Source organism: Anarhichas minor, unplaced genomic scaffold, assembly GCF_050575085.1.
Source record: "Anarhichas minor isolate MPS153535 unplaced genomic scaffold, ASM5057508v1 ptg000073l, whole genome shotgun sequence".
NCBI classification, from domain to species: Eukaryota; Metazoa; Chordata; class Actinopteri; order Perciformes; family Anarhichadidae; genus Anarhichas; species Anarhichas minor.
Genome location: NW_027466519.1, coordinates 7,440,434 through 7,512,522, shown reverse-complemented (window position 1 = coordinate 7,512,522; position 72,089 = coordinate 7,440,434). Strand labels below are relative to the sequence as shown.

The window sequence follows — 72,089 nt, the reverse complement described above, 5'->3', positions numbered from 1 at the left end:
GATTTAAACGGATTTGCGCAGGCGGAGGACCAGGATCCTATAAACCCAGGGCACCATTTGTCAGTCTGTCTGAGGTAAATTAGTGTACAGTCTAAGCTACTGTAAGCTATTTGATTGAGCTTCCTTGTAGTGAAATGCTCTGAGTGAATTTGCCTGTGGTAAACAGTTACACAGTGTAGCCTTATGTATAGCCTTAATGCTTCAGGCAGGCCACACTGCATCTACCCCATTGTGAAAAAGAACGTTGGATTAACGGTGCGAAAAAAAACAAGGTTTAGGCAACAAAAACAATTGGTTAGGTTAAGGAAAAGATTGTGTACATAGCTTTTGTAACTTGATGTTAAGGACGTAAGTTACGTAGCATAAGTATAGTAAAATGTCTACACCGACTTTTGGTTTCACACGGGACATGAACAGCGGCCACCTAGGTAAAAGTCCTGTGTTTTCTTTACCCATCCATCCACCCCAACATCGTCCCTATGAGGACTTGCTCTTCATACTCCCTCACCTGACTTCTTCATTGGCTCAGGTCATAACTGCTAAGGCCACTAGAGGTCGACGTCGTCTCCTTGTGTTCGCATCGGTGATCAACCATGCGAACAGCCTTCTGCACCAACTGGTAGGTGTCAAATTCCCCTTCTAACCCAAATCTATGAGGCTGATAACCGCTGAAAGCGCCTATTCAATCGGCTGATTTCATTCGAAACGGCTGCAACGTGTTAGCATTGTCATTGTGAGCATGTTGGCAATGAAATCAAAGCACCGCTGTGCCAAAGAGTCCATCCATCCATCTAAGCCTTGAAGTGCTCCAACTGTCCGTCACATAACATCCTCTGTGAGAAAATGAATCAGACTAGTGATGGACTGAGAGACTTGTCGGTCAATCAAAAACACATATGGTTCTTTAAAGTTTAATACAGCATTAATGCTAAAAGGATGTAAATGATCTCTTGAGAGCTGAACTTGTGTAAAAACTGTAATGGCTTTGTGTTGGTAGAGAGATGTTTCCTATTCAAGTTTTCAATGAATTTAGTGTTGAGGTAGAGCAGCATCTAGTGGACATTAGAGGACCTGCCACTGAACCCTCAGCTGGGGAGGATCCTGGCTTATTAAACCTGGCCAGAAGGAAAGAAAGAATTGCATTCTGTGAAATGTATGCAGTTGCATTTACTTCTGAAGTCCTTCCTTCCTGTATCATTTATCTACTGTATAACTCTCTCAATAGTATTTATAACATCTCTCTTCCTTATAATCTTCTTACCTTCTCAGTCCACCTTCCTCCTCCTCTTCCTCTGTAACCACCTTATATCCTGACCATCCTTCTCCTCTCTCCCAATCCCCTCACACCATATTTCTCCCTCAATCAACCTTTTTTTATTTCTCTGTCTCATATTCATTCACACACAGGCATGTGTCTATCTTTCAGTGTAACCAGATATGGATCAGAATTAGTCTCCATTATCAGAGTGAAACCTGAACTCCTGCTGTCGTCTGTAAATCTGTCAACACTGAACCAGCTGCTTCACCAAAATTAATCTTTCAATTGTATAATATTTCACATCACAAACGGACTCAATGTTTATGTGCTTGTGTTCTCAGCTGCAGTCCGTCTGCTCCGTGACGGCTGGTGAAATTTAACGTCAGAGTAAACCACGGCCTGTTTTTGAATGAATATAGACGATACAACTTGTGGAGCTGATTCATGTGCTTATTTGAAGCGTTCAATGAGACACATAGTCACCATTGAAACTGACAGGAAGTATGGTTGATCACTTGTGGAGGACGTAACAGGTTAACAGTGATGATGATGAGGGCTCTTGGTGGGTTACGTCACAATGAGACAGACATCGGTCCGTGTTGTCCTTCGCTGCTCTCTGTTGTCATGACAACACAGCTGTCCAGTCCTGGGGACTAAAGGATCAGAAGATGCAGCACGGTGAAGATTGAACTCAATCAAATCATGCAAGCAAAACTAACTTTAGAAAACTAAAATAATATTCTTCAATGTGAGAAACCCCACCCACCTCTGACTGCAGCGTGGCGAAAACCAGCTTTAATCCAGCACACACACATGATCATATGGGGCTCTTAGATTGTTTATTTTTTGTACCTTCATTTCAGATTTGAGTGGGTACGTTTGCTCAAAAGATATGTGCTTTGTCTCGTAGTGGCGCTTCACATTACCGCTTCTAAACTCACTCCACGGTCTCTGAACATACGAGACGTACTGGTTTTGAACTGCGCATAGGAAGAATGAAGATATACGAGCCTGTTCTCTTTCTGGACACACACACACACACACACACACACACACACACACACACACACACACCTGTTTTTAACCAACGGGAGGTTTGTAATCTGAAAAAGGAGGTTTTCATATGTCAGTATTGTGCCTTACGATTGCTGTGTCATGCAAATGTGACTTTCATACTGTGAGCTACAGACACTAAGCCTTTATTTGTCTTGGCTGCATATCTGTCACACCTAAGCAAGATTTTATTATTAGGATCATCTAAATTTACCACATCAGTGAACTGAGATGTACTCATTAGAAACCAGAGAAGCTCAGCGCGAAAGAATTCTGACTGGGAATCCCCATTGGAAGTGAGACGTAAGCGGTGCGAACGCATTCTGTCATCCAATCCATGCTAACTCCGTATTCGGTAAAGGCCTACCCAATCAATTAGTTCAAAACACATATACAGCAGTAGTCTTTGCAGAATACGCTTCACTAATTGCAACAAAAATGTACTGTAGCGTTTAGTTGTTTTTTTTGTCAGTGTGGATTGATTGGCTCAATATTTAGTGGCCAGATATACTGTATATACTTGTATCTGGTGGAGAAAACTAGCGTGTAACGTTACACCAGAGAGATATTACGAGCTTACCAGTCACGAGATGTTTCACGTTGTCTGATGGTCTTTGACATTCTGTACATGACCAGACGTAGACTCAGAGGTTTGACTTTATTGAGTTTTAAAATGGGCGCTACAAACACAAACGTTTTTTAACACATGTAGAAGTCCACACATTTAATAGCTTAATTATTATAATTCTTTTTTTTTTGTGTTGCTCAAGGTGGGGCCAGGCCCCATGGCCCTCTATTGGCCAGCCGCCACTGGTCATGATCCTGTCGAAATTCTGTAGAACTTGAGTCCGCTGTTGGAATATCGATTCTGAAAACCTCACCTGCAACAACCAGACCTCTTCCGTTGCAACGCATATTTTTTATGATGTTGGATGTAAAATATTCTATACTATGTTTAGATACAGACACGCTCAATGTGTAGTAGTTCTCGTTTACACATTTTTTTGTTTCTGCTGTCACGACAACTGATCGAGTATGAAACTGAGACGAGGGCTTGTGAATGTTTCCTGTTAACTAGGTAAGCAGTAACTCCTGGACTGTTGCACTGAGAGGACGGTCATGACGCTCTCCACTCCCAGACCGGATTTATTGTGGATGTAGACTCAGTCTTACCTCGGTTTCCTGAACGTTCGAAGTGCGCAGGGACCATCTTTCCCTGCATCTCTGGTCTATTTATTTTTTAGGCCTGCATTATTTCTCTTAATATCGATGTTAGTTAATATATGTACCTTTTTTTAATAGGTTGTAAGAATATATTTATAAATATATGTATTTGTAACGAAAGAAAATAAATGAGTCTGGAATAAATAAAGGCTGTATTATTAATACACTAGCCTTACTTAAAATCACATTTAGTTTTTGTTGATAGGGATCTCATAACTAATTTTCCACATTCATTTACATTATTAATTCAACATTTATAATTTACCCTCTGTAATGACAGGAAGGCTGGCTGAGCTCAGCAAGAGCAAGACGACAATCAGAGTCTTCATCATTCTGGAAAAAAACACAAAAGGATAACAGAAAACCTTTCACTCTTCACTTTCATCCAAATGTCAGTTCATTTACAGCATTGTCAGGGACTTTCTAGCCTTTATAGTTTTCCAAATCTATTAGCTGTGTTTTGTTTGCCCCTTTGGCCTGCCCCCCCCCCTTCTTGGCAGCTAAACCCGTTGATTGACCACAGATGAGTGTAAAGTGCAATTCAACCAGTTCTGTATCAAATAATAATTTTTGGGGCAATGAAAACTAAACAACAAATAAATATGCAGATCTCCTCATGGACCAGTGGCGGGCCGTCAGGGCCTGCAAGGCCTTCTCTGCTGGCCTAAACAGAATCACAAAGCTATATCTATTTTATAATTTAATAATTTTTCTTAAATACACTACATGTATTATAATTTATAAAAATACTTTTTCCATTATCTTATGTTCTCATTGCACAGCTACTGTCTTCCTCAGTTGCTCTGCTTCCAGTGCAGCTTGTTTTAAGTAGAGCTTTTATCCAATCAGATTTCACCTCTGTGTCTCTAGGTAAGAACAGAGACCCAGGCCTGCAGACCGAGGCCTGCATCCATTTGCAGTTTAAGTGAACGGGGACGATATTGTTGATTGTCATATTCTTCAACCAATCAGATCTTTAGTTTGACATGTTGGGCGTATTCTTTACCGTATCAGAGCCTGCTCGCTGGCCTATAATGACATCAGCATTAGTGCAGCTCAGGCTCAGTGTCTGCCGCGAGGTGCAGAGTGCGCTGTGATTGGTCAGTGGGCAAGCACGTGACTATCGTGAAACGAAACTTAACAGCAGAGGCATGTCGGGTAGTGAATCACATCACGTGATGCAGCTCAGCCAATCAAATATGGGCATTCTGACTCAGTGAAATGTACCACACACCATGACACAGGGGGCTGAGACGAGGAAAGACACTGCAGAGCAGTACATACAATGCTGAAGTTGTGAAAGTAAAATCATAAGACAATCTCTTTGGGCTGTGACTTGTCATTAAGGAATGATGGTGGGTCCCACAGCCAGACCAGCTGAGAACCACTGTCCTCCATGAGCGCAGAAAACATTATATTTTCCTGAATATAAGCTTCTGCATTTTCCAGATGCTCTAGTACTATTCAAACCTATTGCAAGTCTCGTACCAAACTTTATGTACATTTAATACGTACATAGTTACAGCCTTGGAAATTTTAATATCTGTGGCGCCATCATGTGATTATAAGGTGGTATTTCAGCTGCAGGACAACAGTGAAGGCCTAGGTATAAAATACACGGCCCGCCACTGTAATTGAGAGATCCATGTGATGTCATGATATCGTTTCATGTTAAGCATTTCTCCACTTAATAAACTTAGACACTTTTCTTTGAATGTTTTTTATACTTTAACCATTACAATACTTGAGTTTTAAACTTGATACAAAAAGAAAATAATGTATTTAATACATTATTTGATATATAAAAAATGTTCTTCTATAACACTCTATATTCATTTACCAAGATAACTTCTCAACAGTTGTTCGAACCAGGCAAAATTATGATTTAAATCAGGTAGTCTCTAATGAAAGAACAAGTAACCAGGGTTATGAATCTGACCAGACATTTGATGCCAACTTTCACATTTCAGTTGCTGAAAAAAATATTGAGATTTCTCACCCAGCGCCAATAATAACAAACAAGAGAAACTGCAAACTACTTCTGAAAATCATGTGCAGTGTGTGAACTCACCTTCAGCAGCTTCTGCTCAAATCACCTGTATCACACACCCTGCTATTTATATCCTGATGATCTCAGGCTCTCAGCCCCTGGTGTGTGTGTGTGTGTGTGTGTGTGTGTGTGTGTGTGTGTGTGTGTGTGTCCAGACCAGAAAGAGAACAGGCTCGTATATCTTCATTCTTCCTATGCGCAGTTCAAAACCAGTACGTCTCGTATGTTCAGAGACCGTGGAGTGAGTTTAGAAGTGGTAATGTGAAGCGCCACTACGAGACAAAGCACATATCTTTTGAGCAAATGTACCCACTCAAATCCGAAATGAAGGTACAAAAAATAAACAATCTAAGAGCCCCATATGATCAGAAACCTAACACATTAATTCACTGCCCAACAATGATGTTAACAGAGAGGAATAGAGCTGAAACAAGTGGTTTAATAACCACAGATAAAGTCCCTGCACATGAATTTCTCTTTTTAGAAGATGAAAATAAGATAGATATCGTGGCTTTTTTAATTGATAACTTCACACCTCATAATTTAAAGACAATTCAGTTAAATTCATTTTTCAAAACCTTACTGATATGTATTTTATTTTTTAATCCAGCCTACATTTTAGTTAAAATAAGAGAATATTTATTTATTTGAGTATTATTTATAATTAATCCAGTTAAATTTGAAATCTGACAATAAATATATATATTATTCAATTGAACTTTCTTTATTTGATTTGACAGTCAGATGTTGACTACATACAGACATTAATACAACTGTTGGCTACTTCAGTATACATGGGACTAAATCACAAGACATTATTTGATGTTTTAGACCTTTGGAGGATGAAATTCTCTCTAACTGGACCTCGCTGAACTTTAATTGAACACCCCTGACCTACAGGTTTTGTAACGCACACAATAGCTCACTTTGTATTTAAGTGTTTTTGAGGAGGACTCTTTGAAATTAAAGGATTCTTGAAGGAGTGACTGTCAGGGCCCTAAGTAAAAACACAGCCTCTGTGTCAAGACTGATTTTGTGCTATGTGTTGGGTGTCTTAATATGTGTCTTAATTGATGAACAGCTGCTAGTGGTTCAAATGACCTTCAGCTAAGCCTCACCCCCTGCTGCTACTCCTTCAAGATGTCAGAGCTACCATGGAGCCCACACTGTCACTAACTGCAGTCCTGAACACACACAAGATGGGGCACACACTCAAGATGGCGCCGTCTATGGCTGCTTCGGTGTGTTGGTGCTCATTGTTTTGTGTTGTTTTTGTTGTAAATACTGTTTTCTGCTGCGATACCCGGAGCTCTTTTACCAGAGATGAGCTCGTAAACATCAGGGGAACAACTCCAGCGGACTTACTTCCAACTTTTCTTTTAACTTCTGTGGAAGTACTGGCAATTCTCGTCAAAGGTGTGCTCACCTTAGCCCATGCAGCGAGACGACGGAGGAGAGGGAAGCGGGCCGGCGTGCTTGTGCGTCTTCGCACACGTGGATTTCGCACACCGCTGCCGGGCATATTTCTCTCAAACGTCCGCTCACTGTGCAACAAACTGGACGAACTTCAGCTACTGGTGGGGAAAGACAGAGACTTTTCTACATCCTCCGTTTTGTGCTTCACTGAGACCTGGCTCTGTGGATCCATACCGGACTCAGCGCTCTTGCTGGCTGGCTTCCAGCTGTTCAGAGCGGACCGCGACACGGAGCTCTCCGGCAAATCGAAGGGTGGAGGAATCTGTTTTTACACCAACAGTGGCTGGTGCAACGATGTGTCAGTGATTCTACAGCACTGTTGTCCTGATCTGGAATCCTTAATTATAAACTGTAAACCATTTTACTCCCCCCGAGAGTTCGCTTCATTCATTCTGATCGGTGTTTACATGCCGCCGCAGGGTAACGTGCAGGAGGCACAGCGGACACTCGCCGATCAGATACGGTGTGTGGAGCGGACCTACCCGGACTCTCTAGTTATTGTCCTTGGGGACTTTAACAAAGGAAACATCAGCCATGAACTACCCAAATACAGACAGTTCATTAAATGCCCTACCAGAGAGGAGAACATTCTAGACCACTGCTACACCACAATCAGCAGGGCCTATCACGCCGTCCCTCGTGCTGCACTGGGACTCTCTAACCACGTCATGGTCCATCTGATTCCTGCTTACAGGCAGAAATTAAAGCTCTGCAAACCTGTGGTGAGGAAATTCAAGAAGTGGACCAGTGAAGCTATGGAGGACCTTCGAGCGTGTTTGGACTGTACAGACTGGGATGTATTCAGGACTGCTACCAACAGTCTGGATGAGTACACAGAGGCTGTGACTTCATATATCAGCTTCTGTGAGGACAGCTGTGTTCCATCAAGCGCCAGGGTGAGTTAGAACAACGACAAACCCTGGTTCACAGCAGAACTCAGAAAGCTAAGGCTGCAGAAAGATCAGGCTTTTAGGAGTGGGGACAAGGACTTGTACAAAGAGTCAAAGTACAGGTTTAGCAAGGCGGTGAGAGATGCTAAACGACTGTACTCTGAGAAACTGCAACATCAGCTCTCAGCCAATGACTCTGCTTCTGTCTGGAGAAGTCAGACAGATTACCAACTACAAGCCAAAAACCCCCCACTCCATGAACGACCTCCGCCTGGCAGACGAGCTGAATGAGTTCTACTGCAGATTCGAAAGACAATGGGACAGTCCTGACTCCATCCCCCACAGCCCCATCAACCAGCCCCAGACCACCAGCCCCCCCTCCCCCAGCTCAGCAGGGGCCCATGCCTCTGTATCACCCACTCCTGGACCCCCTGCAGTTCGCTTACAGAGCCAACAGATCTGTAGATGACGCAGTCAACATGGCCCTTCACTTCATCCTCCAGCATCTGGACTCCCCAGGAACCTACGCCAGGATCCTATTTGTGGACTTCAGCTCTGCTTTCAACACCATCATCCCGTCTCTGCTGCATAGCAAGCTCTCCCAGCTGCAGGTGCCCGACTCCACCTGCAAGTGGATCACAGACTTCCTGTCTGACAGGAAGCAGCACGTGAAGCTGGGAAAGCACGTCTCAGCCTCCAGGACCATCAGCACCGGTTCCCCCCAAGGCTGCGTTCTTTCCCCTCTGCTCTTCTCCCTGTACACCAACAGCTGCACCTCCACTCACCAGTCCGTCAAGCTCCTGAAGTTCGCGGATGACACCACCCTCATTGGACTCATCTCTGGTGGGGATGAGTCCGCCTACAGGTGGGAGACTGACCATCTGGTGACCTGGTGTGGTCTGAACAACTTGGAGCTCAACGCTCCAAATACAGTGGAGATGGTTGTGGATTTCAGGAAGAACGCAGCCCCACCAGCCCCTATCACTGTGTGTGACTCCCCCGTCGACGTGGTGGAGTCCTTCCGCTTCCTGGGGTCCATCATATCCCAGGACCTCAAGTGGGAGCTGAACATCAGCTCCATCACTAAGAAGGCTCAGCAGAGGATGTACTTCCTGAGGCAGCTGAAGAAATTCATCCTGCCAAAGTCAATGATGGTGCATTTCTACACAGCCATCATTGAGTCCATCCTCTGCTCCTCCATCACGGTCTGGTACACTGCAGCCAAGGACAAGGGCAGACTGCAGCGCATCGTTCGCTCTGCTGAGAGGGTGATTGGTTGCAATCTGCCGTCCCTCCGGGACCTGTTCGCTTCAAGGCTTCAGGATGTTTCTGTTGCTCGCACTGTGTTGATTGCTGATAGTTTAATGTTATTGTTTATTGTTAAATGTTACGCACCAACCGCCACGACAAATTCCTTGTAGGTGCAAACTTCCTTGGCAATAAATGGTTCTGATTCTGATTCTGATTCTGATTCTAAAGCAGTGGTTCTCAACTGGTCTGGCTCCGGGACCCACCATCACCCCTTAATGACAAGCCACGACCCAAATCGAGGAAAATGTTCAACTTCTCAAATGTATTTAATGTAAAGATGGTGCAGTTTAAACCTGAGCTGAAAATGTCCTCTGCAGTCGTAGTATAGGGAGCTCTCTTGTGCAGAGAAATTGTTCGTGTCAGTTCCCGTCCCACACATGTTTCACGTAAACGAGTAAAACTGCTTTGTTTGTTATGCCTGTCCATTTGTAATGCAAAATGACCACTTGCACTTAATTCAAGCTGTGGACTGTTGTTTAACTGGATTGCAAAATGTGAGTGGTTGTTTAATGTTAACTCTCATTTTACTGATTCAGCTTTAAGTCATAGAGGCTAACGGCAAGCTAACGTTAATGTTTAACAATGGGGGACTTGAACCAGTCTCCTCCATCATCCACGGCTCTCTGAGGCGGGAGTCCGGGCTAGCTCCTTCTAACTCTATGCAATCTCAGTCACCATTACTTTTATCTGTCTTCTCGAGGAAATTAATGGTGTTTCTGTGCTTTTGATATTAACAATTATTTAACACGCACACACACATACGAGCGTTTTAGTCCGGCGACTGTTCTCTATATAACGGTATATCCATGTCGGCCATTTTGTTTACAGTTTAAACACTGGAGGCGGAGATTAATGAAATGCAATGTGTGGTATTTATTATAAATACATGTTGGCACATAGATGTTATGCGATGCTGTACTTGTGGGGACTTAGGACTCAGGGGAATGGGGGCGAAGCATGGGAAGGGGTCTGGACTGTGGGGGAATGTACCGGAGCAGCTATGGAATAAAGAGTTGAGTTAAGAGCAGTCTTCTCACGTTTATTTCTAAACATGACACAATGTACGGGGGGCGTGGTCTCAGTGTGTGACGGAGCTGTGACAGTTAATGTCACGTGAATAAAAATTCATAAATGAGCGTCAACATTTTATTTAATAAAGCTATAACAAAATAAATAACTCATCTATTACCAAATATAAAATCAGCACAAACATCTCCTGTAATTCTGCGAACACATAATCCACCAAAGAGCACGTGTTAAAGTATTATTTAAATTCTATCCAGGTATTCACCTCTTTGTTTCTTATGTACCTGACCATAGCTCAGAGGTAGCCAACACGGTGCCCACGGGCACCCTGTCGCCTGCAGGGACCACGTGAGTCGCCCGCGAGACATGTTCTAAAAATAGCACTAGTCACCATGGAGCTTCGTCTAAAATTGTAGTTGCTGTTCTTTTTTAATCAAAAACGCTTGTATTAGTGTAGATTTTAAAATGACAATTTCTTGTCATATGAGAGTTGGGTACCCGGAGGCGCACGGTGGACAGCCAGGACGAGGCCGCCGCACGGCACTAGGTTTTCAGATTCCGAATCGCGGGCACTTCCCGTTGGCGCCAGACGCGCTCCGCGAGCGCACCCCGTCGTCAGGTCTGTAAATCCTCGGAACAGGCCGCGGGGCAACAACTCAGGGGTGGCGGGGGTAGAGGCGAGGCAACGCAATCTGACCGAAAAGGCCCAGACTAGAGGTTTGAACGCGGGCGCCCGAAGACGCTCGCGCGCCTCGGAGGGTTGGATCCCCCGCTCGGCTATGTAGGAAATTTGGGTTTAGAACTGTGCTTTAAGAAATTATAATAGTGTTTAATAATTCATAAATAAGAAATCATAATTAGAAGTGTTTTGGAATACATAATTAGAAAATCATAATTGTAGAAGTGTTTTAGAATTTGTAGTTGGAAGTGTATTTTAGCAGCACCTTTATATTTGCTTGTGAAACTTGTGAAGGTTTTTGCCAAAAGTTGCAAATCCTTATCTTTATATAGAATGTTTACCATAGAAGTGTTAAGCCATAAAAGACAGTCATTGAATGTTTTAAACTGTAAAGAATAGTATGTTGGGAGTAAGGGACAGATAGATTTCTAGACAGGCAATTACAGGTCATACCCGTGCGAGGGTCCTGCGAGGAGGAGGAGCCAGCTGGATTTAGCCAATAGGAACTACGGACATTATGGGATGTTTTTTGAACTATGTAAGGCGGGAGAGAAAGAAATTCCGGCCTCTTGCTCCTGTACCACTGAGTGGGTGGTAACGACTATTGGGGTGAGCAGGTCATATTCGGTGTAACTGTAAATGATGTACTCCACTATGCAATTGTTTTAGCATGAGAGGTATTAAATGCTTTGTTTATAATTGAAACCGGTTCTCTTTGTGTAAGAGGCTGGATTACATGCGGTTTCCACACAGTCTAGAGGTTCCATGAACCTAACAGCTATAGACGAGACTGGTTACTAGTTTCTTCGTGGAGAAAAAGGTACCGTTGGAAAAGCTGGTGTCGGTGACAACAAACGGTGCTCCTGCGATGACGGGCCGGCATGCAGGCTTCATTGCGCAATGCAAAGGTGACCCAGAATTCCCAAAATTTCTACATTACCACTGCATCATTCACCAGCAGGCGCTATGTGCATAAGTAACCGGCTTTAATCATGTGATGATACAAAAATATCAGAGATGTGATACCTCTGACTTTCAAATGTTGAAACAGATTAACAGAAATAAAAGTTGCATGTTTAAATAGGTATGTGTAGCTATACCATCATTGTTGTGGAAATCATTCTTAATAATTATTGTGAGGAATAATTAACTGACATGTGATCAAACAGTCTCTTCACATATATTATTGTTATTAAAAGGTGATCTGTGCAAATTTGTTATTCAGGAAGTTTGTATCAAATAAGTAGCCCTTCGTACTACTCGGTACCCTGGAAGTAGCTCTCAGTTTAACAAAGGTTGATGACCCCTGCCATAGCTGCTTTAGTGGACCTGGAGCCCACTGTCATCGGAGAAACTAACCTACGCAAACGAAACTAGTAAGCAGCCACAGACAGGATGCACATCCTGTAGCAAGGGCTATATAAACTGCACTTACATATCGCTAAACAGTTCTTGACTTTAGAGCTTAAGAGACTCTTCTCGCTATCAGAACCTCCTCTCAGGACAACACAGCAAGTACCCGACGGTAAAGCGTTGGAAACATCCTTAATCGGAAACAGCATTATAATAAAACAGAGCATTATAGATTCCCTTAAACCGGAACCCTCCTATCCAAGGAACAGATAAGCTTCAGCATATACACTTGTACCTGATTATGGAAATAAAGACACTTGCTTTACCATAGTATTGCAAGGAACTTAGAATTAGAGTTTTGCTCTCTTTCTTTCCTACTTCGTCGTAACCAGGAGGGGCACCAGAGCTGTGCCGTCCAAGGTGAGTGTGTAATCTAATCTAGACTCGTGATTGGTCAAATTTACAAAACGTCGCTAAAGAAATCAAAAAGAAGGTTGTTTACAGTGGGGTAGATCCACCCACAGGTTCTGCCTAAGTGTCCTGGTAGTTCCAGACGTCTGCCTAAATCCCACAACGTGAACCTACGTGAACCGGACCCCTGCAGTTCAGCATTAGCTGTTCTGAAAAACCTGAAAATCCTCCTTGAAATTGTTGGCCAACATTGATAAACCGATAGACTAATGCAGTAAGGAATCTAGGGGGCGGGAGGCGATAGTTGCTATTGTGGGAGAGTACCTCTGGTGTCGAAATAGGGGCAAAGGGTTTGCTATAACCGGCCAGCCTCCCCAGAAGCCTGAGACACTGAGGGAAAATAACCAATAGTCAATTGTTGAAGGGAGAAAACGCAACAAGTGGGAATAGACAGCACTCCGTTGTATAAAAAATCCCCTTCAAAATAAAAGCACATGATTTTATTTTTTCAGGCAAAGGCCTGTGACCCACGGAATACGGGTCCGCGACCCACTTTTGGGTCGCAACCCACCAGTTGGGAATTACTGCTCTAAATAAATATTATCACATTTTTGGAAAAACAAAGGAGCGTTTTCAGAGAGAAGCAGACAGAACGGACAATATGCGCTTGAAGAATATATCCAGGATTTCAAACGTATTCATCAACGGTTTAAAAAGATAAAGATAGAAGCTAAAGCTACAGATCAAAGAGTAAAAGTGAACCACATCATCAACTGGCAATCAAGACAACAATGACATTAAACTGTTCCTGTTAAGCCCGGGTAAATCTTTATTCACTGTTACAATCATTAAAAAGCAAAATCAAGCATGTGTATATATGACGCACACAGAATGTATGGTCACATTTTTGTTTATTTGATAGAACTAATTTCTGTGATTTGCTAATCATAATAAAACTTCTTTAGAAGTGTATTACTATCTATACCCAGTAGGTGGCAGTGCAGCGCTGTGGTTTCGCCTCGCGGCCCTAGACTTGTATGTGCGCGTGCACTGCAGCGTCTCCTCAAAGCTTGAGAAGACGTTGAACGAAGAAGCCACATGTTTGCCTGTCTCAATCATTTCCTGTTTTCTCAGGCATACATCTGTTATCAGGCTCTTTGAAGCTGGGACCTGTAACATACTGCTAATATTAGCTCCACGTGTTTTTACATAGAAATGTAACATTTTAGAAACGTATATCTCCATGCAATCTCTCCAGGTAACGAGTATAACTGTTACATTACATTAACCATGACCTCAAAAACAGTCTGAAAATGAAGAAAATCTGAAACGATTGTATGAGAGTCGATGGAGCAGAGCCGGTTAGTTGTCGGACCCTGGTCTGAGCTGGCCGATGTCACGCTATGATTGGCCAGTCTTCATTTGAGGGGCCCGACTTAGCAAAGGGTCAATTCAGTATTGCAAACAGTGTGGGAGAGAGGTGACATCCCAAACTTTGTACATGTGTATTTGTGTGTGTGTGTGTGTGTGTGTGTGTGTGTGTGTGTGTACTTTTACATCTATCTTTGTGAGGACCAATTTGAGTTTAGGACCTTTAGAGTGAGGACATTTTGGTCGGTCCTCATTTCTATAAAGGCCTGTTTGACAGGTCAGACTTTGGTTCGGTTGGGAGCGAGGTAATCTTGACGAATGCCACGAGGGGCACAGGCACACGGGGAGGGTTAGGGTAAGGGTCGGGGTCATGCATTTAGTAGTGATGCTTAAAGTTAGGGTAAGGGGCTAGGGACTGCATTATGAATGCAAGTGTCCACACAAAGTCGTAAGTAGAGTGTGGAGAATTTCAGTATTAAATGCATTATTAGTAGGATTTAATAACACCCCTAGTGGTGAGTAGAAGTGTTACAATAATAAATATGTTAGTCACAATATGTTTCCATATGGAATGTATTATAGGTTTACAATATTTTTACTTATAGAGGATAATATATGTTACAGTATATTAACTCATTGAATGTATTACATCATAGAAGTATAGTCACTGTAGGTATTAAAACACTAAGAATAGTCTTGAGGGTCAGATAGGGATTCTGAGTGAGGTGTCAGACATGCAGCAGCAAATGGAGGCGACCTCATCGATGGAGGATGGGGCCAGTGGGACGGTCAAATGCCAAACTGACCAGCAGGACAGAGAGGAGGAGTTCAAGATGTTTTGCGAGGAGCCAAGATGTTTTGCTAAGGGATCGATAATGGGAGGGGGCAGAATTCAAATGAAGCCAATCACTAATCGCCACGGAGGGTCATTCACATGTTTTATGACAGTGTCGGACACTTTCCGACTCTCAGGGGATACAAAAGACGATGTTTTAGGGAGTTTACCTCAGATTACTGCAGCTCTCATTTTCAGCTAACTGGCCGCGCCGGACTGTGAGGAGATGCGTGTATGTGGTCTCTGCTCTCGAGAACATTACTATTGATAGTTAATTCAGTTTGTAAGTGAACTTTGTGTAGTACATTAAATATTGTTTTAATTTTGGACCGGGTCCAGCTCATTCTTGTGATGCGCGTGCGCAGTAAGAAGCTCGCAGCAGAAGAGTACCTGCGGCCTGCAAGCTCCTTCATCCTTTGTTCTAACCCTAACAAGAGGGATGTGTGTCTTTTAGGGTTGTTCAAACTAGAGGTTTTCAAGCTGTGGGGCACGGACACGGCTCATTATTGATATCATTAGTGGGTCTCCTGTCTCTTCCTCTTCTCTCACCTTCAGTCCAAAACTAAAAGATATTGTACTGCATTAGGGTAATGCAGAACAACAAGGCAGAAGGACATGCTAAATATTTAAAAATTAAAAAACAACTAATCAGGTCTGTATTTGACAGCTTGTGGGCATTCAACTTAACTATAATGCTTACACACACACACACACACACACACACACACACACACACACAATTTGCCTTCATCTAGTTTGTTATATGTTTATAGTGAATTATAGATAATGATGAACAACGTCAACCCAATTCAGCTTTTTCCTTGCTCTCGGATACAGACTGATCACCAGTACAATAGCAGGGTTTATGGTGAAGCATTACAAAAGAGGCTTCCCTCAGGTCCAGCTGGATTTACAGGATATACATAATGTTGATGGCATGTGCATCATTACAATGAAGAGGACAGTATGTTCTGCCTGGCACACCGCAGTAAAAAATAACCCCTGTGTGAAGCTATGCAATGTGAAAACAAAACCAACTGTTCAGACATTTTAGGTGTGAAAAGGCCTACATTTTCTTGTACTTTGCATGTTGCTCTTATGTCGAGTTAAGCTCTCAGGGACACCGTACCTTGTGTCCTCAAATATATTTGAAAGAGCATCATGAAGTTTTTGTGCCACTTAAAAGTGATCAGTAACGCCTTCAACAACAAATGTGGTAGTGTTGTCACCGAGCAGAATAAAAACTCATGAAAACAGCTAATCAGAAAGAATGTGTTAAATATACGTCCATGTGACAACTCTGGATATCTATTGATCCCAATTAAGACTTTAAGAACCCTGGATGATAGTGTGCTAGCTTCTTAATAGGCAAGGCAAGTTTATTTGTATAGCACATTTCAACAACAAGGCAATTCAAAGTGCTTCACTTAAAACCATTAAAAGCATCAAAACATAAGGCAAAACATTAATTGAAACATTAAAAACAGTCATTACAACACTAAAAAGCAGTGTAAGAAATAAAATACAGTAGTAAAATGTAGGGAATTGATTAATATCCTTGAATCTGGTTCAATTAAAGGCAGCAGCAAACAGAAAAGTCTTCAATCTTGATTTCAAGGAGCTGAGGGTCTCAGCAGACCTGCAGCTTTCTGGGACTTTGTTCCGGATATGTGGAGCAGAACAACTGAACGCTGCTTCTCCATGTTTAGTTCTGACTCTGGGAACAGAAAGTAGACCAGTCCCAGACGACCTAAGGGGTCGGGATGGTTCATAAGGTAGCAGCAGATCAGAGATGTATCTTGGCCCTAAACCATTCAGTGCTTTATAAACCAACAGCAGGATTCTAAAGTCAATTCTTTGTTGGACAGGAAGCCAGTGCAAAGACCTCAGAACTGGAGTGATGTGATCCACTTTCTTGGTCTTAGTGAGGACTCGAGCTGCAGCGTTCTGAATCAGCTGCAGCTTTCTGACTGACTTTTTACAGAGATCTGTAAACACACCGTTACAGTAGTCCAGTCTACTGAAGATAAATGCAAGTTTTTCCAGATCCTGTTGAGACATAAATCCTCTAATCCTTGATATATTCTTCAGGTGATAGGAGGCTGATTTTGTAATTGTCTTGATATGGCTGTTCAGGTTGAGGTCTGAATCCATAACGACACCTAGATTTCTAGCTTGGTTTGTGGTTTTTAACATCAGTGATTGAAGCTGAGCGCTGACTTTCAATCGTTCGTCCTTGGTACCAAAAACAATTACTTCTGTTTTATCTTTGTTTAATTGAATAAAATTCTGGCACATCAAGTTGTGGATTTGTTCAATGCATTTACCCAGCCCGTGTATGGGATTATAGTCCCCTGGTGATAGTTATGTAGATTTGTGTGTCGTCTGCATAATTATGATAACACACTTTGTTGTTTTCCATAATCTGAGCTAGTGGAAGGATAATGTTGAACAGAAGAGGCCCCAGTATTGAACCTTGGGGAACACCACATGTCATTTTAGTCAGCTCTGATGTGTAATTAGCTACAGACACAAAGTATTCTTTGTTTTCAAGTAGGATTCAAACCAGTTAAGTGCTGTGCCAGAAAGTCCCACCCAGATAGTTTACTTCCCGCTCTTCAGTGCTTTTTTGATTTTCCCGTAATGAACCAGAACTGACACTCCGGAAAATCCTGTTTACTTTGTTCAAGTTCATTCAACTGACAATCAACTTTATGACTAAGTTCTTCCTACAGCCTTTTTGTGGGTGGCATCTCACTGATTCTTGAGCATGTGCCAGAGTATTTGCACTCGGCAAAACACCTGCCCTCATACGTAGCTCATCTCCGCCCATCACACTCATGGATGTGGGATATGCCAATATTTTCAACCTCACATTTATTTTTGTAATGTTAGCCACATGACTCATTAGTCTCGTTAGTCATTAGTTTCGACACGTTGGTCGTTAGTCACGTGACTCATTAGTATTGTTAGCCACGCGAGTACAATTGGTTTACCATGCAGATTAATTACGGAACAAGAACCCATTGGCAGAGAGGACGACTGCAGAAAAAACAAAGGGTTCTTCTGTTCATCTGCAGCTGCTTGACTGCTGGGAAACAGCTGGAAAAAATGTATTTCATACCACTGAAGTCTATATTTAGATAGTGTTACATGTGCAAAGTCTGTATGTATCATAATCATACATTCATAACCTCAAAGTGCTGAAGTCAACAGAGAATCGACTCAGTGACTGACTAAAGTACATCTTTGATTCTGTGGTATCTATGTTACATAGACAATGTGTACATGGAGAAAAACAGTGTAGCCCTCATTACACACTGCCAACTGGTAAACCACCTAAACATTTCCTGCAAGCCCTCAAGGCTGCAAAAAGGTGTGCAAGGACTGAGCATGAGCCTGCTTGTTACCTGTTGGATAACCAGCCACAGCAACGAAAGTCCAGTTAAGGAGGAGGAAGATCATTAATGTAAAATAACAATGAAAGGAATGAGTCAGTTCATGTAGGAAGAACTGCGCCTCAATAACTGCAACAAAAAAAAGCTAATGAATAAACAGCTTAGAATTAAAGCCCACATCCAAAATGTGCCTGGGCGGAGCGAGTTGGTTGAACTAAAACAGACGGATATCCAACACACTCATCAAGCTCTGAAGAAATATGAACAAGAGATGAAGAGCATCGAGAATGAGCAGAATTGATGCTCCCAAAAGAAGTTAATTAAATAAAGCTACAATATATCCATATTATATATTACATTACAGTCATTTAGCAGACGCTTTTATCCAAAGAGACTTACAATTCAGATTCTATCACACCGTAGGCACAGCTACAGGAGCAATTTTGGAGCTAAGTGTCTTGCTCAAGGATACATCGACATGCGACTTTTTCCTTAATTAAATCTATTTTGGATTTATAAGACATAATGTGAAAGACAAATTTCTCCCAAAGCCGATGAGGTGTTTTAATTTCCAGGAGTTTGGGCACATGGCTAAGATGTGCAAGATGTGGTGGAGATTATGAATATGGGAAGCTTGAATCGAATATAAAACCAAAAAGTTGTAACCGCGGAGGTGAACACAGTGTAGCGTACTGGGGATGTGAAGCAATGAAGCGAGAGGCTTCAATAAAGCAGATAAGAGTAAAAGAGAAAGTCTCTTGTGCCGGTTAAGAGGGAAAACCAATTGACAAGCAGGTCTGAGCAAGGAGCTAATTGGGGTAAGCATTGTGCAAGAAGTTAAAAAAAGATGTTGAAGGAGCAAAAGAAACTGGTGATGTTTATGGCAGGAGTTACGAATGAGACTTCATGTAAAATCTGAAACCGAAAGAATCCAGATTATAGTCAAAGCAGTTCTCTGGATTTGAATGGTGTAAGAAGGGAGGAAGTAAGAGATGAATTAATTCAGGCTGGTCAAGAAACAATATATTGGACAATATTAATCATAATTATAATTCTCCAGTAGAATTCAAGAAGTTTAATTACTAATGGCCAGGATTTCAAGCAGTTTATCTACAGTCAAAAGGAAAAACCAGACTCTGTGCGCATCCAGGAGTCATTATTAAAACCAAGTTTAGAAATCAGAATTGATGGGTACGTGTCAAGCAGAAGGGGCATGTAGGATGGGGCAGGAGGGGGTTGTGCTCCCTCCCTCATGGTGAGCTTTCCCTATAGAGCTATTGATACTGGAACTGAGATTTATGTGGTTATTGAAGTGTGGGCAGAAAGTTGGAAATCAACAAACTTGATGAAATAGCAGGAATGGAACAGAGGTAGCATTATGTGGTATGGAGACTTCATAGCTCCATCCACATTACTACGTTTCCATTTTTAAGCGCATATCTTTTGTTAAGTTTATGCCTAGCGCCCACACTACTCCAGAGTTTTTAACCTTGACAAAAGGAGGGGTTTGAAAACGCTACCGATGCCGTGTTAGTTTGAAAACTTCAGGGTTGAGTCGTAGTGTGGACTGGGCAACCGGGGACCTTTGAAAACAATGATGTAGTCACCCGCATTCGCTACTTGATTGGGTCTTAGCAGTCCCGACGTGGACTTGTCACGCCACTGGAATAAAACAAACAGCCTTGATTACCGATCAACTACCAGTAGTTAATTCAGCATGGATAACAGATTACAGGCGTTGCACACCTTGATTTCACTAGTAGCTGTTGTGCAGTGAAATTCTGCATTTTATAATGCTACTACTGCCGACATGCGGAAGAGGCAAGCTATTTTTGGAGCGATTAGCAAGCAGGGTGTCCAGCGGCATTATCAGCCTTATGAGGCGGACGTTTAAAGACACGGTTTGCGGCTTCAAGAAGGCTGATGGACACAAAACGGAGAACTTTCCTTTTCTTATCAATGCTTATTTTGTTCTACACAACTTTTGTGAAGTCCACAAAGAAACAGACAAAAGCATACATGCTCTCCAGTACGACCACCAGCAGAGCTACAAGTGTGAGAACAGACGAGTGAGATGTTTGTTGACTAAATTTATTGATCCATAATCTAGTAAAACTTTGAGTGTTCATTTTAAAGTATATTTGATGTGTGTGTGAGAGAGATACAGCAAGACCTGCAGCCTTGTAACTAAGTTTGAAAAATAAATATTAATTTTAAAAAAATGTCCACAAAATGTTTCTGTTTGAGTATATTGTATTGTATTTTCTATAACTAAGCAACCAATCTACTTTCTGTTTACACTGTCATCGGCATGCCCAGTGTACGTGAAGTCATGTGATATTCGTTTTCAGGCACGTTTGTAAGAACGGGAATCATTTCTAAAATGATGGTGAAACACCCGTGTGGATGTAGATCATTTTCGTTTTAAAACTCAGGTTTTAGACAGAAACGTAATAGTGTGGATGTAGCCTTAAATGCACATAATACCTTATGGGGAAGTGATCAAATAGATTACAATGGCCAGGTAGTGGAAGAGTTGTTAGATAGGAAGCATCTAGTTTGTATTCATGATGGCAGTAACACAGGAATAGATGTGAATACAAGGAATCTGTGCTAGACAATCTGTGTAAGATTTGGCGACATGCTCCAGACCAATAAGGGCAGCATTTAACCTCTACTACTGGGTCCATAAAATCTAAATCAAATCAACAGTTAAAAAAAGAGAAAAAAGCCAACTAAATAGCAGGGCAATAATATTCAAAATTCAACTAAACTCGAGGTACAAGTACAAGTGGTATTAAAAGCTAGTTAGCATGCTCATTTTAGAAGATATCTCAGCAGCACAATACATAAATGTATTTGGCATACCATCATTATTGTAACCTCTTCACATTCTGTTGATAATGTTCTTACACATTGTACGTTTAACCACTTAACTACCAATGAACACACTCTGAAGTACAACTATGTTAATCATTTGAAATCATACATGCAGTCCAACATTTTTTCATGTAACTCCATAACATTTTGAGATTTTTTTATTACAGCGCAAATGTTGATGTTTTATATCCTTTAATAAAAATACAGTTAGTGGCATTGCATCCACTTTCATAAACACAAGAATGTACTTCCATGTTCTCGATCTTCACTAAACAGTTGAAACCTTTCAATATCACAAAAAAGTCTTGTCTTATTTTGTTCTTGTTTTTCTTACATCATCAGCGCTGACCGTTTCAACTCCTTGAGCAGTCAGTGTGTGTTTTGAGAGTGCCCTTGTGCTCTCGAACAAAACTATATACTTTTGAATTGAAAAGAATATATTAACTCATCATGTTCAAACTATGTTGATTTGCTGTGAGTGCTAAAATGAACATTAGCACTGAAGATATAAAGGTGAGAACATTTTGTTTGGCCATTACACAACATCGATATCTGTTCTGATTATTAGATTTGAATCTCCTATTGCCCTGAACAACTGAGGAGTATAATACTACCCATTGCGTTTGTATGTTGTTAGTTGAGTGTCAGTGCTCCAAAATGTTTTTTTTCCTTTAATATGTCACTGGAAGCTAGCAAAAAAGTGCACACAGTGGTGATTCTTGTGTAATAGAAAACATATAAGACAACATTGTGGTAAAGCATTACATTTTTTTATTTATTAACATGGTTTGTATGTGGCCAGTTTTGACTGAGCTGAAAGATGACTGAAATGTGCCTTCTATTTGGTCTTGTGGCCATTCATCGGCAGGTATGGTGGAAGGAGGAACTTCCAAGACTCATCCCAACCAGAGAGCGACTTGACGGGCCTCTGCTTTTTCAGACCAACGGGCTGGACCGAGAACATCCAAGATTCTGCCCACTCCTCAAAGACTCCACCCAGGATTGCTCCATGTGGGGCATTGGGTTGGCAAGTCAGAACGACCTTCCCCACATAGATCCATGCCCATTTTCAGTGGTGTCTTGCTGCTGAGTAGTGTTGCTCATGCTTTTCCTAGGTATCCCTGAAGATCCATAATGACTCAGTTTATTATTCAAAAGTGACCCAGCTTTCCATGAAGCGTTCCACTGTTTCTCAGGATATCTTTCCCTGAATATCTGGTTGTCGAAAAACTGGCTCATTTTATCTTTGGCTCTCTGCAAGGAAATCTTCTCCCTCTGGGGTTGGATGTCCATTAACACATCCACTTCGTTCTCTCTAGGCACTTGCTGAGTCCAGTGTGCTGTGTGGAAGGTGGACCACCTCCAGGCTTCCCTCCACTGGGTTAAGGAAGGTCTGTCATGGTGGAATTGAGTTTCTGAGACCATCCAGGCCACCTGCCAATCAGAAACTGACCTAGCATACCTCCTCTGTGCAGGTGAATTGCCAGGATGGTGCGAAGCCACACTAGACCTTACTTGGCTGGTTTGTGCCCTGTCCTGCCTCGAGAACCTCCATGAGTCTGCCCAACTGCGCTCCCCAGTTGGCCCATTCTTAGGTAATTCCACAGGTGTAAAGTGTTCCTGGTCCCTTGCACGATCTACCCGGATTTGTGGTGTGGTGGACCAACCCTGCTGCCAAGCTTCAGTCTCCTGACACAAAGACTGACAGGTGAATTTCCACACGAGTCCTTCCATTCTGAGGCAGTGGGTTTCATGTCTCCTCCCCTCTCAGATGCCCTGAAAGGCATCTGAGAGGGTCTGAGATGGGTCAGGCCTCATTCATTCTTCTTCTCCATTCTCATTCTGTGTTTCAGTGTCTTCCAGGAGTCCTTCCATTCTGAGACAGACAAGACATTTTCCAGGTGTCTCAGATGATTCAGCTGAGATTGGGTCAATTTTCTCTTTGGGCTATAGATCACATAATGTTTCAGTTGCTTAAAGCATGAGTCTACTTTCTCTGATGTTGAATAATGCGTCTGTTGGTTGCTCTCTACCTTCTGAGCATCTGAAGCAGTCTCCCTCCTTGGTGGCAAGACCTTCAGGACTTTCTCTAATTCATCACATGGTTTCAAGTTGTTTTTGGTCACCTGCCAAGACTTGCTCCACTCAGTTAGAGCATTAAATTCATTGCAAAGCTGCAAGTATTGATCTCTGCGCTTCTTCTCATGAGACACAAGCATGACTTTGTGGAGATGCAACTCTCTTTGCTGGCTGCAATCATCAAAGGTATCACTGTGATCTTGCCTCAGAGAGGGATCAGAATTGTTGTGGTTGTTGAACACAAACATGGCTGCTCTCCATGAGTTGGCCCACTCTGGATTGTGAGATTTTTGAACTTGAGGCAACTTGCAGCCATGGTGGTTGACAAGCTTCCAACATTCTTCCCACTTGGAGCTCTCTCTATCCTTATCTTTAGCAATAGACTCATTCATTAGACCATCATTTGGAACAGTACAATGATCCTGCTGACTTTCTGGCTTGGTGGATCTCCATGAGTCGCTCCACTCTGATGAGCACAAGGCTTCATTGTGGTGCTGAGTTTCCACCAGCAAGGTGAAGAATCCATATTTGCTTCCACTTTCTCCATTTACGGCATCCTCCTTCTTATCGTTGTTGTCAGATTTTCTCCAGGACATCTGCCACTCCTCAGTTGCAAGACTCGAGTCTAGCTCTCTTGATTCCACTACCCTGTAGTCGGGTTTCTTACAGAGATAAAGGTTGTGAGGATCAATTAAGTTAGGTCCATTTAGCCATGGCTGTCCTGGTTCAGAGTAGGGTTGCTGGGTAGCAAACATCCAGCACTGGCCCCAGTGTGATCCAGCTTTAGTGCCTTCTACTGGTAATGACAAGGATTTCTTATACTTCCATGACTTCCCCCACATCATAGCAGAAGGTTGAGTCTGGGTGATAAACATGAGTAATTGTACGCTTTTTAAATTCTTGTTCTGCCCTTTTTTGTCCTTGTAGTTGGGGGCTGGAGTGGGGAAGCCACTGATCTGTCTTCCTGGTCTGCCAAGTGAACCTGAACCTGCGCCATGAGGAAGAGTAGGAGGAACCTGGGGTAGCTTGCGCTTCCAGACATTGTTGTTGTCCGTCTGATTCTCAGCAGGTTTAATTTTTCTCTCCACCCTTTTGAAGCCTCCCTGACTGGCAGACAAACGACTTGCCCAGTCTTCGTTAATACTGTGGAAAAATATATATAAGAAAAAGGTAATAATGCCTCATGTACTCATATTATAGTAATACGTGTAAGTATTACATCAACATTACATACAGATTTGTTTGGTCCAAAATGATGGACCTATATGGCAATCTTAAGGCCACGTCACTAACAGGGAAAATATATCGTGGTCAGTAATTTCTTTCAGGTGCTAATATTGGTCACACCCTCATACATTGTGATGCTGTTTTGTGTAACAACTGTACAGTGGAGTAATAAAGGTAGAGTTGGTCGGTGGGCTACAAAATGTGTGATGGATTAATATTCACAGAGGAAGTCCAAAGGTGGGAGGATGGCAGTATCTATGGCTATACTGTTTATATTTAGGCCGAAGGTGACACTGTGCAGGGTAAGGCAATGTTACTGAGTGATGCACGAAAATTACTGACTGGGAGAACTTCAATAATACCACACTATTTATTTGTACAAGAAATGGGGAATGTTCTGCTGCCATGTCAATAGACCATGTTGTGGAGAATACGGTACTCCTTCTTATACATATGCAATGTTACTTTACTGATGTTTTACTCAAACAGAAGTAAAATTACAAGTTTGAACCTATGTGAGTTCAAATATAAACTGCTCATTTCAAATGTAATATAAAATGTATGGAATTGGCATTGTCAACTTTAAATGCTGTGGGGAAATTTAGTTGGTAGTTGTATTTGCTGTCGGATTACAGTAACTCCACCCTGAGCTTCCCTCCTTCAAGGTTCAGTGTCGACTGTAAAAACACTATTTGGGTCACTACCAAAGCTGTTCAAAAGGTCATGAAACATAATCCATTCTACTTCATGTAGCTCATGTCTGAGCTCTGGAGTCCAAGTCAACTGCTAACCTTTAGAATGCTGATGGATAAAATGTCCCTCTTAAGACACCTTCATTTTCCTCTCTTTGAATATAAGAATTGTATTTGTTTGCAGAATAAAGTGATCTTGGAGATACTTCTAATCATGTATGACGATTACATAACATTTTGGGCAGAAGAAACTAACCCTATCGCATCCGTATGGGAACCAGCAGGCTTTCAATCAACTCCAATGTAAAGCCATCCGCGGCATTATTATACGGTCAGAGCAACTGATTTAGTATAAAGAGCGAGAAATCCATAGAGGGCGAGTGGGGGTTGGACAGGTAAAACAAACTTTCACCCAGGAGATGTCAATGTTGACTTATTTTACCAGACGTCCGTACTTTACAAATGCCAGTTACGTAACAAATGTATTATTTTAAAGAAAGGTGGCCTACTAATCTAGTACGTTTCCTTTGAACATGGAAGTTTATTTTGAAAAGACACTATGCCTGTTACAAACGGAGAGTGACAAGCACTGACCAAGCATCGGAATTTGATGAGTTGGGAGTGACAATGGGTTGGCTTATTAAGGAATCCAAAGTAAAACGGCTGTTTTGTTACCTAAACATAACCACGACCGTTTCACGGTAACAATGTGGCGTCGGGAGGCACTTAAATAGCCGTTTCCGAACGTTAACCCGGTGACATATAAATGGCACGTGAAAAGTGTTGCGTGAATTACGTTGTTTAATATGTTATTTACCTTTTTAAAATCAAATAAGGATTTTTAAGATTTGACCAAAATCTTGCAGAACGTTGTGAGTCGACGGGTGGCTGAGGTAGAAGTGATTCTGTGATTTATTTATAAATCTTTTTTTTGTTGAGGGGTTGCAGAAAGACTAGAACTAAAAGGGACCAACATATGATATTCGTTGTTCTAGGTCATTGAGCTATGTAAATGTAGTGAATATTAGTTTCCTGATTGGTTTGTATTTATCTCTGCAGTTACAGTGTGAAAGGTCAGTTACAGTGTAAAAGGTCAGTCAGTATAGAGACCTGGGTTCATCTAGAACAGTGGTTCTCAACTGGTCTGGCTGCGGGACCCACCATCACCCCTTAATGACAAGCCGCGACCCACGACCCAAATTATATATATATATATATATATAATTTGGGTATATCTATATTCAAGAAGTCTAGTAGTAGTAACGTATCTGTGTAGTAAACAACTACCAAATCAAATAAAGAAAGTACACATCAATTATATTTTAACAGATATTATTCTAATTTTTCAAATGTAACTGGATGGATTATAAATAATGCATAGAAATACATGCATAAATGGTCTTCTCATTTGAAGTAAAATAACGACTGGATTAAAAAATAGATTTCGTAACGAAATTTATTTTCACTGAAATGCCCTACAATTTTCAATTCAGTCCATTCAGGATGAAGTAAAAAGGCCACGATATTACATTTTTCTCATCTTCTAAAAAGAGAATTTAGTGTTGGAAGAATTCAGCTATATGACTCTGGCCAATTTTCTTTTTTGGAAATCGTCCTATGATTTGACTTTCACAACTCAATAGTCCTGCTCTGCTCTCTCCCCCGTGTGTCACGGTGTGTTTACATCTCACTCAAGTCAGGAAACTTGTCAGAATACCCATATTTGATTGGATGAGCTGCATGACGTGATGTGATTCACAACGCATTGGTCGGTGTTTTTCCTGCACCGCTGAACAAGTGCCGTAAATGCTGGAATAATTCCGTTGCATAAAAAATGCCCTTCAAAATAAAATCACTTTTTTTTTTTTTTTTTTGTTCAGTCAAAGGCCCGCGACCCACTGAAAACGGGTCCGCGACCCACTTTTGGGTCCACCAGGCCCACCAGTTGAGAATCACTGATCTAGAACACATCAGCTCAGTTTAAAGGTCAGAATCAGGTTCAACCTGAAAAAAAAATATATATATTATTCTGCTGCTGAAAATCATCAATAATTACTCTCAACAAATCTGTATCAAATTATGATATAAATTGAAAAAATACATTAAAATAAATTAAATTAGATAAAGAATACTGTGTCTGAGACACAGACCAGATAACAGCATTCTCTTGCTACCTTTCCTATCACTCTACTACTACTACTAGAAAGGCAAAATGCCAAAACAATCTTCAATCAAGATAATTGGTCCTTACAAGGTCAGAGCGCTCTTCTCCTTTCGTTCATGCTCCTGCTGCAGCTTCTGTCCATGCTCCCTCTCTCTGATCTTCCAGACGTTCTTCATGATGGAGGCGTCACAGCCTACTACCTCGGGGTTCTTTTCCTTAGACATCTTCAAACTTGTTTCAAACTCCCTGCACACACACACACACACACAAAAACAATGAAGAAATGTTTGACAAATTATTAATTTGAACACATTTTGTCTCTTTTTCTGCAGAGGTGGAGATGGTGTACCTTATAGTTGGTGATGCTCTGTGTGATCTGTGTGGCGGTCTGCTGGCACCTCTGCTCCTATATACTGCTGTTGGATGCCTGAGGGGCTGTCCTAACTAAAGATACAACACACACACACACACACCATAGAGGGAGAGGGTGATCCACTGCCTTCGCTATACATAACTGTTAGTGATCGCCAATCTGGGATGCAGGTTTGATACCTACAACCTAAAAAATGACTTAAACGTCATATAACGCGTAACATGTGACCTCACTCACAAAGTTTTTATTTTACAAATTTATTGCAAAATACAGAATTGGAGAAAAAGATGATATTCTCTGTCTTATTTGTTCTTATTCACAATGACAGCTTTGTTTATTCGTGATTGTTTGTACATCAATTCCACCGATTCAATTTATAAACTTTACTAAAAGTGAGGGTGAAGTTTGCCTGGAAGTTTTGTAGTGATTTTCCAATTTTTTTAAATTGGAAAACATGCACATGCAACACAGCACACATATCACATAATGATCCATGTTGTTAATAGCACGCATGCACTTCAGTGTTCAAACACATGCACATACGTCTTTCTTAATAAAATCCTTCTTAATTATGTTTTTTTAAATTATTGAAGAAATACATGCAAGTAGGTACACATGCACATAAACACACACACACACACATACAGTATACCTACCTCATAGAGACATCATTGCCATATACATATATACATACATATATACATATACAAAAATGCTTTTATAAACTCACAAGCAAATGTTGAACTTTTCATGCCCATTGTATTACGTAATACTTAGATGTCTTTGACATAACGTCAACACTCTTCATATTCTGTTGATAAAGTTCATTTTTTGAATGTTTGAAACAAAAATTCTGGCCACATCTTACACTTTGCACCTTTGATGGGGCTTTAAAGTGGTTGCATGTTCCAGGCAAATTATCCTTACCTTCTGTATGCTCATACTGTAATAATGGAACTTGAAAGCAAAACTATAGTCATATACCAAACCAATAATACATTTCTCCTGATGAGGTGCTTGAGGGAAAGTGAGGTAGTCGTTAGACTTCATCCAATAGGGAGCATGGATCTAAAATATTGTTTAATGGAGGTTTGAATTAACGCAGTCATCAAAGTCAGAGATAATCTGGTTTCCTGCTGTGGTCTGCTGCTGGTCCCTAAACCTGCATTTGATCATGTGTGTTTTAAAGTGTAAGGTTGTTATCGTGCATATATCTGGCTTCCTGCTGTAAATGTATAGCAGGCCATGTAGAACGGCATGCTGGGAATGTCCTCCCCCCTGTGAGGAATTTAAGTTTTAAAGTGCTCCTAATTATGGATATAATGTGATACTGTATATTTACTTGTAGGAGTCTGGTCATTTCATGCATTAAGTGTCTGTGAGAGGGGGTTTGAGGAATGTGCTGGAGCGGGGGTTGTGTGAAAGTGGCTGCTTGAGGTGTGAAGTTTAGGACAATGGATCAACGGCCCAGGAGGGGCTTGTTGGACTTCAGCCAATCAATGAGCTGATCGATGAGCTGAGGAATGTAACTTTGGGGTGACAAAAGGTTTGAAGCGCTGGGGGATTTCAGATCTTCTGCTGGCCACCGAGGAGGCAGACCAGCCTCCTGGGTGGCTCGGATTGGATCTCACCTTTCATTTTATGTATAGGTTTGTTTTGTTATTAGTGGTGTGATTCGGTTTGTAACTGTCTGTATCTGTTTTTATGCTTCTTGGATAATAAATCCATTTGATTTTTACTTTAACCTGCTGTTGTGTTTTGGAGGCGATTGAGAGCACATGGCTGCAAGGGGGGGGGGGGGCGATTTCTCCCTGTGTCCAGAAGTTATGGCCATAACACCCCGCCCTCCTGAAACTCAGACATGCTGACATCATTCACCGTTGCTGGTGTGGGACCCGCATGCTGTTCCGTAGTATGGAAATGACGTGGGTGTTGTACACATGCCACGTACTGATTCGCCCTGTAATTTCTTACAGGTTTGAAGACATGATGTCTCTTCCAGCACACCGGCCTGGGTGTGCTGGACAATGTGGGACATCTTTTACATCAAAAAATAGAATTGCTTCGTCCAGAGTATTCACGAAGACAAAGTCAAAAGTGAATCACTGCACACCAGGAGACTACCCCTAACTTTTCATAATTGATATTTTTTGCTCCTTAACATAACACAGATACAGATAGGCAACAAAACCACTTAGTTAGGTGGTTGAGAAACAACATCATGGTTGTGCTTAATAATAAGTTCATAAACTAAGTAAATTGTAAACAATGTGAGTACAGAAAGCACCTCACAAACATCACTAACGTAGCTTTAAAACAATTCGGGACATGAACATTGGTCTCCAGGTGGAAAGTCTTGTGTTTGTTTTTATTCTAGGCCTCATGCTCTGAGCAAGCCAAGCATATTCACATATACGTGGGTACAGACTACATGGCATTAAATGACATTAATGCACAAAATGATGGGACAAATATTCAAAATTACAAGATAGTAAACAAGATAGAAGATGGTAAATCTAAACTATCAGACTTCTGATTTAATATTTTCTTTATGTGCACTAACTTTTATTGCTTTTTTTCAGAAATGGGCCTCCATCTAAAGCCTGTGGTAAAAGATCTTCTATGGGTTCATGACAAATGAATCCACTTTGCGCAAAAAGTTTTCACAAATTGAACCTAAAGATTTGATTTGACACCTACTTAGACAAATATCAGCACATTTTGCCAAAACTATTTATGACTAACTTGTTCTCAAAGGGAGGTGATGAGGCAAGAGAAACAGAAACTTAACAGGAGCCTGAACAGTATCTGTATGACTCATATTCTCATACATACATGAGATATCCTTAGCCTTGACCGATTTACAGCACAGACATTTGGGCGATTGACAGATATACTGGGAGCATGTGCTGGTGGTGCTGGTGGTAAAAGTAGAGATGTACAGAGTGTCCCCATGTCTCAGCCGTGGGACATACCATCATGCTCCATGTACCTACTGTACATCTCAGACGAGAGCATGTAACTCATCCTTGGCTAACTAAATATAACTTCCTAGATATCAGATAATTTGCTAAAAACATTTTCATCAGGCACCAGTCCCTAAATCATACACATTGTTGTTATATTTTACTATGCAGTAAATACAACTGACTGTGATACAGTATTTAGGTCAGTATATAAGTCTCACTGAATCAGAATCTGTGATCCAGACAAAGCTCATTTTGTGGTGGACTTTTACATGTAAAAGCTTATTGTCACACATTTCACTCTGATTCAAGTTCAGGAGCTTTACCTCCACCACTGCTTACAGCCAGCCAAAGCAGGTAGAATAACATAAAACCCAAATAACACGGTTCAACAGGCTTCTGCACAATCCAGCAAAACACGCATTCCACCACACACTCAAGGGCACCATTCAAATATTATTCACATCAAAGGGAACAATATTAACCATATCGTAAGAACAACACGATAGACAAATGAACACAGTAGTAACGTTACTGCAGATGCAAAAACAAAAGCAGTTCACTTACCAGATGCTGTTCACTTTTTAAAGACAAAGTCCATCCTCCTTTCTTTGATTACAAAGAGTTCAATGCCACGGTTGTTCAGTACATCGTTGCGGTTCAGTTCCAGTAAGAAGTCCTTCTCGATTCATGGACGCCAGTGATGACAGTCGAGCCTCCCCAGTTGTATTTCTTGAATACGTTTAAATGCGTTTGAGGGCTGAAAATGTCCGCTCCACAGAGGCAGCAGATATTGGGATTGTCATCGCCCAACTTGCCAAATGCTAAAAATGTAATGTCACGTAAAAACGTCTTTCTATCCTTGAACTCTTACTACAAAGTTCTGCTAGCTAGTTTCACAACAGTCACGCTAGCCCACTGACCAATCAAGCCGCACTGTAAGAGCCATATTAGAATTAATAAGTTGTTATAAGTGATTTATGTAAAAACAATGTTGAAGTTGTTATGTTCAAAGTTTCTCAGACAATGGAAAAAAAAAACTCCCCCTCTGGTCTCCTTCGTCCGTTAGCAAGCAGGGCCGAAATCAGCTGGTTCAAGTTAAAATCAAAAGTATTTAATATCTAACAAAAGCAAATGCAGTTACAAACTGAATCACACTATTAACAGCAAAATATCCCATCGAATAGAGACCTAATATGTCGCACACTACCAGTCTAAGCTGCAATGTACTCCACATCAGGTCTGACCTCCTCCGGACAATCACAGTCTTTTGTCTTCCAAGCGTTGTACCAAGTTATGCACAGAATGAATCTTGTAACTTTATTTTTTGTTGAGTAAACTTTTAAAATGGAGTTTATGCCTCTGAAGAATAATTTCGCGTCAAGCTTATTGCCAATACACAGACTGTAACAGTAGTGGTAATGTGGATTATCAGACGGAGAGAAGATTGCCGCTACACGCACGTTAATGCTGATGTACTTGTAGGCCAGCTGTCAAAGAATACGCCCAACAAACTAAAGATCTGATTGGTTGAAGACTATGACAATCAACAGTATCGTCCCCATTTATTTAAACTGCAAAGGGATTCACTTGTAATTCTGAAGGCCTCCGGGCAGATTTTTTTACTTGGAGACAGCATAGGGGCGGAATCTGATTGGATAAAAGCTCTACTTAAAACAAGCTGCGCTGGAAGCAGAGCAACTGAGGAAGACAGTAGCTGTGCAATGAGATAATAAGATAATGGGGAAAAATATTTACAATACATGTAGTGTATTTATGAAAAATTATTAAATTATAAAATAGCTATAACTTTGTGATTCTGTCTAGGCCGGCAGAGAAGGCTTTGCTGGCCCTGACGGCCCACCACTGGCATACAGCATAAAAGGTTGGAAAATGTAGAACAAATATGGAATGCAGGAGCATGTGGTGTAGCGCGGCGTTAAAAGTGATACCTGGAAGAAGTTTTGTTTTAATCTGTGGGTACATCCCAAGTCTCTTAATTGCATCCTTCGTCCCTCCCACCAGGGATGCATGGAGAGACGCAAGGAAACCATGCGAGGAGAGAAGCGAGGAAATATGTTTTAAGAGAAACGAGACGTCCTTTCCTCAGTTGCGTCTCGTGAAGCAACGTCTGTTTCTGATTACGGCGGATCAGCTGATCACAGCTGGATCAGCTGTCAGTCATCTTTAACAGCGAGAGAGACTTTTGAGAAGTTTTCTGTTCACATGATCACTGTATTTAATAATAGTAACTAATAATACTAATAACTAATAAAGACACAGTTATTATCACTACCAGAGTAGAGGTGTTTTCTCTCAACTTCATTGAGTATTTATACACAGTCTGTGGTATTTATACTGTGTTCTGTGTCCTGTTTATAAGTGCAGGACCGATTTCTACTGGCAGAATGCGTTTGTCATATTATTTGCGTGTGTATGTTTTGAAATTCCGATTGTGACGTCAATATTTAATAACCCAGAATATGATTATTGTGTTTTTTGAACACTAGAATTAATTTATTAGGCTCAATGTTTCGGGGGAAACTGAAATGATTTAACTCATCAAACCAGACACTCAGGAATGATCAGCCTCACTTGACTGAATGGAAATGATGATAAATGATGTAAAAAGCTCTCTCTGACTTTAATTGTATCCATAATAAAAGTTATTGAGAGAAATATCAGATCATGAAAAGACAAATCTTTCTAAAGAAAGTTGTTTGTGGTCCTTTTGTTGTTCAGTCTACAATGAACATATTTAAACCAGACGGTGAATCAGAAAACTAATCAAATATCAAACATTAAAACTTTAATCTGTGATCTGTCTTCACTCTGGAATGAAACTCCAGTGATGTTGAGAAAAATCAGATCAGTCCGATCAGCTGCAGCGTTCAATCACATAACTGATGAACAATGAGGGGGCGTGTCAGCCATTAAAACACTTCCTGGAAGGCTGTTCTCGTGCATCCTCGCTCATGGCTCCTCAGAGATCCCTCCTCCATCCTTGATCTTAGCAGAAATAAAAGCTTTGGAACGGCCGTCAATAAGGCGGAGCAGAACAACTTTCTCAAGCGAGGATCGAGGAAATGACGAATAAGAGACTTGAGATGTACGCCTAGTTGCATTTTTCCCAAAAAGGAAGCGATCTGACTTTCTGTAAATGCAAGGACAAACCACAGCTGCTCAGCAGGATGTGTCACATTTCACATCTCGCTTAGATGAAACCAACATCACATAAAAATCAGCACACACCCAAAGAAAAAGTCCCTACTGCCAGTCTATTGATCTCTCATTTCACAGTTCAAGAGGCGTTTTTAGACAGAACAAGACTTCACTCAATCAATGTGACAATATTTTGATTTATTTTATTTTTTAATGGATTATTATTCTACCATCAATAGGCTCAAACATAAATAAATAGGCAACATGTAAATACATAACTATTTGGTCAGTCTACTATTTTGCAGAACCTTTATAGTCAAACACTAGCAATGACAAATAAAAAAAGACCTTTCGCTCATTTACAAAAGTTAACACTATCAATCAAATGCTCTAAACAAACCCACCAAACAAAAATACTTCCTCTTAATTAATTCAAAATGACGAATCGGAATCATATCGTCCGCCGGGATATTTGTTGATAAAGAATAAAAAACAGGTTCTGGCCATGCACGGCCGGCCCTGCTATGTAAACAAAGAACATAAAAACTCTGATAACAACACACACAGAGGGAGAGAGACTTCATTCTCTGCTCAGGTAGACATTACTCCACTATATCTTTACATAGCAAATACTGATGCTCTTAATGTCGTATAGAGAACCTTTAAGGAAGTTAAAGTCGTGGATTTTATTAGGCAATCCCTGCTGCTATTACACCATCACACCAATTCACAGGCTGTTTTAATCTGGGGAGACTAGCATGAATGCAACTGGGTAAGTAACATGCATCATCACAGATTAGTGTGAATGTGAGTGTTGAACAAAGAAACATGTATTACCATCTTCAGGTTCCTGAAGCAAACGTATTGGCCTCCAAACAAGACAGAGGATGCTGTCAGAACTGTAAAATCTCAGGAGCAACCATGAGATGGATTTCATGCTTTACATGCAATTTACAAGGCACAAGAGTTCAATTCTCTTTCTAGATTTTGCTTGTCTTTTGTGGTTCACAAACAGTCAGGAGACATGAGAGCGACAGTTGACATGCAGCACATCACAAAATGTTTTTTCATATCTTGTCTGTTGATGCATTAAAGAATGCAACTGCATGATTGTTGATGTGACAAACACATACCTCCACTTTCCCGTACAGCGTGGCCACGGAAAATGTTACGTTTGCCTCCAGGGAGTTTGTCAGAATTGGCGCCTCCCTTCTCAGCAATTCTTTGGCCCATGTTTGTGTTTTTCCAGTAGTAGAAGCTGCGCCAAACCCTTTCAGAGAAAGAGGTGAGAAGCCTAACCGACATAGACGATTGGCTGATTCTCGTGCCATCACTTTGTGAAAGCTGGTGCAAGTCTGGTGATTTGATATCACGCGTCTTGGTCTCATTGTCAACGTCACTGAAGGTGCTTTCCAGCCAAGCCAGTGATCACGCAGTATTGTCACAGCGTAAGGAAGCACATTGCCAGCCAGATGAGTGACAACTTTGGTTTGACTCATTTTCTGTATCCACTGTAGCATAAATACAGGGTGGAATTAGCAAGCTAGCTATGTAGCCAGCTGCTAAATGAGTCAAATTTAACAACTTATTCGGTCTACGCTCTTGTCACAGCATCGGCAGGCACATTAGTACCGCCAGAGAATTCACCAATCATAGCACAAACTAGGCGTAACACTCTTGGGAAACAAAATAGAAGTAGTCTTTGTATCAATATTTAATTCTACGCCACTTGCACTGGTCATTGCATTGTCACGTGGATATTTTAAATTGTGTGTCCATTATGAAACAGGACACCTAATTTACTTTTGATTGGCATGGCTTTTGTCCTGAAGGACACTAAAACAAAAAAACACCTGCATGTACAATAAACCAATAGATGGCATTTTGGGACTTTTAGGACCTGCCAAGATACTGGAATGCTTCAGCAGATGATGCATGTAAACCTTCAATGGTGTGGTCCCAACATTGAATTCAGTTCTTAAGCTCCTTATTTGTCTATGTGACAAAACACAACGAGAAACATCATGCATGACAATGAAATAATTAAATGAATTCAATATTTGGAGAGGTATTTTTTTACATAAATCTATAACTAATCTCTCAATAGAGAATGATTATAGTTCTTTATACATTTGAATAATTAGTCACGGACACAAAATAGCTGTTGAACACTTGAAAAACTGCAGGGACCAAGAAAGGAGTGAATAAAACTAGGAATAAAGACTTTATTGATATGTAAATCAAGGCTAGTTATAATAGGAACATTGCATGTGGTCGAATAGTTGGTCATTACAGAATATCTTCATTTTGTGAAATTGTGGAAAAAAAGTTACACTGGGAAAAAACTTGGTCAAAGGCAGCATTTCAGCTCTGAGATGAGAGACTGATGTTTATTTCACATTAATTTCGACATACCGTAAGTTATACACTGTTTGTACATACAGTTGAAAGCAGGGTTTGATTTTAGAATGCATTCACTGTTCAAAAATCCAAACTAAAGAATCATCTTTAGGTTGACTTCATCCTTCAAAAAGAGATTACATTTAAAAACATGAAACCAAGCAACAAATCAATATGCTGGAAAACCTGGAAGTAGATACTTTGGTGCTTTTTCTGGATAAATAGTTAACTGTTAAAACTGTCCCTGATCAATTTCCCATGACAAGTCAATAACCACCAATTAATTGAGTTGATTACAATCACAGTCACAGTTTCTGCAATTTATTTGCATGAAACATGTCTGATAAGAACTGCCAGCCACTGTGGTGGGTTTTACAAAAAGTTAATATCACACCCAGATCTCAACAGAACAATTCATTTAGTTCTGTATCAGATGACCAAAAATCTGGACAGAAACTGAGTTTTTTTTCCATCAGACAGCAGGCATGGTGTTGGAGCAGGAGGCTGTGTCGGAGATGTCCAGGTTGTCAGCGTTGTCCTGAGAGGCAGCAGCCAGTATGGCTTGAAACAGAATGACTCTCTGTAGCAGCTCATCCATGAAGGGGAAGTTGTAAACCTGTTGGCCTGTTGTGTCTCTGTCCTTCCTCTGCTCCTTCAGAGTCCGCTCCGCTACCTCATACATTTCTTCACTGAAGTGCTGTCCTCCATTTGCCGCCACCATCTCATCGATCTTCTTGATCAGCTTAACCACTTGACTCCTTTTCCACTTGTTCTTGTTGTTGAAGACATGGTACCGGTTACCACATCTGTTTATCACCTCTCTAAGTTTCGGGTGGCCGTTTTGCACATACTCCCTAATGGTTCTGGGCTTCAGCTCATCGCCACGCGTGAACAAAACGATCATGTACTTGGACGCCTCGGGTCCGAAGATTTTCTCCAGGGCTTGCACGCAGTTCTCTTCTTCTTTGGTGAACCTGCCGACCTGGATGACCAGCAGGAAGACGTGAGGGCCGGGAGTGGACACCTGGATGCATTTTGCAATCTCTTTCTTTATGCTCTCTGCACTTTTAGACGTATCCAGGATCCCAGGCGTATCGACCACGTGGATCTCTCTGCCACCGAATGCTCGTTCTGTCTTGCAGGTCATCGTCACAGACTGTGCACTCGCCGCAGAGTGGAAGACATTTTTACCCACGATGGTGTTACCAACTGCACTCTTTCCAACTCCAGTTTTCCCAATCATCACGATCCTCAGTGGAGAACCTGCAAATAGTAATATATTATACAGTAAAACCCATCACATGAACCCATCACATGAACCCCTCACGTGAACCCATCACGTGAACCCCTCACGTGAATCCATCACGTAAAACCCATCACGTAAACCCATCACATGAACCCATCACATGAACCCATCACATGAACCCCTCACATGAACCCGTCACATGAACCCGTCACATGAACCCGTCACATGAACCCGTCACATGAACCCATCACATGAACCCATCACATGAACCCATCACATGAACCCATCAAGTAAACCCATCACATGAACCCATCACATAAACCCATCACATAAACCCATCACATAAACCCATAACATGAACCCATAACATGAACCCATCACATGAACCCATCACATAAACCCATCACATAAACCCATCACATAAACCCATCACATGAACCCATAACATGAACCCATAACATGAACCCATCACATGAACCCATAACATAAACCCATCACATAAACCCATCACATGAACCCATAACATGAACCCATAACATGAACCCATAACATGAACCCATAACATGAACCCATCACATGAACCCATAACATGAACCCATAACATGAACCCATCACATGAACCCATCACATAAACCCATCACATAAACCCATCACATAAACCCATCACATGAACCCATAACATGAACCCATCACATGAACCCATCACATAAACCCATAACATGAACCCATCACATGAACCCATCACATAAACCCATCACATGAACCCATCACATAAACCCATCACATGAACCCATCACATGAACCCATCACATAAACCCATCACATGAACCCATCACATAAACCCATCACATAATTAGTACAAGTGTTAGGTGCAATATGCTGAAAGGAGCTTAAGAAGATCGTAACACTGCACCTTCACGGATCGAGGAGTTTATACCCATCTTTGTCTGTCCTGGACTTTTTGTAAAATGAGAGGAGGCAGAGCTCACTATTATCTTAGTGTGAAGCCACTTTCAGCTCTCCGCCCACTGGGTGGATCAACCTATATCAGTGTGTTTCAGTCTGACACACTCCAAAGCTGATCCAGAGACTACTGTGATACCTCCCTGCTGACTGATCTCTACCGAGCAGCTAAAATGAGTTCTAAAGGAGATCCACCACGTAAGTGATGCTTGTGTGTTTTTTTTCCAATAGTGTGTGTGTGTGGGGGGGGGGGGGCATTACATGCCCCTATCTTAAACCCCTGACATATTGAAAAATTGCAACAAAATTATTTGAAGAAATATTTTTGTTTTGCATCTGGATATGTATATTCAAATTCAAAACACCAGCAATCTGGTGCACTTTGAGAGCGAAATTTAGAGGCTGGATGTATGAAAAACGTTGTGCTCTTGTAAACAATGTTGTGCTTTTGTTTTATCAGTAACAAAGTACATTTACTCAAGTACTGTACTTAAGTACAATTTTCAGGTACTAGCCTACTTAACTTGACTATTTCTATTTTATGTAACTTTATACTACTAGTTCATCACAGAGTGAAGATTTGTACTTTTAACTTCATAAATAAATTTGACAATATTAGTTACTAGAGGCTACTTTGCAAATTCAGATTCTTAATACAAAATATAAATCAACTAATAAACTATGATGTATTAAGTAGTATATGATTATTAAAGTACTTAAAATGAGCTTATTACATTACAGTAATCCCTGCAGACGCTTTTATCCAAAGCAACTTACAATTCTGATTCTATTACATTCATACACCGTAGGCACAGCTACGGGAGCAATTTTGGAGTTAGCCCCACCATTAAGTGTCTTGCTCAAGGACACATCGATATGCGACTAGCGGTGCCGGAGCCAGGGATCGAACCGCCGATCGAAGGACAGCCCTGCTCTCCACTTAGCCACAGTTGCCCGCCCACCTTTACCAGCTGCAACATTAACCCATAAGAACCCAAACCTATTTTTCCGTAAAGGAAAATTATAGGCGATATAAAACAGACTTCTGACAATATTTTCTAAATTCTATGCCTTAGTGCCAAAAATCTGAAATGTTACATTTATGTCACATTGGGCATTTACGTATAGATGTTTTCGTCATTTGAAAACCAATCAACTTGGCCTATTTTTGCTTGGTAACAAATATATGCTTTTTTATTTGCATTTCCACAACACATATCAAAATTATAACTTTTATCGTGAGATTTAACCAAAAAATCTTTTTCAGATTTGTTTTTCAACACAAAATTGTTTCCTCATTGGATGATCTTCCTGAACACTGTACCGTTCATGCTCATTACTATTTTCCTTATTATGACAAATATGTCACATCGGTTTTTCTGAGACAATTATAAGTTTAAAGCGATATTTTCCTATAACTTTTTAGACATATATTACTTTGATAAACATGGTTAGAACAGTTTAGATGTAATGTAGGACATGTTATCAAAGAATTAGAATTGTTAAATGTGTTGAAACCTTTAACAACAAAAACAATCTTTTTGAAATTAACTAATTCTGCCAAATGTGCTGACCAGCCATGCAGCCATTTTGGAAGTGATGTCATTGGTACCCAAATTAACTCACTGTCACATGACTTCACCAGGATGTTCCGTATGTGTCACTTAGGGACTTCAAGAGTTAAAATCAAGGATACAACTGTAGAGGTAACTTTCCAGGATATTAAACGTGTCTGTGACACCTGTGTCACCGTGGGTCCTTATGGGTAGTGATGAAAGCATTAATGCATCAATAATTATAATCCAATGATAAATATATTATTTGAAGTGGGCCATTCTGCATAATGAGTATACTTTGACTTATTGAACTTTAAGTATATTCTGATGCTAATACTTTTGTACTATTACTAAAGTAACTATTTTTACATACTCTGGTAAATAATTCAATCATAAACACATTGTGAATGGAGATGACATGGCAAAAAAAGTCACACAAAGCGTGGTAAATGAGATGGGCTCCGTGTTTAAAGTCGGGTTAAAGCGTGCACTTAGGACAGTTTCGCCAGAAACAGGGGGTCCTTCACTCCCCAGAGCGAGATGGAGCACAACAGGCACTGAGTTCACGGCCCCGGGAAGCGGGACGGTCAGTCACATTAGTCTATATTACTCTGTTGCCAGAGGCACACTGCGGAATACGTCACAGTACAGAAGCTAAAGACACTCTAACTTCTGTTTCACTGAGACTTTAAAGGTTACACCATCCTTCCACCTAAGCCAAGTACAGAAACTTTATTGAGATTTTTCTTTGCATTTTCCTACATTTCCACTAACATATTTAGGCACAAATTGGAAGTCTGTATAGAACAGGTGGGTGGAAAAACATTCAATGTTTGTTATTCTTCAAACGTGGACTCATCTTACACGCCTTCTTCCTCAAAAAAGTGCAGCGCTAACATCAGTTTGCACACAGCTAATTAGGCAGTCATTTCTATATTGTTTATGCTGTTAACAAAACACTGTTTGCTTGCTGCCGACAAGCAGAAGCTGACACACCCCTGTAGTGCACGAGAGTACATTATTTCCAGATTGTGAATTAAAACCTTTACTGTTGTGTTTGTCTCTACAGCATATGCTCCAAAAAAATGCATCGTCGCTCTGTTTGGAAAGAGGGTCCAGTTAAAGAACGCCATTGGAAAAATTATCCTCAATAGTGATAGTGCTTTTAACGAAGTGTCTAACAATGTCGTCGTGGAAACCAATGAAAGATTCAAAGTCGTCAATACCCCTGACTTCTTTAAACATGATTGTCTGAACCTGGACCAGATGATTATTGACTTCATGGCACATTCTCTTCCTGGCCCTGATCTGTTCATACTGGCCATAGATTCAGAAAACTCACAAGAGGAAAAAGTCATTGCTCAAGTCATTAAACTTCAGGAAACCTTTGGTGAAAATATCACAGCAAAGTTGCTCATCATGTTACAGGACATTGAACGCTACTTTTCACTGAAACGAAGGTTCGGCAACCACTTGGCAGTCGCCAATGAATGTGTGGACAAAGTCTGTTTGAATTGGTGTTCAGCCACACCGTCATTCCAGTATGACTACAAAAACTACAGTGAAGATGTAGTGATGAGAAGAAAGGCAACCTTTGAGAAGATAAGGTAGGATCATCATTACTACATAACAGTTCTGCCCTGGGGGAACTGGGGAATTTTCCAAGAATACACATATTGTGTATTTTGTCAATCAACTATTCACCTTAAATACGTGGTCAGTGTTACATCTTTGTTTAAATTGTTCACAATGTATTGCCCACTCAAGTAGGAGAAATTAATTAACCCTTTCATGCATAGAGGTCACTCCATAAAATACAGAAAAATCATGCTCTAGATTTCCAAAAAGTCAAATTTCAGAAACCCGCGATGAAAGACTTGGACGGACACAAAGTAGCCCCAAAGCAGGTTGAGACGTCTCTCTATTGCTATCATCTTGCATCTGGTTTATTTCAGATACGATGGCCATTCACCGTCTCACCATGGGAGAGAAGGTAAATATCTGGTTTCAATTACTTTATATTGTACTTAGTTGTAAAATGGTTACAGCCCAATATTCTGAAAAAAAAACAATAGTCCAAAAATGGCCCATTGTACCGAAAGCTGGAACGGTTTCCGACAGCCCGTTATCCTGAAATTGTTTTGGAGGGAGTTCCAAATTGAAATTCGGTCATCCAACAAGCATTTTCGATGAAGCAAAGTGGCTGCTGTAACGAAAGAAGTGACTAGTTGGGTGCTTTGGCCTCTGATAGGTATCCATCCTGGAGGCCTCCCTGTGGAGGCACGTCCAACTAGGAAGAGACCCTTAGGGCAGAACCAGAACACCCTGGAGGGGGGCTACATATCCCTTCTGGCCTGGGATCACCTTGGGATCCCAATATGACAAAAACAACTCTGCTACATTTGCTAACTAACTGGAAGAATCTACTTTATTTCACCAACGCTTGTCGTCACAGGACCTTCATAAGAAAAGCATTGTGTCACAACAGCTAGTGTTGCAGAGTTTTCATATTCCGTCTTTTGTTGGCTGAAGTAGCAACAGCACACTCCATCAACACCTTGGAATCCCATAGCCATAGGAAAATAGCATGAAACAGGAGTCAGAAACTGATACAACTAATCTGTTGAATGAAATGAGAAGAGAAGCTGCATGTGCTCCTCTCCATATTAAACCTTGACCGCCAAACATTGTATTAAAATGTACTTTGTTGTGCCAACCAGGAACAGAGACCCCACATTCTAAAATGTACTTTCAGCTCACTGTCTATGTTTTATAAACTAACGCAGGTTAAAGAACAACAACTAGCTGTGAGAAAAGTGCCAGGTGCAATTATAAAGCTTTTTTTAAACTTGTCTTTATTAACAGCAGTATGTATGTTGCATCCTCACAGGTGCCAACACCATGATTCCGTCTACCTCACAAGATTCCTTTGCTGCAGCAGCACCTGAACATCACATTGGTATGCTTCAAGAGATACAATTTGACACATATATCAAAATATAATAAGATAGAAACTGTGACAAATGTAATGTCCATCTATGTTTTGCAGCATCCCTTTGCTAATAAAGCGTAATTTAAGGGCAAAATGCTGAGATATTCAAACACGTAAGGTTATCAACAGGTCTACTGTGCGAGCATTTATGTTTAAGATCTTTTGATGAAATGATTTTCACAAAAACATGGACATTTTGCTCTAACTGTGTCTTCAAGGTAACAGGGCCTTGGATGCGTCAGATGACATATTTAACATTGTTCTGCTGGGACTAAGTGGGACTGGAAAGAGTGCATCAGCGAACACCATCCTGACTGCTGGGAACTCCAAGATAAATTCAAGAGACATTTTTAAATCTGAGCCAAGCTCCATGCCAATAACTACCCAGTGTGTGGTCAAAGTAGTGGAGAAGCCATTCGGGACCAGGGTGAGACTGGTAGACACTCCAGACTTCTTTAACGACGAAGTGAAAGACTCCCAGGCACAGGTCGATGAGTGTAAGAAGTACTGTCAGCCAGGGCGATGCGCGGTGTTACTCGTGTTGCAGCTTGGCCGGTTCACGGGCAGTGAGAGAGAAATAGTACAAAGGCTAGAGGACAAGCTTGGCTGGAAGATCAGAGAAAGCACAATCGTCCTGCTGACCCACGGAGAGGACCTGAAACAAAGTCCGCTGGACTTTATAAATGCACATGATGGCCTCAGGAGCATTGTTCAACAGTGCGGCGGTCGTTATCACCTATTCAACAACAACTCAAAGAACTCTAAGCAAGTTCTAAAGCTCATCAAGAAAATCCCTTACTTTAAAAATATTCTCCCAATGTTTGTCAAAAACAAAGATGCTGAGTGCTGTGTACTTTAGCCTAGCTATATGTGCTGATCAGTGCACTCCAAATGTGCAAATGACGATAGACACACAACGATTAGCGTAGCATTGTCTGACTCACGATGGACAGTAGAGGATTGAAATCAATGCAGGGCCAGAGATATCGGCTTTTTTTGTTCCACGCACTCTTCCTCCTGGTTAAAACCTGGTGCCCACAATGCAACTGAATTCAGGTGTGTTCTGCTTGTTGCAGCTAACGTAGCCCCGGGGCAATGCCCTCAAGCAAAGATGAGCAGCTTTATACAACTTTTTTCATATACGCAGTAGTACTCCCTTAGACCTGTAAACAGACGTTGATGTAGAAGCGTATTATATTATCTTCTTTCTCCAAAGTTCTATCATTTTTATTTGTTTGATTTTGCATTTTAGTATTTTGCATTACATGTACTAATGATCGGAGGAGCCTACACCTCCTGGGGATGGTGGCGGTGGGGTCACTGCTGCTACTGGTGTGTAACTTGCATCTATTTGAAATTGTAAATATTAAAAGCCTTTTCCTTGGTGCCACCTTGCATAACATGACTTTTTATTTTAGACCAGCTCTCCCAGCCTAATGTTAAAAAAGGTCTATGAACCATTCTTAAAGAGAGATTTAAAGGTGACGCTAAAAGATTCCAGCACCTTTTAGATCCTTAGGCAGACTGTTCTGGTGGCTCGGAGCATAATAGCTAAAAGCTGATTCACCAAAGAGTTTAGTCCTGCACTTTGGAACAACTAACAGACTCAAGCCAGAGGACCCCAAGGGCTGCACCGGTTCATACACGGCATGTGAGACATATATGCTTGTGCAAGACTATGAAGTGCTATAAAACAAGTAAAATCAATATGGAAACTGACAGGCAACCAATGGAAGGACTTGACGTCTCTCCTTCTGGCCCTGGCCCGCAGAGTTCTGAATCAGCTGCAGCTTATTTAAAGCTATTTTCTAACATTATTCCAGCCTGCTAGCGTGCATTAGTCTCTCTGTGTCACTCAGAGAGAGTTCACACCGTAGCAATATGTTGAAGGTAGCTCAACAACAAGCCCTGCAGGTACTTTCACGACAAATGCATTTTATTGTGCCGCTTTCTGGCTCTTAGGATTCAAAACACACTAACAAGGCTTTGGCAAAATAAATAGAGCAAAAATCAGACTTTGAATAACTAGACACAACATGGAAGAGTGGAGCATTGGGTATATTTTATTCTTTACTTTATTACCATATTGAGCCCTTTGATTAATCTTGATATGTGCTACAGAACAAAAATGAAAATGTATACATCACATAAAGTTTCATCTCATCATGGATGTATTAAATGTACCCTGTGGATTACTGGTGCTGTGTGTTTACAAGTGGGTCCCAGTTGTGTTTGTATATTGCACCCACTGAAGGACACACACACTCTTGCACATCATTTCACACGAAGAAGACTGCTAGCTAGTAAACAAAGAGGTAAACCATAGAAATAGTACGGGAGTAGAGCTGACATTCCCATTTGAATCAATGCAGCAGGATGGTCAGAGTGGAGGCCATTTTTAATACAAATATAAAGAGAACTGGATACAGCCTCCCAGATTCAGCTATTAGTGCATTTTACAACCTTTAGGATCTAAAATAAATAAAGGCTATTTAAAGGTTTGGACTGGGAAGTAGATTTACCTTAAAAACATGTTATCTGCTGTCCTGTAGACAAACCTGACAAAGCAGTAATTCAGACTTTTTACAAATTTGCATCATTTTTTTCTTATATCAGCATGCTTTTTATCTCTTTATTGCAATTAAATTACAGAAAAAATCTGTTTATTTTGGTCCTTACGGCTGTTGTAAACTAGCCGACTTGTGGCTTGCTAGACACATTGAATACAGCTCCGGATGATATTCTGAACCCAACACAACTGTGTTTGGTTTTCCAACGAATCTGGGACTTTCACAACATGTACAAAGCAACATTAGTTATTTCGACCATGGTTGTTGTGTCTACATGGAGGTAAACGCCAGCGCGTCTATTTCGAGTGACACAAATAATACAAACGATCCGGTGGCCAAAACACACAAAACAAAAATCTCTTTTACGATTTTCTAGATTCACTATAGACAGGCTGTTTAACTCTCACTAGAAAGATAAAGCTGACCATGACAGACTGGCATAAACTGAAGAATAAACTCTGTTGCATCGAACTCTGTCTGATTCCAGTGCGTTCTTCACAGATCATCAGGACTCCAACAGGTATTAAGTATAGAATAAGAATAGAGTTGGGGAACAGTGGTTTAGACTTCATCAACTGGCCCGGTCTGAACTTCTTTTCCATGATGATGGTTTATATGGAAGTTTATACTAAAGTTAGCCCGCTACAACCACGCCCCCAAAAAGAGCGCTGTGTTGTCCACTGGGCCCAAATAATAGTCTGTAATCAGCAAATAAGGTTTTTATCAACGTCCTAGTACAAATACTGTAATTGCCCCTATTTAATTCAGACGTAGACATTTTTTTACAGTACTTTATTCGCTTATTTTATTGTATTTAAGTTGAAAATGTGCATTCTCTTTTTTTGTTAGTGTATTTATCCCTTACTTTATTGCATTTAAATTGTATAATTTATTGTTATTAATTCATTGTATTATTCTAGTTTTTATTTTATGCCGTTTTACTGCTGTTATTGCTATTACGTTCTATTTTATTACACTTTTATCATTTCACTGTCTCCGGTGAATTGGTCTTAAATTGTCAAATTGTTAAATTTCTTTAGTCTTTTCTGTTGTTTTCACGATCTTATTTTGGCTCGTCAGTCATTGTGAAGCCCTTTGAACTGCTTTAACCTGTATGAAAGGTGCTGAACAAATAAAGATGTTTTGATTGGTTGATTGTTATTCGCACGCTATCTTCTGACACGCTAGCCAATAATGCGCTGGCACTAGCTTGCCATAATAGCTTGCTAAACTGGTTAGACAGCATCTCATACCATCTGTTTGTGTGGGCTAACGTTAACATTAAAACGTTCCACTTTCTGCAGATTTGTCAATTAAATACAGTAGTGAGGATAAATATGTACCAATAATCTGCTTATCAAATAAATGATTGTTGTTTGTGTATGTGTACATCAGAGTTTAATCTTGTAGTCCTTTCTCTCCCTGGTCTATCGCTAACAGCTAGAGCTCTCTGCCTCTAAAATGTTTAATGTGAAATGTGAAACCACTATAACACAAGAGCTGTTCAGCAAGATATTTCACATTGTTGAGTTTGGCAAAGCTTGTGATAAAATGTCACTGAGTCTCTTCATTTAAGTTAATTTAAGTTCTCCATCTTGATAGTAGTGTTTAGTCGCAGCAGTGTTGCTACACCGTTTCAGTCACTTCAGTGGAATTAACCTTTTTTTAGATTCAGTTTGCTTTTCTGTGGCGTAGCTGGAAACAGGCTTAAAGGGCCTGAAAACTGAGTCCTCCATGAGCACACTACTCTGCCAAAGTTTGAACCGTTGTGGTTATTTCATACAATATATTTATGACTTTTCTTTTCTTTGTGGTCTTCCCACTGGTGGTATAGTGGGTAAGGCTCAGTTGGACAAACATGGTCACATATATCCATGCGCCAATCAGAGATTAACATGTTTTAACTCTTTAGAAATAATTATAAAGGAGTTTTTTCCCCAATAACTCAAGTTATGCTCACATCGTCCTGAATATTTCATGTTATCAAGAAATAATAACCACATTTTCAGGAACTTTCAATGTCTAGTTTGGCATTTGAGGGAATTGAGCTCACCCTTGTCCTTTTTCAGAATGAGTGCGGTTGGACCTATTTGTTGTGTTCTGTTATTGTCCACCAGGTGTCACTCTTGTCTCAGTTTTCTCTTTCTGTCGGTTACAGGCCCGAAGCCCTCCTTCAGGTCTGTGCCGGTTGGAGCTGCGCTGCTTGAGCAGGTAAAATCCAGTGTTAAAGATTCTGCTACTTTTATTATTTTTCTCCTCTTTTGATTTTGTGTTATTACCAGCTGCAGAACTGGAAATCTGGGTCACATCTATAATGGTGCAGCAGTTTTAATAAAAAGGGCGACATCGTCTGCTAATTGACTTGATATCAAGTGCTTGTCCCAAAACATTAACTGTTTAATTCCCTTAATTTATTTCATAGATGTCATTTAATGAGGAACAACAACGGAGATGTTTACCCTGTTTAAGAATCTTTTTGTAGTTCCATATGTTGAGGTCGTCATGAAATATATAGTTAATAATAATGAGTAAAGTATATTTCTAAAATTTTGTCTGAAACCAAATCGTTTTAGTTATTGCAAAATAAATGAATGTTCAACCATATCAATGCTTTATAGAAATCTGAAATATATATTGGAACCATCTTCCTCCAAATGAGGGTTTAGTTCTGTCTCACTGTCAAGTCATCGAGTGTTTGAGGACTTCCTCACAGACATTTTGAGCCCTTTATGAACCCTTTCCTTAAGATTGCATTCTTGCAGACTTTGTGTTTGGGAATTACCCACAATTCAAAGGGTAAACACGGGGTTACCAAAAGGTAAACAAAGAGAGCAGCTCATTCAATTTAAACAGAAACATCAATGATTTAAGATGGTACATAAAAACACATGAAATCAGAGCAATGCAGAGACTTTATTACACATCTAATTTATTCATCAACCATTTCTTATCAATTTGTTTTTAAGCTGTTTTGACAATAACGAGTTAATAGATTGTTTGACAATTATATCTCATCTCGTAAGGAAAGAGCCTGGAAGACGTTCAAATCAGGGAGTAGAAAGTCAAATAAAATCATTCATTCACCATCATTCACCTCAATCATTTTACTGGTGCGTCTTGAATCTGCTTTTGGGTCCAACTAACTTTTTTAAGTCTATTGGCTATTAAATGAGTGAAGATTTTATGTTTAACATTTAAGTTGCTAATAGGCTTGAGGTTGTCAATGTGTCTTTTATCTGTCACAGGTTGTATAACCTGCAGACTGTGCTTAATTTGCTCGCTAAGCATTTTCTGTTATTGCAAATGTCTCCCCCTTGTGTTTTATTTTAGTGTTAGTCTGGTTTTGTTGAAGCCATGCTGGGACAGCAGTAAGATAGAGATGTATGATATGGTTTGTTTGGTTGTTTAACAATATTAAATAAAGAGGGGAAACAGCTGACAGCACTGAAATGTAATTGCAATTGGGCCGCAATGCTTTTTAATTTTCACGTAATATTATATATATATATATATATATATATATATAATATATAGCAAAGTGTATTTCCCACAATGTTCCATTGTTGTAACCACTGACCAGCTTCTCAACCAAGAAGAGCGATAAAGAAGGAAAGAAAGAAAGCAACAGATCAATAAAAAAAGAAACAAAACATGAGAAAAGTCTGCATATCTTCATGTCGCACTCCGCCACAGACGATCTTTGATGCATCGTCATCTTTTCGTCCCGGCTCGGAGTGATGACGTGAGCAGCGTGCGACAGGACCAGGACAGCCTGGGCTCCTGAGCGGAGTTGGCAGCAGCGGCAGTCGAACAGAGATGGCTGCCCCCACGGAGCGCTGCCGCCGCCGCGGCGGTGGCGGAGGGTTTGCTGGGTGTCCGCGGACGACGAAGCCTTGGTGGCGGCTCGCGGTACTCCTGTTCTGCGTGTCCTCCCTGCCGGCGGTCACCGCGCTGGTGGACGGCCTCTACTGCGGCACCGAGGTCTGTTACGATGTGCTCGGTGTCACCCGGGAGGCCGCCAAGTTGGATATCGCCCGGGCTTACCGGCAGCTGGCCCGCCGGTACCACCCGGACCGGTTCCGGCCGGGAGAGCCCGGCTCGGAGGGAGAGACCCGTGAGTCCGCCCATGCGAAGTTCCTGCTCATCGCGACTGCGTACGAGACGTTAAAGGTCGGTCCAGGTCTCTGTCAAGGACCCTGGAGTTTCATTCAGAAACTTCCAGCGGCCACTCGTGTCTGTTTAATCTACGAGACCTTTATGTCCACGTGTCCAATAACATCCTCATTAACTCCTCTAACGTTAATACAGTATAGCACTTTGTCCACGTTCTCCTTCCCAATACTCCTGTACGGATTAGTGTGTCCATATGTATAATATAATGTCCACGTAGGGACTGATGTTGCCTTATGATGACGTATGTGCTAGTGCCATACAGCGATGCTGTCATTTTCTTTTACAGTGTCTATTTATCTGCTATGCCATGGTTTACCATAGTCGTAACATTCATAAATTAACTTAATATTATTATTCTATGTGATTACATCCTATTGGTCACAATCCACGATGGAACTAGTGGTTCCTCACACGTTGATGTTCATATAAATCTGATTTTCATGTCCCTTAATGTGCCCTACTGCAAAGTCTGTCTCGTAGTTTGCATCTCTGTACTGTTCTATATTAATATATAATATTAATGATAATCCGTATGTTTCTCTACCTGACATTCAGACATTATGCTTTTGTAATAATTCAGTCATTTATTTCCCACAGCAGTACTTCCCAACCGGTTTAGGCAGTGCAACCAAAGAGATGATTGTTCTCAGGTTGTTTCATTGAATGGATTTATAGCAGTGAAAGTGTACTGTGTAGCAGAAATTATAGTAATTATAATAATTTACTTATCTTGTGACCTCTCAGATTTATATCCCAGGTTGTCTTAGAGAGGTTTTAACATCACCCATTTTTTTTTTTTTTAAATGGTACTCCCACATTTATTTACCATCCGGGTATAAGAAGTTCCCCTCACTCCTCTACAATAATCGAAGCGGTAAAAAACAAAGCATCTTTAAAATGTTCAGCACTTCGCACACATTTCCTGTGAGATTAGATGAGTCCGGCGCAGTTACACACTGAGGTGGAAGTTTCCTGAATAACCTAAATATTGATGGGTATAATTGCAGCACTGATGTACATGTTCAAACGCTTGGTTTGTGTCCACATAGGCAGAGAAGATTACTTTTGGCCCCGCAAGAAGAAATTCCTCTGCAGTATTTGCACTTTAAAACATGCCTGAGAGAGGTGAATAACTCCTGCAGGTATTAACAGATATATCCTAAGACTTAACATAGTTTTTTATTTGTTTCTTTGGCAACACTATAAATAATATTGTAGAACCAGGTTTGGCCGAGCTCCTCCTGCAGGTCTTCATAAAACTAAACCTTCTTTTAATAACAGAAATGATGTGTCTCTGTCTGTGTGTGCAGGACGAGGACGCTCGGAGGGACTACGACTACATGCTGGACCACCCCGAGGAGTACTACCAGCACTACTACACCTACTACCGCCGACAGCTCACCCCCAAGGTGGACGTCAGAATCGTCATCCTGGTCACCATCTGTGCCATCTCCATCTTCCAGGTACGACCGCAGCCAGAAAACTACCAGCAGGTTCCAAACACACGGCAGACAGGCAGACAGACTATGTGGGAAGTTTTTATTTTGTCAGAAACGGAGACTTCTGACTCCTGACTCTCAGACCATGAGAAATAAAAGTCCTCTAAAGAATACATCTGGTGATATTCTTTTGTCGTCCTACTCAAACCAACGATGAATATACTCTACTAGCAAGTATCGTGTGTTTATCAACGCCTGATATATTCTCATATAGAGCTCCATTGTTGTGCGAAAACTATTGAAACTCATCAGGGAACCCAGTGTTGCACTGGTTGACATGTTACTTTATTAACCCTGAACACACACACACTCAATCCCACATGCACCGTTTTGTTAAATAGGTGGAAATACTCACGAGAGCACCAAATGTGGATTAATCCGCCACTGAAAATAGTCCCAAACAAATGTACAATTTCCTCCTGTTTGAGTGGCATTTGCTGAAACCTAGTGTCGAGCATTTTTAGAAAAATAAACCACACTTGTAAGCCATTTGAAAGATTTCTTCAGTAAAAAGACAAGAGCAGTGAAGGCAGAACGTATTGAGAGACGGACGGAACACATTGTCGGTCTTTTAACGGGACTTGTTGACACGGTAAGAAAAATGATTGTGATGGAGGATATTTACTTCTTTGTTTACACAGTTTATACAGCTGAAGGCACATTTTCATCTGTGGTCGCATGTGACCCGGGCTAATTATCAAACCTCGATACTGACCATGTGTGCGTAGCATGGAGTATCAGCTGTTGTTGAATACTTTACTTATTCTATGAAGTAAATGAACATTTTTCTTACAGTACACTTTGATATTTAGGTAATGTTTTTATCTAACCGTGATACGTTGACATACTTAGTCAATTTGTTTACTTATCTGAGATCCAGACTATTTATTTAGTGAAAACTGCGACTAGAGTAACCGAAGCGAGGCAGGTAAGGTCAAAGCCGTTAGCACACACGCACCTCTCACCTCCCTGTCTCTCCTCCAGTACTACAGCTGGCACAGCAGCTACAACGAGGCCATCAACTACCTGGTGACGGTGCCCAAGTACCGGATCCAGGCCACGGAGATCGCCAAGCAGCAGGGCCTCCTCAACCGCACCAAGGAGAAGGGCAAGAACCGCCGCACCAAGGAGGAGATCCGGGAGCAGGATGAGGAGGTGATCCGTGACATCATCAAAAATAAGATCGACATCCAGGGGGGCTACCAGAAGCCCAACCTGTCGGACATCCTGCTGTGCCAGATCGTGCTCTCCCCCTACTACCTGACCCAGTACGCCTCCTGGTACGCCTCCTGGTTTTACCGCTTCACCATCTGCAGGGAGGAGTACGGCGAGGAGGAGAAGTTCTACATCATCAGGTCAGTTCTCGCATTCCAAGCGTTTGACCTCGGGTGCAGGAAAGCATTGCGCTACCCGGATGAATGAGATGAGTCGGGACACCTTTTGCACCCCGGCGTCGTCTCACAGCCGACTCTTGTGTTTTCGCTCTCAGGAGGAACATGAAGATGTCTCAGTCCCAGTTTGACGGTGTCGATGAAACTACCAGGCAGTCCTTCCTGGAAAAACGGCTCTGGATCAGAGAAAACTACGAGGTTTGTCACTTTAAATTCTCTCCGTGGAATCCTTTGCATTCCTTTTCCATCATTCACTTCATTTTTATTTTGGACCTCTTCCTTTGTTTCTTTTCTATTCTTCCCGCTTTACTTTGACTTCTTTTTAAGATCTTACTTCTATATTGTCCTCCCCTTTTTCCTCACTTACCTCCTCACCTTGTTTCCCCCTATGGTCCTCTTAAGCCGGAGATATACTTGCTGTTAACTAGGCGTTTGGCCGCACCTCGCCTATCCTGTGTTTGTTTGGAGCGTTGGTTGTGAACGTCCTCAGAAATTGACTCTACACGTCCGCTATATGCAGTACGCACATAAACACATCTCCATCCTGGTGAAGAAAGCGCATAAACAGCTGTGTTTCTTCAGGAAACTTAAGAAGGCTAAATTCCTGTGCCAAGTTCTTTTTAACTTTTTTACAAAGGAGCAATAGAAAGCTTCCTGACTGGAGACATTACAAACTAACATGTGATGTTCCAGGACAGGAGGCTCTACAGCAGGTGACAGAAACCACCAGGAACATCACTGGTCTACTGAGCATCAGTGATATTGGTGAGAAGAGGAGCCTGAGAAGAGCTCAAAGGATATTAAACGACTAAACCCACCGAGACACAACCTGTTCACCTGCTGCTATCTGCAGAGAGATACAGAAGTATCAGCGTGCAACCCTGTTGTACAGTGACAATGAGTTAACCATGTAACCATGGCAGATTCAGGGCAGTAAGGCGATGTGACACGAAGTGCTTGATTTATGGGCCTTACATACCATCTACAATGGCTGTCGCTTTTTCTGCCCCCGATCTCCAGAATTAACAACAAAGTAACGTCGAGTTACGCCATGTTTTTTGTTTACATCACACAAATATGGAAGTTCTATACGGTCTGAGTTCTCCAGTGGAAAACTCCAGCAAACCCCCCTGGAGGACATAAACAAGTATGTCAACGTTTCTGTTCACGACACATCCGGCGTGGCTAAAAAAAAGCAAGTTTAATCTCCGGCTGTAGATGAGATCCATTGCTCTCAATGACAATGCTAACATGCTAATGCTTAGCAGTTATAATGTTCACCATTTTCACCATCTTAGTTTAGCATGTTAGCATTAGCATGGCTAATTGCAGCTTTAAAAATCTTGATATTTCTATCCAAACTAAGAACTTTAAAAAGAGTTATTAGTGAATGAAAACAGCATTTAGGTAAAAAAATAAATAAATGTAAAAGTCAAACTATGAGCAGCCGAGTGAGATAACTCTGTAGACTATGCGAGTGTAACCGCTCCCAATGTGTGTGTGTCCGTCAGTTGCACAGAAATGAGCAGGAGGAGGAGATGAAGGTGAAGATGGCGACCGACCCGAGGATGAAGAGGTACCGCCGCTGGATGAAGAACGAGGGGCCGGGCCGGCTGACGTTCATCGACGACTGACGCGACCCAGAGCCACGTCTGTGACATACACACCTGCCTCAGTGCCAACACACACGGACGCAATACACACATAAACACACACACCGTGCTGTGTGGAGACGTACCTGTACAGAAAGATTAAGTGTGCCTGTTTATATGGGGAGAGATATTTTCATAGCGATCGGCCATAAAGAGGACGACTAAGTGGAATAAACTGTGTGCTCGGATTTTTCAACATTTTTTTTAGATCATTTCTTTCTTTCTTTTTTTTCTGAAACCAAAACAAAATGAAGTTTATTGACTGATTTTTTTTTTACTGTAATGTTTTGCTCTCCTGCTGATGAAAGCAGACGGATGAATGAGTTTTGGTGATTTTGTGTTGAAGAAGGCCACCAGTTTGACCCCTGCGACAGCCAACAGTACTGTCAAAAGTGTCCTTGGGCAAGGCATCGGACCGCCTCCTGCTCACCCTGTATGCTGCTCCAGGGAGTCAGCTAACAGTCTGAAATATAAAAGTAGTGAATTGTATTAGCATTTATTGCTGCTGTTATGATGAATACACCAGGGCCAGGAAGTTTTCTTTAGTGACATTTGGTAAAAATCCTCACTTTCTTCCCGGGAGTCAGGCGAGAACAAGGATATCAATTTAGCCTAGCTTAGCACAAAGACTGTAAGCGAGGGAAACCGTTCTAGCTCTAACAAAAGTAAGAAAATCCACCCACCACCTACACCAAAGCTGTCTGGTTTACATCTGCTTATCTTGGTGTAGAATTAGTCATGTAAAAAGGAGACATTTGATGATTAGCTTGCTAACTAACAAGGTACAAGAAGGAAGTGAAGTGACGATATCTTTTCATCTGACTTCCCCTGTTGACCACAAGAACATGTCCGTTGGAGGAACTTGAGTGCAAACCGAAGATGATTGGTACTTCTGTTTCTTCTGATCAAATGTCTCTCTGTGCGTAAATAGAAGCCAAAGTCACAGCTGCAAGTATCTGTAAATTCTGCAATGGCAGATGTTTATCACAGGAAGTTTACTGTAGTTTCTGCTCCGTTTCTTCAGAAGTTCCGGTGACCACATAACCGTTTACTGCAAAGAAATAACTTTTACTTCATATTATTTATTGTTTGACATCTCACTGGGTTTTTTTTGTTTTCATTTCGGTGTGTCGATATGAACGCAACCAAATAGTTTTGTTTTTAATAAATGCATTCTAAAATATGTTTTCGAAGACGTTTGTTCCCGGTTGCGTAACTTAGCCTCAGTCTTCATCTATGTATTCAATCTTTTACTGGTTCTGGTTGCCAGATGTGGTCTATAATCAATGGTTTGGGTTTTACTAATATATTTTAACAAGTACTCCACCCTTCTACAACTGCTCTTCTGTAACACTGCCGGACTCACAATGGACTCGTTCTTTTTTTTTTTTTTTTTTTTATATATATATCAAGTGATCCAGAGATATTGTCTTGTTTATTCCATGGATTCTTCTTCCTTTTGAAAACATGGCACCTACATTGCCCACAATGCAACTGGACAGCAGACGATGGAAGATTCAGGTGTGTTGTGCTAGAAGTAGCTAACGTAGCCTGGAGCCGCTGGCCTGCAGCAGAAATGAGGAGCTCCAGAGGTCTGGTGAGCTCGCTTCTTTCTAACTCCACACCTTCAGAGTTTCTTTTTTGTTTTGAATTTCCGTACTTTCAATCTTCAGCCCCAGCCGACGCTGAGGAAAGGACTTGAGGACATATTTTGGACTTCACATAGCTCCTTCTGGAGTCACTAAAAGGTTCAGACTTTTTTCATATAAGAAAACTGTTTATTTTCCAAAAATATTGAACTTCTTTCAAGGGCCTATATGGGGTTTTTTCTTTTAGATTGGGGGGTAGAGCCTGGCTGATGCTGGATTCTTGAGGCAAATATTCAATATTATAACATTAACAAATACAACTAGAAAGGTGCACTCAATACTGCTGTATTCTGTGATGGAATGAATACAACAATGAGCTGGAAGGCGTCCTAAAACACATTTCATTCAGACTCAAAAACATGCGACGATGTATGCAGGCAATCGTCCCGAAGGCGTCGTATAAGACATTTCATACAATCTTGCCAAAAACTAAATTAAACTTACCAAGCTGTCTACCCAGAAGTGTGTGTACTGGTAGTTCTGTTAGCTGTTAGCCAAACACACTGTACCTCGGGGCCGTTTAAGAGTAGTGCGTGATGAGTAAGCAGGCAGTTAATGGCAGCATAAAACAGGAAGTAAGAGGTGTTTTGAGAAAGGTCCTGGAGCATGCAGCCATAACTGGTCACCCAAACTGTGCGCTCAGCTCTGGACGGACACAGAGGTGCACGATCACTCACGGACTCACGCACAAGCGTAACCAATCGCATGATCCTCCTGCCAGAGATGATGATGATGATAATGATACATGAGCCGATTTTAACACCAACATTTTTGACAAGGACCCCTTAAAAGTGATTATCAATGAATTGTGTACTACGCTTGATATTTAACAGTTTAACAGTAAACTGGATCTACAGTAGATTTACTTTTCTTCATAAGCTTCAATCCGTGACCACTGCATGTTGCTGAAGTGCCCTTGAGCAAAAAAACAAGCCCCATCCGACCTCTGAGACGTCAAATACCCGAATAAAAGAACCATGCTGGAAAGAAAACAAAGCACGCCATGTCAGGTTTTCCATCAACAATAGAAATTATTAACATACATTTTAAAACATACAAAAACAAAAGATACAAGGCAGAAGTATGACAGAAGGCCTGTGTCATTACACCATGAACCACGATAAATTGAAATGAACCGACTGAATTGGACATAACCTCGCTGCAAATCAAGTCTCAGATGTTATCTCGTTAAATAACAATAGTGCCTTTTGAGATGATCACGATCTCTCTTGAATGAAAAACAAAAGAGATTTACACTTACAGAAACCTACAGATCTCTGGGAGTCTGTCTGTCTTACAATAAGAGCTGTACTCTGCCTCGGTGACTAACGACATCACAGGAAGTACACCGGCTGGAGGTTTTTCAAACTTTACTCTGTTCTGTACTTTGAGTTGGCCGAGACGTCTGATTGGTTAACGATGTCATGCATGGCTCATCAACCTTTACTGGGTTATTTTCTAAAAATAGAATGCCAGTAAACATTCTCTGGTAGCTGTTGCTGTTTTTATTTATAGTAATGTAATAATAATTTAGAATTATTCTCAAACCCCAAAAAACGTGACATAGAGGACTGAAGTCTGATTTATACAGTAAATGAAATGTTTTCCGGCTTTGTTTGGAAAAGTGATAAATGCTACTAACAGATTCCGTGTCCCTCTCCCCCCCACTGCCTTCCTCTTTATACATCCAGCCTTTCACGGCCCTGTTGCCGATTGGCTGGAATAGTTTTTGTTTGTTTCCTATTTACAGCTGTATGAATATAAATTTGATTATTGCATTTTCATTTAAAATTTGACTCAGACTCATAATACTATGTGGGCTTCCACGGTGTATGAACACCAGAGGGTTTTATTTCAGCATTGAATTATTTGCTGAATTTGACAAAAAGTGTATTAGATTAAAATCTCTGCCTGCGCCTTAAACATTATTATAATATATTAACAATTCAGATTTAGTTTGAAGCTCTGCTGTAATAAACCACAATTATCCTTTAAGGAACCGACCGGCCGTCAATTTCAACGTTCTTTAGCTTCAATTAACGAGGATTCTTTTCTAGTCCAGAGAATGGGTCTGGCTACTTTGTTTGAGATATCAATAAAAGCTCTATTCTAACCTATGAATTGATATTTTTAGCTCAAAACTTGCCCTTCACCTGCAATTTCAAATCCGTACAGAACACGCGTTCATGGAAAACCTTCAGTCTCGTGTAAATCCAAATAAAATTAGTATGTACATTTGTATAAAAAATGAAATGTAACCCTTCATTGGTTGTTAATCTCTTCATATATACTGAACACGACCGACTGTGTCCTCTCTTACTGCATACAGGCTGTGGAGCTTCTTCAGACGGCTCTACAGTCCATAGTCTTTGTGTGCGAATACAAACGGGGATACTTTTGTCTCAGTAATAATTTGATCAATGGTGCCACTGATGGCTCTGAGATTGAAATCTTCACTGCATCTCAATGGTGGATTTGTTTTTCTTGTTTTTAAGTCCAACATACTTATGAACTGTCTGGGGTTATATTATTCTATTATTCTTAGCCCCACCGAGATTTAAGGTGCATTAAATCATGTTTCCCGGTCCTTAAATCCACAAAGTGTGACATTTAGAATCCAGCAGCGTGTTCAAGGTTCAAATGGAGGGAGATCCCAGGAGAACCAGGTGTTTAAAACAAACTGCCAAGGACAGAAAGGGCTTCGGCCGAGTTTCAGTTTTTGTTTCTCCGTCCTTTGACTCCTTCACTGACGACTTAGAAAAGACAACACGAGAGCAAATCCAAAGGCTTTAGTGAAATCACGAGAAAAAGCTGTCCGATTGTCTTCAACATCAAACAAGTTCACAACAGGAAAGGGGGGTTGGCAATGATCAAAGCAAGAAGGAAAAAAGTCCCCATCTTTCTTTCTTTTTTTTTTAAAGTGACAGTTTTCAGCTGCAGACGTCTTCAGATGAGGTCCTGTTGACCCTCTTCATGAGTATTTCAGCTGGAGTTGTTGAGATGAGCTTGTAGCACATGATGAAGGAACCGGTTTGGTTTGGTTCTGTACAACAGCTGGGACAGATGGCCCACTTCATTGGGACAAAAGGGCCGTATATATTACGCTTTGGGAAACATTAAAAGTTTCTTTTGAGTGTGATTCTTTTATTTTTTCTGCCCCATAGGTTCCCAAAATCTTCAGAAAGTATCTCAAGTCCAACACTGACGTTAAACTGGGACCAAGAGGAAAAAGATGATGTGTTAGGAACGGCCAATAAAATATTCAGAATTATTAAATAATTCTAGTAAAAAGATTTTACTAACTAATACAAAGTTATGAGAAGTCAAATTGGTTTTTTTAAATCAATGATGAAGTCAAAAGTATGAGATAACTATCAGATAGTATATTATTATTATTATTATTATTATTATTATTATCGGTCTTTGCTGAAGTCGAAAACGTGACAACAAATCTTCGAGGACTTTTAGTATCGTCATGTTTCCACGCTGCCAGCCGCTCCAAACCACATTCCTTATGTCGTCTATTAGTTCTTTAGTACGATCAAACTTTTCGATGACACCTTTTCCTCTACCAGCAGCCCACTGGATGAAATCAGACACTGAAAATGAATTTGACGGTTCAGTTTCTTTAGGCGTACGGACCTCTTGGCAAAATCATGAAAGCATTTCAGGGGTCAGGTAATTATTGTTTCGAATTTCAGATTCGACAAAGTTGTATCCTCTCAAAATATTTTTCTAGAGTAAAACTGAATTTTTGGACCTTGTAAGAGTAATAAAACCGTGGCCGACGTTTGTATATTTTAAGGGTTTAAGAAGGTCAGGATGAGAGTCTTTAATGTCACCGAGCTGTTTGTTTTTTTCCCATCTGAAACATTCACGGACAAATGCCGATTCTCAGGAAGTATCTATCCTGTCTTCTTTCTGTTGTGTGAATTCCTTTTGTGAGTTTTCTTTGATGGTCTGAGGAACAAGGGCTTGAGATGTTTCAACATGTGCTGCGTTTTGTTTCTGTCACAAGGGTTAGTTAGGGTTAAGTCTTACGAGGTTTTGACCAGGTCGTAGACGTAAATGAGGAAGTCGTCGTCAAACTTGATGAAGTAGACGGAGGGCTTGGCCTCCACCTGGTGTATGACCATGCCTGATCGTTTGCCACCATCCTCTTTGGCGTACTCCACCTGTTTGCCCACCAGGCTGTCCACCACCTCGCCAGGTTCCCTCTCTGTCGGGACACTGTCGTCTACAGGGAGGGAGGGAGGGAGGGAGACAGGGGTGTTAGCAGAAATTGGTATTATCATGTTTTTTACTCTTCTAGTAAAAAAGAGAAAAACAGAGAGATAAAAAGACGTTTCAAGTCAATTTGAAGGAACAATTATGAGTAAGTAAAGTTTGAACTAAACAGTAAAGTGTATGTTAATGTCCAACATATAAGCACAGTCAAACTAAAACATACGACTGAAAAAGTCAATTCAACAAACTAAGTTGAATTGACAATGAACAAAATGTTATTAAATATAACAAGAAAATGAACAAGACATACAACGAAAAATATATATATCTATATATATATATATATAGATATATATATATATATCTATATATATATAGATATATCTATATATCTATATATATATATATATATAGATATATATATATTAAATAAAATCTCAAGTATAAATATAAAATGGAAAATATATAAAATTAATTAACATTTTTGATATTTAAATTCATAAAATATGTATTAAAAAATACAAATCATGAGAAGTAATAATAATGATGAAATTATAGAAAAAATATTTTTAAATGTATAAACAATGTTTCATTTTATAGGTTTATGAATATTTACTTTCCAATCACAGGGCTGAGCGATATGGCTACAATAGATATCTGGATTTAATTACATCTCAGGTAGGTTCCTCTTTAAAATCGCCACCTGTTTAAACCAAAGTTGAACAAGAGGACTTCACTCACTTGAGTCGGGCATGATGCGGAGGTCTCCCTCTTTGTAGTCGTCCAGCAGCTGGTACATGTAGAGGACCGGGTCTTTCTCGTAGGTTATGTAGAACCAGGTGGTCATGATGGGAGCCCGGGCCAGAACCATCCCCCTCCATTCCTCTTTTGGACCCTCCTCCGTCTCAAACATGTGCTCCACTGCTTTACCGATCATGGTGTCCGCTAGGTTGACCTCTGTTAGACGGGATTTAGCTGCAGGGATTAAAATAAATTCAAATCACCGGTTCAAATCTGCCTGGGAACCTGTGCTGCATATCAGGCCCCTCTCTCTGCTGACTGAATAAAGGTACACAAAACATCTTTAAAAAATCCACATTACAAAAAAGAAAACAAACAGAACGGATAGAAAATGGAGAGACTAGATGTCTATTTATCCTTACCATGGGTGTATAGTGGCCTTTTGAGACTCACTTTGTCAGACAGCTTTACACTGATGACTTGGCTCAACTTCCATCAGTCTAAGCTGGACTTTGAGCTAAATGCTAATCTTAGCATGCTAAAGTGCTACCATTAGTATGCCAACACGCCGATAGTAACATGATCAGGCATGTTAACATCTCATGAATGTTAATGCTGACTTTTAGTATGTAACATTAGGAATTGAACCATATATAACTTATTAGCATAGGACACTTGCTTAGTGTGTTAGCGTGTTATGATCTGCCAGCATTCGAATTTTACACTAAGAAGCCTAATGTTAGCAGGTTCTGCCAAAATTAGCACTCTACTATACTAAACTAAACATTAGCATATTACACTAACACGCTGAGTGTTAGCATATTATTTTCTGCCAAAATTAGCACTGTACTATACTAAATTAAACATTAGCATATCATACTTCCATGCTAAATGTTAGCATGGTATGCCAATACTGATATACAATGTATGAAACATTAGCATGTTACAATGACCTGCTACATATTAGCATGTTCTGCGAACACTAACACGCCACTACACTAAACAATATTGCACTATCATGCTAATGTTAGCATGTTATGTTTTGGCGACAAACTTTTGCAGATCAGTGGGCTATGTGCAATTAGATATGTGAGTTTTTTTTACATTTTTGTTCGTAGAAAATGTTCAAAATAGTTGCAAAAGTTGCAAACGAGTAAAAATAAAGACTTTCTTCCGAAAACTAGTAAACTAAATGAGCAGCCTTCTATCACCACTGTGTTCAGCGTGATCCTGTTCTCAGTTCAGTCTTACCCAGTCTGTCCGGGAGCACCTCCAGTCCCTGAACCCTCTCGTCTTTATGGAGCTCCAGACCATAAATGCAGTCGAAACCATCGTACTTTACCAGATAGAGCGACGGGTTTACTGGCACCTGGTGGACGCATACATTTAAAACATTGATTTCTGTTGTTTTCGTGTGTCTTTACACACAATATTACAAGTCGGTACGTTTGCTTTAACAATGATAGTTTTGTGTGTTGGAGGCAGATGGCAACGTAGCAGCCTGGATGCTGACCTCAGCAGTTGTGTATGCCGGTACAGAGTCCCGTCAGCTTACCTGGTCGAGCACCAATCCTTTCCAGACTACGTGTCCTCCTCCTTCCTTCCACACGTGTTGGATCCTGCAGCCGACGATGTTGCGTTGAGGCTGCGACAGAACTTTGGTGGTCGGCCCCAGACTGCTCTTGTGTTTCCTGCCAGGAGGCATGAAACAACATAGTCAACGTCATCGGATTTGCGTTTATTGTTTGCACTTTGAGGTGCATCTATAGAATTCCCTAATTAACTCATATTACGTTCCCTTTGACTCCAATTATTTTGGCTATAACAAAGACACACGAGCTGCAAACCCTCTTAACTCACTTATGAGGATTCTTCTTCTTCATCATGTTTGCAGAAACACTTGCATGCCCTGAGGAGAAAAATAACATCACAGCACATTTGTCAATTCAAATTACAACTTCCTGCTAAGATTTAAAGGATGGTTTGTGGTCTAGCCTATTTACTAGGGATCCTGCATAATTTATTTTACTGCTGCTGACCATTTTCAGAAATATTCAAATAAAGGGGAAAGTCAGTAGTTGTGAACAGAGGCTGTATTCAAACATGGGCATGGTGAAAAGGATCGTGGGAATTTGGTCATTTATTGCATTGAAAATGCTTCTGTTCAACCGACCACTCCATCCTCTCAGTCTACATCCCCACGTGATGATAACCCATCTTCGACGTCAAAATAACAGTTGACTAAACACAGACTGTGGTGGATTATCTCAATGCAGCGACTTTCAACTCTGCAAGTTGACTTCAACTTGACTTCAGACAAACAAACTAAATCTAATGGAAATCTGTCAGAAAACCAATACTACGACCATGTGGTGTCTGCAAGTTGAATGTAATAACTGTGTGTGCCCTGCCGGTGGGAATGACCTCTGACCTGCATCAGCTGTGTCTCTGTGTCCCGGAGTGCTCTTCATTCATCTGGAGGCAGGGAGGCAGCCAGGCTGCCCGGCCACACAGCTACAACACAAACCTGTCCAGGGCTTCAACAGGAGGAGGAGAGGACAGAGAGCACGTTATCTAATGTGAGGAATAACACAATGACTTCTAGTCACAAAAGATGTCTGTTCATGGATCCAATCTACTCTCCTGCTATAGCCTTCACTGACATCTACTGGTGAAAAGCAGGAACAACAACAACATCAAGAACAGACCTCGTGTCATGTCTGTCAAACTGCTGCCTCATCATTCTACGTCACCTCGACTGTTTCTACCCAGTCATGATTAACTGGTCACAAACATTCAGCTTGGTATTAAATATCACCATGTCTTGATGATGATGATGATGATGTGTCTGGAGCTGCATGCTGGGAACTCTGCATTACAATCTTCTTATTAGCTTGGCATAAATACTGGAAGCAGCTTTAGCAGATACTGTGTAAAAACGAAAATAGACACATGAAGAAAGTTGTGTCTGCTGCATCTGTGTCTGTCTTTTTCACAATAATTAGCATGTTAAAATGCTAAATGCTGCGTGTTACCATGTTCTGCCAACATTAACATGCCAGTATACTTCTCTTAACAGTGCAGAGCGGCGGGCATGAGCTAGCCAGAGGGGCACGCTCACGTGCACTAAACAATCAGTGCAGGTTTAGCAGTATTTACCCTGTCTCCAGTATTCAGGAGCGCTGATGTTCAGCAGGTTTCCAGCTTTTAAGTTTTCCGGCTCATCTGCCGAACCAAACCTGTGACAGAAAAAACACAAAGTCAACCACTCAACCACATTCAAAGACGATTGATCTGAAAGCAGGACTGTGGCTCTCAGTGAACGATGCCAGTAAAATAAGTTAAACTTCCATATTATTGGTTATACCATTGATATATATACACGACCTCATATACGAGCACCTGTCATGAAGTTTCATAACTTATCAACGTGATGACAACAGAGCGATGGAGACGCTCAGAGAGCTGGTGTGAAGCTCCAACATGTGCGGAGGGACAAGAATAACTGCCTTTCGGTTGCATGTCTTCGCCAACCAGTCGAGTTGAGTTTACATCCACGTCTGTCCAAACTGTCATCGCTTCATCATTTTATGCTTTTAAACAATTGTGTGAAATATGAACGTTTTATCAGAGCACACATTGAAAACTCAAACAGGCTCAGAAACAACAGACATTTTGCAGCATTTGGCTGCAGCTGGTGTTGATTTCCCTCCTGTTGCCCTGGGCAACACATGATTAGCCTGTTGTCATGAGGGGCAGCGCAATGACCGACTCACTCTGTCCAAGACGCTATTTCAAATGGACTGAAACCGGAGAGTCCGACACTGGGAGCAAAAACGACATTGTTCTTTGTGCACACACACACACACACACACTAAAAAAATTACATTTCTCTCTGGTCCCCCCTAAAACATCTGGATGTTATCAACTCCTAGCACTGCCCAAACTGTTAAAATGTTCAGACTTCTGCACCGTGATTCAACAAGGACAATAAAGCTGGAGTGGTCTTGTTTTTTAAGACTAGTTCTAGTACTTTAACTCCCAACTTGCCAAAAACTCATGGTTTCATTTTATTTGGTTTCTGTATTTAAAAAGCTAGACTTTGAAGTGCTAACTTGGTGTTTGCACACCGGGCTGTGTTCTTTGAGTTATGGCCAGGTTGAAACTTTGACTTTTTTCAATACAAACAAAAGCCTCATCTCAATCTCAATAATTTGATTATTTCATCACCAGCTCTGCAACACTGTAGCAGAGCAGTAACCTTGGAAACATTTGTGGGTAGCGTACATGCTACAATGTAGCAGAGCTGTAACTGTAGAAATGTTTTTAGCTAGTATCCATGCGAAACTTTAACTGAGCTATAACATTGGAAACATGTTTTGATAGCATCCATGCTACACTAAAAGAGCTGTAACCATAGAAAAATGTTTTGCTACTGAAGAATAGCCTTTGGCTGCCCTCCGACTGTCACATGACTAGTGATGGGAGACTTAGTGGGGACTTCCTGTCTTGCACATCCACTGCAGCTGAAGATAAATGATGGATTCAACCTGTTTGTGCATCGGGATGTCGTTGCAACGTTTTATTAGGCCCAACTGACGAGAGGTTAACGGCCACGTTGCCGTAGTGGTATTGGGTGAGGTTGTATCGGAGTAGTGTGCAAGTACATGAGGACAGTATCAGACCCGATACTTGATTTTTGTATGGGAGCATCCCTCACTGGTCCTGAGAATCATCTTTTACTTCAGCAAATATGCCAAAGCTGTAAAAAAAAAAAAAAAACACTTCCATGTTCAGTTAATGCAAATGTTAAATAAAAACCCAAACTGTGTTCGAGGGATAGCATGATTTTATTGTGATTTGGGTGAACTGTGCCTTTAAAAGAGAATATAGCTCACCTATACCCTGTAGGAAGACAGACGTATTACAGATATATTGGAATCATACAGTTTTGGGTACCGCAAGTAGACAAACAAACAGACAAAACAACACCAATGTAATCTTTCACTACTCTGATCTTCAGTTGAGATGAGCATCAGCCGGTCGGTAGGCCTGCTGGAGCTGTAGTTGCACCATCAGGCTGCAGCTGACCTTTGATTTAATTTGGTTACGAGTTGGTAAAGGGGGCGTGACCGTCACCAGACTGGAGCATTCAAATCAGCTTTCAGCAACTTCAACATGAAAATCACAGCACTGTTCACGCTGTTGTTACTTCATTCAATGCATGGGAATTTAAAAATAAATGCAGCAAACGCATCTGTGAAAAGATGTGCCAAACCAAACCCTATGTTTAAAATGAAGGTTTTTACTGCTTTCATTCTCCAATGACAGCTGTTTTAGCCACGTGTTTGCTTTATTTCTGCCAGTAAGGGGCAGGTTGCTAGTTCGACTACCACTTTGCTAACTGGCTAAGTAAACAAATAATTAATATATTCAGTAATCATCCTCACTGACAAAACACCGAGCAGGTTCTGCAGGGCCAGTATGTCAGCCATGTTGCTCGCCTTTTTATTACAATTATTTACAGCCCCAGACCCGGGGAAAGGGGGCGGATAAGGGGCCTCAGAAAAGTGGACATCGCAGGGATTGTCCGGCAGGATTTCTGCGGCAAAGGCAGAAATATTCCAGACGGAGAGACAGCAGCAGACCGGGCTCGGTCTCTCGCTGTCTGCCGCTACTTCCCCCGCCCCTCCCCCGCCAGACCAACCGTCGGCGGGAGAACACCAGCGATAAAACGAGCGCTCAGTGTGTGTTGCTTTTGGCTGTTTACCTGAGGGCTGACTAGCTAGCTAAAGAGAGACAGGTGCATATTTGTTTCTGTCTTACCGTTGTTATTTTTAAAAAATGGAGTTCGAAGCGAACTGCGGCGGGTTTTCTCGCCTCCTGCTGTTTGTCCACAGAGCCCGTTTCGACTTCTCAGGAACCAGCAGAGAGACTCCACAGCCATCTCACCGCGGAAAGTTAAGGTGTACCAGAGGAAACGCAAGACGTCCGGTTCAGCCTTTCACAATAAAAGCGCCAGGGACTGAGACTAGGTTTTGACTAGATATGAAAGTGCATGTCACAAATGTATTGAATAAAATCTAATTTAAAAAGGTAGCTGGAACCGTATGTCCCCTAATGTTAGCTACATTTAGCGACAGGAATACTACCGGAAATCGTCCGCTGTCTTCTTCAGTGTCAGTTGTATATCTGTGTATCCAGTCTTTGGTGTGATTAGCCTAGCTTAGCACAAAACCTGGAGGCAGGTAAATGCTATATTTTTATGTTAACAAACAACCAGCCTGTCTAGTGGTATTTTAGAGGTAACATTTGTGGGGCAGTAACTACTTTGGACAGATGCAAAACCTGAAAAATTACACAATTTTATAATTTGAAATAATGCATTTTTTTATCAGTTCCTAGTTTAATAAATGAAATAATCTGGGTTAGCATACCTGGTCTCTTCAATTCTCCGTTTGTATGAGGTGTCAACTTGGGTAGCTGTGCTCTGATGGGCTTTTTACCTCGTTATCTTACTGCTTTCGGTCATCCTGAAATTCTGATCGTGCAAATGACAACAACAACACTTGGCATTTAGCAAATCAAATTGCAGTGGAGCAACAGGCAATTAGTCCCATGTGGCATTAAATCCACTGTAATTGCTAAAGGCTTCGGACATGTGTATTGTTGCTTTCCCACACCCGGGACATTTGACATTTAGAGTGTGGGGCTATCATCTCGGGCCAAGCACAATTAAAACACCATTTAAAACTATAATATCGAGCCACTGACCTTGAATTGTAGAATAATGACAAATAACATCAGCAACCAAGGGTTTTTAATGTCATGCAATAATCCAGAAATATATTGTATGTGTGGGCCGCTTATGTATTTATATATAATTTCTAATTAACTCAGGACCACTAAAACTACACGTTTTTTATTTTCTGAATGACACAATAACATAATGCATATGTAACCTATTATTAAGAAATATGTAATAGTTTTCTTCTATTTCTTCCCCTTTTCCTGTTTCACTTTTCAGATCACATTTTATTTCATGCACACTCGGTTTAAATTAATTAAAAATTCATCTAATTTATTTAATGTTTGAAAATGATTTGTCAATGTAAACAAATGCTTTTTGTGAAATTGTATTTCACATCAATCCATTGCCAACTTCTTTGACTGGAAATAATATAAAAGCTGAATCTACAGTTAAGATAAATAAACATTGAGCAAATAAGGGCTATAAAACACATTAAAAGCGAATGCTGAGAAAAACTGACAATGAATGTGGAAGAGGTAAGAAAGACTTGGATTAGGTTATAACAGGAGATCAATTAATCAGCTCTTATTTTTTCTATCACCTCACTTCCGGTCATATTGCTGCGAAGTGATGCTCTTCACTCTCTCTCCCCGCCCCTGCCTCGCTCTGCCAGATAGTGCAACCGAGAGGAAATACAAGAACACCGACTGGCGCATTACACTGTTTTTCCCTGCTTAATAGTGATCCGCCCTGCTGTTGAATGCGACAGTGGAGGAGACAGACAGAGAGGGAGAGACAGGTAGATGGATACAGTACAGACAGACAGACAGACAGATAGATAAAGAGACAATCAGAAATGACAACTGTAACATTTCAGTTGATCAGTTAGGCTAATAAAAATAAGTTATGATACAATCTGTCTGATAGTTAAGGCAACATTTTGTTATTTAATTCCTCCTGTCAGAGCTGTGATGCTAAATGACTCATTTACACCATCTGAGCTTTGTAATTCAGTGTTTATTATGACAGTCTGACATCTGAATCAATTAGTCAAATGTTGTTTTCTATGACAGTTATGACCAGCTGTTGCACACTCAACAATACAAGATACAAACTTTTAACATTCTTTCTTTTTTTTTTTACATATTACATATTTTTATTGAAGGAGCGTTTAATCAAGGTTTTTTTCCACCTTTCAAGTAATCCTCGTCAGAACAACAGGGTCCAAGAAATGAAAGCCAAAGGTACAAGACCATCTATCTATCCATCTATCTATCTATCAGTCTGTCTGTCTGTCTGTCTGTCTGTCTGTCTGTCTGTCTGTCTCACATTCCTTTGAACTGCTGCATGATGGACAGAAGGTGCTCGCTGCGTTTCTGGATGCTGTTCTGCTCCTCCTTCAGCCTCTCCTGCTCCTGCAGCACCTCCTCCTGAGGACCCATCGGACAGACGGACAGAGGAGGGAGTTCATTTAAACGCAATACTCCCAAACATCATAATCCCCAAAATAGTTTCTTAGAGGTCTTGCACTGTGTTGTTTTACCCCCCAAAAAGTTTGTGTCTTGATCATTTTAAAGAAGTAGAAGAACTTAAAGAAGATCCACATGACCAAAAAATAAAAGGGGGCTGGGTGGGGGATGTGGTTTGCAGGTTAACTCCCCAGTAAAGAAACCCTCCTGAGGACCTTTATGTACAGAGCAGCAACCAGACAGAAAGTCTATACAACAGGAAATGGAGAAGAGGCTGATGTGAGGTGCTGTGTGCTTACTGACTCTGAGTCTGCAGAGCTCCCTCCTCTCTCGGTCGTTCTCCTCGGCTTTCGCTCGGAGCCACGCCTCATTCTGAGAGCGATGTTTGTCCAGCATCTCCTGCAGCTCCTGACACACAATCACACACGCACACAAACACATACACACACAAAACGTATGTTCAGATGCTCTGTGTTCCTAATTTAGCATGCTGACATGCATATCATGGAAATGATACCTGTTGCTGTTGTTGTCTGCCACCTTCATGAGCTTCTTTCTCTCTTTGCAGAGTAGCAGCAGCTTGAGACAACTCTGACCTCTCTCTGGGAAAAAGAAACTCAGCCGTGAAGAAATCCATTCAAGTAAATCAATGAATCAGTCAACCAGATGATCTCTTCAAAGTGACCGCAACTGTATCAGTTTTCTACTGAAGGTATACCTGTGTGTGAAACATTCTTTTTTACTTGTATTGACATTTATGGTCTGATGTAAATGTGCAAAATGTATTAATATATATATTTTTTTGTTTAAATTGTTTAAATAATAATGAAATATAAATCAAAACGAACTAAACAAAGGTAAACACAGAGATGTAGATATACCGATCCAGTTTCTGGAACTCCTGGTCCAGCAGAGTGAAGGCTGTCTGGATCATTTTCATGGCCTGATCTCGAACTGCACTGAAGTCTCTGTGGACAAACGCCTGCAGAAGGAAACATTACATTACCTGTGATATTATCAGTGTGAGCAGACAGTATATGAACTACTACTACTGCTACTACAGGTTCTACTGCTACAACCAGTAATGTTACTACTTCTACTGACAATGCTACTACTGCTACACTGCTGCTACAACTACTGCTAAGTACTATTGCTTCCACAACTACTGCTACTACCGCTGCTGGTACTACTGCTGCTATTGCTACATCTACTATCTAAGTACCACTACTGATGTTAGCATAAAGAGCATGTTGCTAACAGTTCTCTACTTTAAACTACTATAATCCTCTCTTTGTGGTGATGTGATGAGACTAGAATAGCAGAACAATTGTGTTGTCAGGCCACAGATGCAGCCGTAGCAACTTGCTGTGTGAAAGTACCTTTACTATTACTACTGATACTGCTCCTACTTTAACGTCTACTCCTCCTCGTCACAGCCTTTTTGGGATCCTGGCTAAATTAAGTTTTTGACCCATAAATCTTATCCACGCAGTCACTTCACCACCTTTACAATGCCGCTGATTTGACAACATGCACACAGGATGCTGTTGCAAAAAAGTAAATCTTTACTGTTAATAATTTTTTTAAATGTGGTAACCTCAATAAATTCATTGACGTCTTCACCTGTGCATTAGCCGCTGTGTTCCTGGACTGGTTGAACGGAGCAGACTCGCTCAGCTCGTAGCGAACGTTGGGAACCTTTGTGGGGGTGAAGCTGTTAACAGTCAAAACCAGAATGAAACCACGGTGTTAAAACTGAGAGATGAAACTCAGACAGAGCGTGACACGAGCTCTGAAACTGCAGACACACACTACACCAAGGATGAAACTCAAACACCGGTGTGTACAGTAGCTGCTGACCTGTGGCTGACTCCCTGCAGACCGAACTCTGACAGAATCTCCTTCATCACTGTGGAGAAAGAGTTTTCACATCTTCACAATGCGAGGCCCATACAACTACTTCAAAATGTTGTTGCGGTCCAAAAGTGTGTGACGTTCTCCCATTCGTACTATTCTTCTACACCAAAATCTATTATCCGGATTAAAATGGCCTTTCGTGGTCTGTTCCTGCCCCTCAGAGGATGAACCCTTTCATTTGAATGACCCCATGACCGTTCCTCTATCCAGCACCTATTCTTTGTGTCTCTATGTACAGTATATCGATGAAAACCTGTGTTGGGCATGGATAAAGAAGGAAAATGATCAGCAGGGATGGAAAAATGGTGGAAATGTTGGCTTCTTGTGGCCATATACTTGAACTGCAATCCCCCTGTGCTGTGTTCCCAATAGGATAAATTCGAGTTACGTTAAAAGTTGAATTCTAGCTTGTTTAAAGTACAAGTTATGAAACTTTATATGATTAATGTACCTGGTTGTCTCTCTGACGGGTTGATGAGTTTCATCACTTTCAGGTCATTAAACTCCTGCTCCTCATTCTTCCCTCCAAACACATACAGCTGTCAACCAGAAGACAAAAAAAGTTTTATATTATAAGATGTGACAATGGAACAAATGATGCAACTTTTTAAATAATTAGCGGCACACTGACGTGGCTGTGGAGGATGAAGGCGCTGTGTCCGTGGCGTCGGGCCGGAGGAATTCCAACGTACAGAGGGACCTTCCACTTCATCTTAGCTGGAGGGAAACCACGTGAAATATATGAAAAGAGCATAACTCAATCCTTTGACTTTCTTTAGAATAACTCCTGTTGTCATTCGTCGGCGTCTCACTCACAGATACTGAGTTTATGGATTTCATTGGAAGGCGTCACCGTGCCGTCCTCATTTGTGCTTTTGCCGCCAAACAGGTAGATGTCCTCCATGGGATTAAACATAGTGAAGAATTACATTCATCATAATCAAAACAAACACCAACAATGAAGACAGAATCCATCAATGGGAGCTACTTATATTGATGTATACGAGATGTCTTC

General features: G+C 41.0%; 3 protein-coding genes across 9 annotated transcripts; 1 reads left to right on the top strand and 2 right to left on the bottom strand.

Moving 5' to 3' along the window:
- Positions 1-36,750: 36,750 nt before the first annotated feature.
- Positions 36,751-37,641, bottom strand: LOC142935253 (GTPase IMAP family member 7-like). The gene is made up of 2 exons (XM_076079466.1): positions 37,632-37,641; positions 36,751-37,541 (listed from the first exon to the last, which is right to left on the bottom strand). Exons 1-2 carry the CDS (start codon positions 37,639-37,641, stop codon positions 36,751-36,753), a joined length of 801 nt encoding a protein of 266 aa, XP_075935581.1.
- An 11,699-nt stretch (positions 37,642-49,340) lies between these two features.
- Positions 49,341-55,503, top strand: dnajc25 (DnaJ (Hsp40) homolog, subfamily C, member 25). The gene is made up of 5 exons (XM_076079621.1): positions 49,341-49,775; positions 51,089-51,241; positions 52,262-52,632; positions 52,767-52,866; positions 54,180-55,503. Exons 1-5 carry the CDS (start codon positions 49,422-49,424, stop codon positions 54,300-54,302), a joined length of 1,101 nt encoding a protein of 366 aa, XP_075935736.1. The 5' UTR covers positions 49,341-49,421; the 3' UTR covers positions 54,303-55,503.
- Positions 55,504-56,975: 1,472 nt separating this feature from the next.
- LOC142935329 (spindlin-1-like) lies at positions 56,976-66,898 on the bottom strand. Of its 7 annotated transcripts, none has more exons than XM_076079623.1 (8): positions 66,764-66,898; positions 64,097-64,176; positions 63,369-63,474; positions 62,798-62,846; positions 62,493-62,628; positions 62,189-62,306; positions 60,938-61,171; positions 56,976-60,206 (listed from the first exon to the last, which is right to left on the bottom strand). In XM_076079623.1, the coding sequence occupies exons 3-8, from the start codon at positions 63,406-63,408 to the stop codon at positions 60,007-60,009; spliced, it is 777 nt and encodes a 258-aa protein (XP_075935738.1). In that variant the 5' UTR covers positions 63,409-63,474; positions 64,097-64,176; positions 66,764-66,898; the 3' UTR covers positions 56,976-60,006. The 7 variants fall into 7 exon arrangements, with proteins under 7 accessions (XP_075935738.1, XP_075935741.1, XP_075935739.1 ...); XM_076079626.1 differs by adding an exon at positions 63,756-63,865 and having other exon boundaries at positions 64,097-66,885; XM_076079624.1 differs by having other exon boundaries at positions 64,097-65,699; positions 66,764-66,885.
- Positions 66,899-72,089: the final 5,191 nt, after the last annotated feature.

What these genes read in the sequence shown, in the direction of transcription:
- LOC142935329 (XM_076079623.1), bottom strand. Translation starts at nt 63,408, where the DNA reads ATGAAGAGCACTCCGGGACACAGAGACACAGCTGATGCAG. An exon ending in AAGAAGAAGAATCCTCATAA is followed by an intron (nt 62,629 to 62,797) that starts GTGAGTTAAGAG and finishes GCCTCCTGGCAG; the next exon opens with GAAACACAAGAGCAGTCTGG. An exon ending in CCGCATCATGCCCGACTCAA is followed by an intron (nt 60,207 to 60,937) that starts GTGAGTGAAGTC and finishes CCCTCCCTGTAG; the next exon opens with ACGACAGTGTCCCGACAGAG.
- dnajc25 (XM_076079621.1), top strand. Translation starts at nt 49,422, where the DNA reads ATGGCTGCCCCCACGGAGCGCTGCCGCCGCCGCGGCGGTGGCGGAGGG. An exon ending in GTGCCATCTCCATCTTCCAG is followed by an intron (nt 51,242 to 52,261) that starts GTACGACCGCAG and finishes TCTCTCCTCCAG; the next exon opens with TACTACAGCTGGCACAGCAG. An exon ending in GAGAAGTTCTACATCATCAG is followed by an intron (nt 52,633 to 52,766) that starts GTCAGTTCTCGC and finishes TTTCGCTCTCAG; the next exon opens with GAGGAACATGAAGATGTCTC.